Source organism: Oryctolagus cuniculus, chromosome 6 (assembly GCF_964237555.1).
Source record: "Oryctolagus cuniculus chromosome 6, mOryCun1.1, whole genome shotgun sequence".
NCBI lineage: Eukaryota > Metazoa > Chordata > Mammalia > Lagomorpha > Leporidae > Oryctolagus > Oryctolagus cuniculus.
In genome coordinates this window covers 166,915,696-166,980,329 of record NC_091437.1, presented here as the reverse complement: position 1 = coordinate 166,980,329, position 64,634 = coordinate 166,915,696, and the positions used below count along the sequence as shown (strand labels likewise).

Sequence of the window (64,634 nt, the reverse complement as noted above, 5' to 3'; positions counted from 1 at the left end):
AAAAAAAAAAAAACCCTGTGGTGGAATTAGAAGGCTGTGCCAAGATGGCCGCTGGCAAGCAAGCCTCAGTTACTCAGGAATGGTTTTGGAAATCACTTGGCAATGGAGCCTGCCTGGCAACAGGCTGTGATTGGATGGTTTCAGAAACTGCCAGGCAACAGAGTCTGCCTGGCAACAGGCTGTGATTGGATGGTTTCAGAAACTGCTTGGCAACAGGCAGTGATTGGTTAGGGCATAGGCCGCCCCTAGACCGGACTGGCTGCCTCGGCTATATAAGCTGCTGTACCAACTGAAATAGACGAGTCTGCCGGCTGCTCACCTCTGGCCTGCTATCACTCGGCTCCCAGGGTCTGTGTGGTGACTCCGTGCCTCTTGCCGCGCTCCTCCTCTCAGAAACAAATCCACGGCAATAAACCCCTATTCCACAACTGGGCTGGTGATGGTTGTACAATTCTACAGATACAGGAAAACCACCCATGTACACTTCAGGTGGGTGACTTTTACGCCATGTTACTGAAATCTCAATAAAGAAGTTTTCTTTTTTTAAATTTTTTTTTAATTTTTTTGACAGGCAGAGTGGACAGTGAGAGAGAGACAGAGAGAAAGGTCTTCCTTTGCCGTTGGTTCACCCTCCAATGGCCGCCGCAGCCGGCACACTGCGGCCGGCGTACCGCGCTGATCCGATGGCAGGAACCAGGTACTTATCCGGGTCTCCCATGGGGTGCAGGGCCCAAGGACTTGGGCCATCCTCCACTGCACTCCCTGGCCACAGCAGAGAGCTGGCCTGGAAGAGGGGCAACCGGGACAGAATCCGGCACCCTGACTGGGACTAGAACCCGGTGTGCTGGCGCCGCAAGGCGGAGGATTAGCCTAGTGAGCCGTGGCGCCGGCCAAGAAGTTTTCTTTACAAACAAAAACAGAGGGAGGTCCAGGTGTCCTTTTCCTGTCTTGGAGTCGGTGGTCTCGAGGTGCCCCCACCCCGCTTCGTGGAGCCAGGTGTTAGGAGCAGAGCTCAGTGCCCCAGCAGCAGCACAGGGTTAGGGAGCTGGGCTTGGGGTTAGGTAAACCCTAATCTGTGCTGCAGGGGGTCTCTGTTAGGTTCTAGGATTTTAGGGTTCTAAGAGGAAGGGGAGGCAGCTACTTTAGTGGGGACAGAATGGGGAGGCAGAGACTGGGGGACGAGCACGCCCAGGCAGAGGGCAGGGGTCTGAAACCAGGCTACCCCTGTCTGAGCAGCAGGCAGAGCCTCTTTGTAAGCGGCGTGTTGGGGGCGGGGCAGAGCACCACAGCACCCTGAGAAGGAGGGTGGGGGGCGCAGAAAGACTCCTTGGGGAAGGTCATGATGATGCGCCAGTGGTCCCAGCAGTTTGGAATGTGCAGGTGCAGGGCTTCCCTGGGCAGGAGGGAGAGAGAGGTCCTGGCACCCCTTATCCCTGGCTGCTTCCTGCCGAGAGGGGGCGCGGGTAGGGGAGCGGTCCCCCTCTCCCAGGGCGGGCATCCCTGGAGCTCAGCAGGACGCTGTCCATGCGGGTCTGAGCCATGCTTGGGCCACTGACCATGCGGTTGTTGGCACACCCAGTGGGCGCATGGCCCTAGAGAAACAAGGGGAGCCCTTTGGCAAGGTCATGGACAAGGGCAGGACTTGGACCACCTGACCACACAGACCCCCATTTCTCCCCAGCCCCTCTCGCACACCTGGGCTAACACCTGCCTGGCTGCTGATAGTAGGGCATGGAATCTGCAGTCCTACCTGTGACGCCACCGGGAGCCTGGGCCGGGACTCCAGGGCGGTGCCAGCCTGAGCCAGGGCCCTCCCTCTCCCCCGGGGCCATCTCATGTCCAGGGGCAGATTTTTGGCCGTGTTGGGAAGCCGGCCTCTGCCGGGGCAGCTGTTTGTTCGATGCCCTGGCTTTTTGCGTCAGAGACAAGTGCTGGTGGGGTGGGCTGGCCTTGCTGGCTCCTTGTCGGGGCATCCCCGCGGAGATCTGCCCGGCCCTTCAGTCACCAGTGTCACCGGGGATCCAACTGGAAGCCTCGAGGCCGGAGACTCCATTTTCGCTTTAATATAATTAATCGTCAGTGGTTTAAACCATTTGGCCAAAGTAAACGGTAACCCAAGCATTTTCACCAAAGCTGTGAACCAGGTCTAAATTAACTCCTTGAAGACCCAGAACTTCCCCCAAATGCATGAGTTTGTTACCTAGGCCAATTACAAATAACAGAAAAAGAGGCCGACGCTGTGGCGTAGTACACTAAGCCCCAGCCTGCAGCGCCGGCATCCTGTGTGGGCGCTGGTTCCAGTCCTGGCTGCTCCACTTCCGACCCAGCTCTCTGCTGTGGCCTGGGAGAGCAGTGGAAGATGGCCCAAGTGCTTGGGCCCCTGCACCCACGTGGGAGACCTGGAAGAAGCTCCTGGCTCCTGGCTCCTGGCTTCGGATTGGTGCAGTTGCGGCCATCAGGGGAGTGAACCAGCAATGGAAGACTCTCTCTCTCTCTCTCTTTCTCTTTCTCTGCCTCTCCTTCTCTGTATAACTCTGACTTTCAAATAAATAAATAAATCTTAAAAAAAAAAAAACTACAGAATTTTAACCCACAGTTACTCAAAGGCAGTTTTGAACATTAAATTGGGTTGGTTTGTTTTTTGTTTTGTTTTGTTTTGTTTTGTTTTGTTTTGTTTTTTGAACACTGGAGAAGCTAAGTTACTTCACAAGGTCTCTCGGGAAATAGTTAAGCACGGTCCCGACAACGCTTTGCTAAGGGACGTACCCGACCCAAGCGAGGGCCGGCGAGGGCTTCGGCTGGTCCCGGCTGCAGCACGCCCAGTTTATAGCACCTTAGAAGCAGGGTGTCCACAGGCCTCGCCACTTTCTAGGCAGCGGCCACTGGTCTGGGGCCTTATGGACGTGGAGAGGGGAACTCCCGCAACTTAGCAGGTGGGGAATGGAAGCGTGGGTCAGAGCAGCCTGCCTGCGCCCGTCCTGGGAGACGGGGCCCTGTGAGCGTCCGGGCAGCAGCCCGCAGGCAACCCGTCCTGAGCGATTCTTGCCGGTGCCTTTTTCAAATGGTGGCAAAGGCGGTGGGAAGGTGAGGCTCCCTGTGTCCTTTGGTGGGGAGGGCCGACCGGGGCCAGGCGTCGTGCCTCAGCTGCTGGACGGGGGCAGCATCCCGACAGCTGAGACCAGGGAGGGGGCGGGGAGGGCTTGGGGAGGGGGCAGGCCTGAGCCAGGGCCTGTGGCTGCCGACCCCTCCAGAGAGCTGCTCCTGCCCAGGCCCGGCCCTGGGGGTCCTCTGTGGGGCTCGGCGCACAGCCTGCCAGCCATGGAGAACCCAGAACTCAGACCCTGGCTGCTCCCCAGAACCCACACTCAGACTCAGTGGGAAGCCAGTCCGGAGGGGTCCACCTGCGGCGGAATGGACGCGGGCGGCCAGGGGCCCCGGGAGGACCCGGCGGATGTGCACGTGGAGCACCAGGTGGGCGCACAGAGAGCAGGGCCCCCGGGACGCCTGAGGCTCCGTGCCCTGCCCTGTGCCTGCCCACATCTCGTGCGCCTGGGCCAGGGCAGCTGCAGCGCCAGCGCCAGCACAGGTGGGCAGCAGCGAGCCTGGTGAACCCCGGGTCACAGAGGTCTCTCCTGCGCTCCTCTGGGCTGACCCTGCAGGACCTCACCCCTGTCCCCTCATGCCCGGGACCGGGTGTCCTGGTCCCTCTGCCTCTCTGGGAGTGGGGCCACTTCCAGCACTAATGATGGCCCCGGGAGACAGTCTGGGCTGTAATTGGGGGACATTCAGCTTGTAAAAGTGAGTGCCGATGCCTGATTAGCCTAATGAGCGGTGGTCACAGCCCCTCCCCCAGCCTGCTCTGGCTGCATTCCTCCCCCACCCCTCACATCCCAACCCATGAGACCCCTCCCCCCTAGAGGAAGAGGCCCGCCCAGCCTGAGCTGGGAGAGCTGTGGCCTCACCAGGTAGCACCAGGTAGAGTCGGGCCACGCCCTGGATTCTTCAGGCCCTGGCATGCCCTTGGCTTTGTTTACACTGCCTCCTCCCCTGCCAGCTCCCTGCCCTCCTCACTCCTGGGAAACGCAGCCCACCTGTGCAGCCGTCTCTAGGAAGTGGGCACTGCCCGGAAGCGCCCGCTGCCCTCCCATCACTGTCGGCGTGGGCGCCCTGTCCCACCCGCCCCACCCTCGTGCCTGCGCCCCCAGCAGCAAGGGCCCAGCCTGGCCCTGAGTCAGTCTGTAGGACAAAGGGACTCAGGCCTGGGCGCTGCCACTGCCGCTTCTCTGGCCGGAGTGCTGGGGGTGCTCTCCTGCACCGGAAGAGCCCTGCGGGTTACCTGGGTGCTGGCATGTGGGCAGGGGGAGCAGGCTGGGTTCAGGGGGCCGAGGGGCTTGTCACAAGCCACCCACCATGGCCAGAGCAGCCTGTAGGGGCCCCTTGCTCCTGAGGGAGCCAGGCAGAGCCCTTCCGGGACAGCTGTACGCCAGGCAGTGGAAGCCGCGCTGGGCCTCACCCCGATCCCTCTCCGGTCGCCATACAGTCTTGGTTCCACCACACCCTTCCAGGCCACAAATGCCCCCTCCAACTTCCTCGGGCATAGGATGAGGGCTGGAAGTGCCCCACACCCAGGCCCTGTCCCAGGATGGCTCCAGGCTGTGCTGGCTGCTGGCTGCCACTGGGGCTCCCTCCCACATGCCCACGGCCAGGAGACCACTGGGGCGGAGGTGGCACGGAGTGGCTGGGGCACTCAGTCACGTGGCGGCACCTGCCCCACCGCACAGGTGCACAGAGGTGCGCTTTCTCCAGGGAACTGAGCAGGGCTCCAGCGCTGCAGCCCTTGGAGGCAGCCTCCAGGGGGCTCCTGGAAGGGGCAGGGGTCTCTTAAAACCAGCCCGAGGACCTGGGAGCCCACACCCCAGGAGTCCGAAGCTTTGAGTTCTCAAGGTTCACAGGGGCAGCCTCCAGCCACCAACGCCTGCGGGCATTCAAGTCCAGCACGCTCCCCCCCCCCCCGCCGCCCACCCCCAGCCCCAGCAACCCCCCTTGCCGCCCTCCACCTAGGGCTGGCTCCCAGCATCTTCTATCCTCTGAGGGTGGGTGGTCCCAGAAGGTTCTGGAAAGAGACCCACACCCTGAGTTGGCCCTTCCAGGGCACAGACTGGACAGGGTGTAAGGGAGCCGTAGACAAGGCGGACTGTGGGCCGGGGGAAAGGTGGACGATGCTGTGGACACAAGGCCAGGCCCCGGCCAGAGCCTGGAGGGGGAGTGCGTGGCCACACAGCGTCTGAGGGGGCTGGGGCCATTGCAAGGGAGAGCAGCAGGGCTGCGGGCGAAGCTGCAGGGGCCGGGGCCTGGGCGGTCGCGTTACCCTGAGCGTGGGAGCCCTGCGTGGGGGACGGAGGACAGAAGCTGAGACTCGAGCTCCCCCCCCCCTCAGCCCCAGACCTCAGCAAGACCCCAAGGACCTGGGCAGCAGTGGCGGAGGTGGCGTGGCGTGCTCCCGTGTCCCAGAGACACTCGGTGCCCTGTGTCCCTGGGGACATGCCCCGGCCCCCCCCTCCTAGCCGGGTGAGCTGGGCCAGCCCTACCCTACACCAGGAGCACCGCCAGCCCCAGACTCGGCCCTGCCTGGGGCTCGGGGTCAGATCAGCACTTGAGCAGGGCTGCAGGTGGCCAGTGCCTGCTTTCGTCCTGCACTGCCATGTCTCCCCCTGTCATGGGCTCAGCGCCCCCGGCCTACCTGCATGCGGGTGCAGGTAAGGGGACGTGCCCGGCCAGACCCCTCAGGCCCCGGGAAGGGCAGCCGCCGCAGACCACCCTCCCCAGCCCCGGTCTAGCTGGACGCCTTGGTAACTGCAGCAGGTGGGGGAGGCTCAGGACGAGGGACAGGTGGCGGTCACAGGGGACCTCCTTGAGAGCCCAGGGCCCTGGGGGTGGAGAGAGGGAGCCTGGGTGGAGTGAGTCAGGCCGGCCCTGCCAGCCCTGGCCCACCCCCCAGCTAAATTACCAGGTCCGACCCCAGCCGGGCCAGCCGTATAAAAGCAGCCTGGTGCCGGTGGCTCCAGTTGCCGGTGGACGTCCCATGATGAGGCCCCTGCTGGTGCTGCTGCTCCTGACCGCCCTGTGCACTGCCCTGGGTAAGGCTGCTGGCCCCTCCGTGAGGGATGGGGCAGACGGGGCTCCGGCCTGGGCGCCCCGGGCATAGATGAGGCTGGCTGTGGGTGGACAGCGACAGCAGAAGCATCGGCCTGGGTGGGGGGCTGAGGGTGGCTGCACAGGGGGACTTGTGGGGAAGCTTCTTCCCTCGGGGCCGAGGTCTGGTAGCTTCCTGGCTTTCGTGGGGAGGAAGCCCCCATAAGCAGCCTGAACTCAGGCCACGGTTCCAGCGAGGGTCACCAGCCAGGGTCACCAGGGTGGTCGCCAAGAGGGTCACCAGCCAAGGTCACCAGCCAGGGTCGGCAGCCAGGGTCACCAGCCAGGGACACCAGTTGGCCCTTCTTCCCAGGTCACACAGAGTTCCTGGGATGGGGGATTCTCATGGCCAGGCTCCTGGTGACCACACAGGCCCTGACCTTGATGACCTGACTTTGGGCCTGGAAATGGGGCCGGGGGTGGGGTGGCAGGGCTGTGATTACCGGCTGAATAATTATCATCTCGGTCGTAATTAGCCACAATTAGCCAGAGTGTGGGCTGGGGGGGGGTAGCTTAAGGAGGGGCCTCCAGTGGGGAGGCTGGAGAGACGGGGGCTGGGGCAGAGGTCAAGTTCGTCTGGGAAGGGACTGACTGCAAGGGCAGGAAGGGAGAGGGGCCGGGCACAGAGAGGGAGGCTGAGCCCAAAAGGGGACGTCCCCGGGGGGCCCCGACCTCCGGGAGCTGGCCACTGCCCCAGGACCTGCTCTCACCAGGGCCTGGGGCACAGACGTGCGGACGGCAGTGGGGAAGCTCAGGTTCCGTGAGGTCCCTGTTCAGAGAGGGCAGGTGTGGATCCCAGGGCCGACAGAGAATTCCAGAAGGCCCAGGGGCACCCTGGGACACACAGGCCACTTACTGTGGTGGTTCTGGGAGGCGGGGTCTTCAGGCGGGGGGAGCGCATGCTAGGAGGTATGAGGGGACCCTCTGTCCCCTGTCAGCTCCAAGCACCCCTCACTCTAGGGAGGGGCACTAGCCCTGGGCTCAGAGCAAGGACGCCTTGTCCTGGACACTCACTACAGGACCCCCTCACAGGACCCCCACAGAGACCCCACAGGACCCCCTCACAGGAACCCACAGAGACCTCACAGAGATCCCATAGGAACCCCACAGAGACCCCATAGGACACCCCACAGAGACCCCATAGGACACCCCACAGGGACCCCACAGGAACCCAGAGACCCCACAGGACCCCCCACAGAGACCCCCTCCAGGAATCCCCACAGGAACCTACAGGACCCCCACAAGACCCCCTCACAGGAATCCCTACAGGACCCCCACAGGACCCCCTCACAGGAATCCCCACAGGAAGCCACAGAGATCCCACAGAGACACCACAGGAAATCCCCCCACAGGACCCCCACAGAGACCCCACAGGAAATCCCCCCAAAGAAACCCCACAGGAAATCCCCCCACAGTACCCCCACAGAGACCGCACAGGAACCTCCAGGACCCCCGTACCCCCAGGGCGCCCCCCGGCCCCCTGCACACACTTGCTGTTCCCGATGTCTCCACCCAGCAGCCTCCTCTCAGCTCCTGGCCGCTCCTGCCTGGGCAAGCTGGCCTTGCGTGGGCCGGGCTCGGGGGTCAGTCCAGACAGCCAGTGGGAAAGCCTCCCTCCAGGCCAGCTCCAGGGCCACCTCCTCGGGGGAACCCACCCAGGCCCCCCCAGCCGTGTCACATCTGCTCCCTGCCGCTGCGGTCACCCCGCTGGGCGTTGGGCAGCAGCACCCCAGTCTTGGCCCAGCGCGCCCCGTCTCAGCCCCTGCCCCAGCCCTACCAGGGCCGCTCGCTTCAGCTCCCCATGGGACCTGGGGTGGGGTCAGCAGCAGGCCTCAGGTGACAGAGGGCAGAGCCCTCTGCCCCAACAGCCCTTAAGCCCCCAGCCCAGGCCAAGTCCTCTTCCCCACCCAGCCCAGGCCAAGTCCTGCTGCCATGGCTGTACTCCTATCCAGCAGCAGGGGGTGACAGGGAGGCAGAGCCTGGCTCGGCCGGGCCCGGGGGTGGGGCAGCCTGCAGGCTTCACGCTGTGCACCTGCGGCCCGCCTGTGCTCCCGGCCCGGCACTCACACACACAGGGAGCGTCCCCACCACGGCAGAGCCCCCAGCCCCTCAGCACCCTCCCGGGACAGGATGGCGGGAGGGAGGACGGAGGTGGGGGCGGCGCAGGAGGGCAGCACCGGGCTGGCCACGCAGCCGCAGCTGGCGCTTGGCCCCAGGCCCAGCCCGGACTGACGGGCCTGTGCTTCCCCCCAGCCCGGGCCCTGCACTGCCACGTGTGCTGTGGCCACGAGAACTGCGAGTCTCTAGTGGAGTGTGCCGTGACCGACAAGTACTGCCTGATCACGCGGGCCAGTGAGTACCCCGCCCCACCCCCAGCCTGGCCCTGCAGCTCAGAGGAGCAGGGAGGAGGGAGCGGCCTGTGTGTGGCCATCTGGGCAGGCCGGCCTCATGCTCTGCCCCGGCCAGGAAGGTGGGACCCAGAGCAGAGCAGCCCCCAGCAAAGGAAGGAGGCATGGGCAGTGGGGGGCAGGAAGGGGCTCCGCCATGTTGGGATGGTGACTGGGGGGCTCCGGCCCTGTGAGCCCAATGAGGTCATCCTCCGGGGCTGCGTCTTCTAGGCTTCCTGCTCCGGGCTGGGCCACGGGGGCAGCCTCCCTGTGCGACCACAGGGGTCCCGCCCACAAATCCCGGCAGGGCTGGGGCTGCTCCAGCATCTGCCCCTCACCCTGTGCCTTCCCGCGCTGGCTCCCCTCCCCCAGCTCAGCCCAGGGTCTCTCGAGGGAGCAGCGGGCGGGTGGGGCCTTCTGGACGGCCAGCCACGGCAGGTGCCTCCTGGCCCCGACAGCAGTCCTGGGCGGGGAAGGGAGGGATAAGGCTGTGGTACCCACGGTCCCTGCTGGTGACCCTGCAGTGGCCGCAGCCTACCGTCCCAGTGCCCCGGCCAGCAAACCGCAGCTGGGAGCTGCACGCAGTGAGGCAGGGGCTTGAGCTCTGGCCTGAGCCAGGGTCTCTTGCACGGGTGGCCACGCCTATCCCACGCCTCCTGGAAGTGGCTCAGAAACCGGTGGGCAAACACTGCCTCCACTGCACTGCCTCCGCAAAACACAGCTCCTCGTCCGCAAGAACAGCCAGCGAACCCTTCCAGACACCCACCGCACTGGAGGGTTTGGGGCTGGGAGAGACGCCAGGGCTCGCTGTCCCGGCACCGCCTGCGGGCTGAGGCGGGCGCATCCACAGTAGCGGGGTGCGTCCCTGGGCGGCTGATTCAGCCCTGGCCTGCGGCCTGTTGGCAGGATTTCCTGCCGCCTCTCACTCTCTCTCACGTCTAGGAGTGGCTCTGCGCCCCTGCTTTCTCAGGCCCCAGCTCTCAGCACCAGGTGCTGAGCCCTCTGCTCACTCCGCCCGCAGCTGGCCCGGGCGGCACAGGGCCAGCGCGGCCGGGCCCCTGCAGTGCTCGCTCACTCACTGGCCCCCGCGCAGCCGCTCCCGTTGCCCCTGCGTTTCCCAGCTGAGACGCAAAGAGACGAGGCCCCTCGTCCTCACCCCACAGTGTCCAGCCTTTGGTGCAGGGTTACAGCTTCCAGAATGTTCTGAGTCCTGAACAAGTGCGGGTTAAGGAACCCACTCCCCTTACCGAAGGCCCTGGCTCCCAGGCCCCCCGCAGCTGGCACTTTGCGGGTGTAGACGGTGGTGGCGGTGGGTGGTGCAGCCTGAGACTCCTCCAACCGGCTCAGCCACCCCCAGCCCCCACCCAGGGCCCCAGGGCCCTGGCAAGGCCCTGCCTTCACTTCCCCCATGAGACCTGAGCTTCCAAAGGCACTGTGCAGGCAGGCGCCAGGTTCTGCCACGCTCAGCTTTCCCGTCCCAGAAGGGGCGAGGGGCGAGGGGCGAAGGGCGAGGGGCGAGGGGCGAAGGGCGAGGGGCGAGGGGCGAGGGGCGAGGCCTCACCCCTCCCTGGTGGCTGAAGCTCCAAGCAGAGGAGGAGAATTCCCAACATCTCGGGCCGGGGACGGGGCGGGGCGAGCCATGGAGTCAGTCTCACGGGAGCGCCTGGCCTGGCGGGGAGGACTCCACCCAAGGGACACCCCGAGCCACCCCAGCACCAAAGTGGGCGGTGCCCAGGCCGCAGGGCCCCCGAAGGCCGGGGGTGCTGGGAGCCTCGGGGCCTCGCGTGCCCTACGCTGGGCAGCCGTGGACACTCCCCTCTCTCCACAGCCAACCCGGGCGGCATGCTGGTTATGAAGTCCTGCGCCCCGACCTGCCCCAACAGCACCGTGTCCCCCGACGGCCGCGCCCTCTCCGTCACCTGCTGCCAGAGCAGCCAGTGCAACCGCAACGCAGCCTCGGGCCTGGCCGCCGGCCCCGGGGCCCTGTGGGCCAGCGCCTCCGCCGGCCTGCTGTGGCTGCTGCTCCAGGCCGCCTGGTGAGGCCCCGCCCTGGGCCTCTCCTCACCTGGGTGGCTCCCGCATCCCTGCCCTGGCTGCCCCTCCCCCTCCCCTGTGCTGCAGAGAGATGAGGACCACAGCCCTCCAGGGCTCGTGCCCAGGGAGGGACACCTCCCCCAGCCCCACCCGCCGCGAGACCCTCAGCACCCTGGTGGGTTCCCGGGGGCGCCCGGCTACCCAGGCACAGAGAGAGTTCTCCAGCCCTCCAGCATCCTCCGCCGTCATTTGAGGAAGTGGGAGGCGGGGCTGGGGGCTCCTGCCCCCTCAGGCCCTTCCCGGCCAGATCCCCCCTCCATGGCCCCTTGGACCACCTCCTGTGAACACAGCAGCAGGGAGAACAGGACTGCGAGCTTGGGGTCCCTTCAGTTCTCTATGCATTCTCCAGGCACCCTGCTGTCACCCCACGTACCCACCCAGCACCCACCCAGCATCCATCCAGCCACCCAGCCATCCACCCACGCACCCACCCAGCCATCCACCCACGCACCCACCCAGCCATCCACCCACGCACCCACCCAGCCACCCACCCAGCCATCCACCCACGCACCCACCCAGCCACCCACCCAGCCACCCACCCAGCCATCCACCCAGCCACCCAACCACGCACCTACCCAGCCATCCACCCAGCCACCCAACCACGCACCTACCCAGCCACCCACCCAGCCATCCACCCACGCACCCACCCAGCCATCCACCCAGCCATCCACACGCCCACACACCACCCATGCACACGCCCACGTGCCCACCTATCCACTGATGTACCCACCCACCCACACACCCACCCAGGCACACTTCTCGCTAATGCCCTCATTCTCTCCTGGGTGCCACCGGCCAGCACTACACTGACCCCTAACAGGCCTGCCTCCCGGGACTTCCCAGAGGCTCCGTCTGCTGCCCAGAACCCCGGCGCCCGTCTGGACAAAGGCAGCCTGCCTAAAGATCCCCCGGCTCCCGGGGTGGGGGGCTGGGTCACCTTGGAGTTGAAGGGCTGGGTCACCTGGGGCGTGACCGCCATCCTCCCTCCCCCAGCCGCGCCGTCAGCCAGTGCTTCCTCTGTCGTGAGAATAAAACTGTATGGTCTGTGAGGGTCTCACTCTCCAAGATGTCACTCCCAGATGGCTGGGGGGGAGGTTCTCCGTGTGCCAGCTCAGGGGTGGGGGCCACGCCCTTGCCTCGCTCCCTGGGCATCCCCCGCCTCCCCTGCCCCCTCCCCGTCAGCTCCAGGTGGGGATGCACACAGGGGCCCTGGAAGGTGTCCCCATCCATGCTGTCCCTGAGATGCCCACATCCCGCGTGGCCCCAGCCTTGGCTCCTGAAGTCTGGTCGGGGGCGGGGCTCCTCCTGCCCTCTGGACAGCACCAGGGCTGTGGGCCCCCCAGGACCGAGTGTCCACCCAGGTTTCTTCCTGGGGCGAGGCCAGAGCCTCCCAACTCCAAAATTTTCTCCCTGCCCCTACCCGGGCCCTGCGGTCCAGCGCCCTCCATGGCTCCTGTCTGCCCCAGTCCGCGGGTCTGACCTTGAGCCTTGCCCTGCCCCGCCCCTCTGAAGCTGGGAGCCCTCCTGTGGGCCAGTTCCTCACCCCTCGTGTCTTCCCCAGCTGGCCAGGGAGCAGCAGCAGCTTCCCGGCCTCCTGGCCGAGCTGCGCGCGCAGCCCGGGCACCACCAGGAGCCCCCTGGATGGCCGCTGCCCTTCTGTTCCGATCAGCAGCCTCCAGCAGTGGCGCAGTCCTGCCCAGCAGCCCCGGGCTCCTCCCCTGCGTGCCCCCCTCCTCCACAGCCTCACAGGGCCCCGACCCTGCGTGCCCCACGCAAGGGAGCAGAGGGCCTGGGCCAGAGGAGCGCCTGCTGCCTGGAGCCTTCGGAGAACCACAGCGGAGGAGGCGGGCGCAGGGGAGCTGAGCAAGCGCCGGGGCGGGGCTGCCAGCAGGGGGCGGGGGGGGCGGGCTCGGGAGGGAGGCAAGAAGGCGAGAATCCTGTCTCTGCAGAGCTGCCCGGGCCTCACCCTGTGGGTGTGTCACTCCTCCTCGGAGCCTCTGTGCGCGGAGCCAGGAGACCGGTCCCACGAGAGGGGCCCCCGCCAGGCCTGCCGTCCCCACTCCCCCATGGCCGTCCCACAGTCATTAAACCAGCACCCACCCAGAGAGTGCTCCCTGCACACCAGGCCCCTGCGGGAGAGATGGCCACCTCAAGGTGCCAACCGCCCCTGGGGAGCCCGGGCCAGGGCTCAGGGCAGTGCGGGAGGGAGGTCTGGCTGACGGGAGGTGGCAGGGTCCCCGGCAGGGGGCACAGGTGCATGCAGATGCCCAGTAGGGAAGGGCTTGCAGGCCAGCGGGAGGCCAGCGGGAGCCCAGAGCGGGCTGCGCAGATGGGGAGCGTGGCCGTGACGGAGCAGGCGGTGTCTGCAGTGCCTCCTCTCCTCTCCTCTCCCCTGTTCTTCCCTCCTCTCCTCCCCTCCACTCCTCTCCTCTCCCCTCCCCTTCCCCTCTCCTCTCTCTTGTTCTTCCCTCCTCTCCTCTCCCCTGTTCTTCCCTCCTCTCTCTCCCCTCCCCTCCACTCTCCTCCTCTCTCCTCTTCTTCCTCCTCTCTCTCCCCTCCCCTCCCCTCCTTTCTCTCTCCCCCCACTCCCCTCCCCCTCTCCCCCTCCTCTCCTCTCCCCCTCCCCTTCTCTCCTCCCTCCCCTCCCCTCCTCTCCTCTCTTCCCTCCCCTCCTTTCCTCTCCCCCTCCCCTCCTCTCCCCTCCTTTTCTCTCTCTCCCATTCCCCTCCCCTCCTCTCCTCCCTCCCCTCCCTTTCTCTCCCCTCCCCTCCTCTCCTTCCCTCCCCTTCTTCCCTCTCCTCCCCTCCTCTCCTCTGCCCCCCTCTTTTTCCATCCCCTCCTCCCTCCCCCCACTCCCCTCCCCTCCTCTCCCATCCCTTCCCCACCTCTCCCTTCCCCTCCCCTCCTCTCCTGAGGTGGGCCGGGTTCAGGGTGGAGCAGCCCTGTGGTGACAGAGGCAGTCAGGGGGTCGGGGGCCAGGGCACAGGCTGAAGGGGACCCAAGGCCTGGGAGGGTGCAGCACAGCCTCCCTGGGTCCCCCTGCTCCTGCTTCTAGGCCCAGGAGGTGTCTGAGGGTGGAGGTGGGGGTGGGGCCGTGCATGGGCCTGGGGAGGCAGAGGAGGCAGCCAGCAGGCAGGAGAGCTGGGGCTGAGATGTGAGGTGCAGCAGAACAGGCGGCCTGCCGCTGGGTCATGGCCAGGGGTGCAGGAGGGGCTCTCTGGGGTCAGCCCCGCCTGACCTGGGTTCACGGTCAGGCTGCTCCTCTGTCCTGGGCACAGCACCAAGGCTCCTGGGCCTCCATGGTCCCCCCAGCCTGCATCTCCTACCCCCAGGGACCCATCCACTCCACCTTCTTGGGTGAGGGAGATCACGCTGGGCAGCACACCCCATGATCCCTTAAGCTCTCAGGACTGCGGTAAGCAGCTCCCTGGCCGCGCCCAGCTCAAGCCCAGCCCCACGCACAGGGAGGAAAGCAATGCAGTGTCTACCCAGCACTGAGCACCACGGCAGGGTCCCCTGGGGCCGCCGGGCTGTGCACGTGAGGTTGGCGCACCTGCTCTGACGGCCAGCAGGGCGCCCAGTGTGATGAGATGTCTCTTTTCCTCTTGAGGATGAGTGATGCCCCCCAAAGTCCCCTCCCACTCCCACAGACTGGGTGTCCCAAGTCCCAGAGCAGCCACCGACTGCTAGAAGATCCCGGGGGGCTGGAGCCCCCAGCTCAACTCAGTCAGGGGCAGGGTGTGTGTGTAAATGAGAGAGGGGAGAGGGTCACCCAGGCAGCTGTCCGCCAGTGCCGACAGAGCTGGCACAGGGCCCTGGGGGGTCAGGGGTCAGGGGCACCACCGGCCACCAGGCAGCACCTGCCCGGCAAGGGCTGTGGTCACCTGGCCCACACTCCTGCCGGGACCTCCACCAGGAAGCCGCTCTGTATGACCCCCAGGGAAGGGGTCCCTGGGCAAGGGGAGGGTCCCAGGGGAGCAAGAAGACAAAGGTGCCGCCCCCAGGCAGGGGAGCGGGTGGAAAACAGCCCCTCCCACCACAGGGCCTGTTGTAGTCACTGAGCATCACCCGTGCAGCAGTGCCCAATTCACCCACGTCTCCCCCTCTGACCACCTGGCCCCCTTCTCGGGTCACGTCCACTGGCCCAGCTCCCCCTCGCTCCATCCCCTGCCCTGAGCTACCTGTCTCGGCGGCCCTGTCCGTGCCGTGGAGAGGGAGCTCCGTGAGGCTGCGAGTTGGCTTCTCTCCTCTGTGCTCCTGCAAGTAAGCCAGCCGGACGGATGTGGGATGCGGGGGCAGACACGCAGTAGACTAGTGGATGGACGGGCGGGTGGGTGGGTGGTGGATGGATGGATAGACTGGTAGGTGGGTGGCTGATGGCTGAGTGATGGACAGATGGGTGGGTGACGGATGAATGATGGGTGCTGGGGAGGAGAAGGCGGGGGAGTGAGGGAGAAAGTGGAGTAGCCCCTGTCCGTGCCCCACCCCCACAGAGCTCAGCGGTTGGCAGCCGCAGCCTCAGGCCTCAGTGGGTGGGGGCCCAGCATGGGGGCGGGGTGGGGGCAGGACACGGCAGGAGCAGGAAGTGCACTTTGCCCTCCTCCAGGGTCGGAGGCTCTCCCTCGGGCGCTCTGGGCTCTGCCAGTCCAGGGCCCACGCTGCCCAGAGCCTGCCTTCCCGGGCTCGCCAGGTCATTGTGCTGGGCTCCCAGGGCCCCCCGCCCACCCCTGCAGGCTCTCTCCGCCCCGTCACAGGAGGGCGACTGGCCCCGGGCACACTTGCCCGGTCCCCCGGGGGCCTGCACCTCACAAGGGCGCGCGGAGCGGTGAGGTTCCCGGTTCCGACACCCCCGCCACACACGGAGCAGGTACCAACTCTGGGCCGCAGGCGCCGGCTGGGCGTCCCCTGACTACGGCCGCTCATGGCACCATCTGCCCGGCGTTGTGTCAGAGCCCAGGGGCCAAGGGCTCTGTCCTCACCCCGCCAGTCACCACCCCGCCGCTCTGCCTGCACTTAGCCTGACGGGCTGGAAACCCGGTTCCCGCGCCCTCTTCCCGGAGTCCCGTGACGTGAAGGGCGGCTCCCGGAGCTCAGAGAAGGATTCTGTTCAGGTTTATGCAGGCAGGTGGCAGGTGTGCCCCGAGGGACGCACGTGGCAGGGGCAGTAGGGAGTCTCCACCCCTCCCCCAGCAGCACCCTCAGGCCTCCAGGAATGCTGTCCTTACAGGTTTCCACGGAGGCCTCATTGCACACGCGTGAGCCATGTCCTTGGTGACCACCTCCACCTGGGACGGGGGGGCGGGGCTAGACGTCCCAGCCCCCGAGCCCTGCCTGTGGCTTCTAAGGTCCCCAGCCCCATCCTGAAGCCCCAGGGGTGCCCCAGCCCCCAGTCACCTCCTCGGACCCCTAACCCGCACCCCTTGTGATGATACCGCATAGTTTAGCTGTCGTCCTCCAGGGAGGGAGACAGGACTCAACAGCGCAGGGCCCCCGGTCCCAGGAAAGGGGCAGCCGCGCCTGCAGCCACCCCCAGCCAGGCCGAAGAACTGTTCTGTCTCGCAGGACCCCCGGTGTCAGCCCAGCACCCCGAGAACAGGCTGCACCCCAGGAAAGGCTGGCCTGCTCCCTCCACCACTGCTCCCTGGACTTGGCCCCCGGCACAGCAAGAAAGAAAGGGCCAAGCCGGACGAGGAGCCGCACACGGACGGGCAGAGCCGGCCTCGAACCCCAGCCCTCCCTGACTGAACTGCCCAGGAGCCCCGCCGATCCCTGCCCTCGAATCTCCCACTTCCTCCTGCAGCGGAGCCGTGGTTCACGCACCGGCTGGGAACCTGCCGGGGACAGACTGCGCACGGCCTTGTGGGCAGCCGCCCCGGACCCCACTGGAACCCAGCTGCCCTCAGCTCCGCACCTGGCGCAGCCTCCCCGGCCAGGGGGATGCCGGGGCCCCTCCCCCACCAGGCCCCACGCCCAGACCTCCACTCCCAGTCTACTCAGCACCCCGGACCCTCAGGCGCCACTGGGCCCGGCAGGAATTCCAAACCCGCTTTTCCAGCGGCTCCCATGGCCCTGGCCCCAGTGAGTCACCCGCAGCTGCCACCTCCCTCTAAACCCCGCTGCCACCCGCCCACACTCTGCTTCCCAGGGGTCCCAGAATCACCCTCCCCTGTGCCAGGCAGGCCTGGGGCTGGAGCTGAGGGTGCCTCTGGCTCTCAGGCTGAGCTGCCCCGGGGGCTTCTGCCCATAGCCCTCACGGGTCCCAGAAGGCACCACCAGCGCTGGCCTGGCAGCTGCTTCAGGGAGAGCCCGGGGCTGTTAACTTTACCCCGCTTGGCAAGGGAGCCCGGCACAGGTGCTGGCTCGCCCAGGACAGGGTACAAGGGAGGGCTGGGGGTCTGGAGCCCGGGTCTGACCAGCCCTGGAGTCCACAGGGCTCCCTGGAGCGTTGGGCCGGCACAGGCCACTGTCCTCCATGGGCCCCACCCTGCCCGTCCTCATCCCCTTGGGTGCAGGTGGTTGGGCGGCAGGGACCCCCGGTCTCTCTCTGATCTGATCCTGAGCTCGCTGTCCGCCAGGCCCAACAGGGCAGGGGCAGAGCCAGGTCCTTGCGGGTCCTACCTCCACCCCCAGCAGCAGCTTCCGGCACAAGGCAGCAGCCGGGGTGGGGTGGGGGGCCAGGGACAGCCTGGGGAAAGATGGAGACAGCAGCACACAGCTGCAGGGCCCGGGCAGCCAGGCCTCTGTCCACAACTGGCGGAAGGGCAGGCCCCTGGGAGGCCGCTGGGACAGAAGGCCCCCGGGTGGCCAGGCCAGGTGTGAGCTGGGCTCGTGGGTGCAGGCTGACGCCAGCAGCCCCTCCCACGGCAGGGCCCTGCTATATAAGGTCTCCGGAGAGGAGGGGCCCCACTGCTCCCACACAGCGCCCGGCATGAAGACGGTCCTGCTGCTCCTTGTCGCCCTGGCCGTGGCCACGGCGCCAGGTGAGGGGCTGGGCCCGGGCCGGGTGGGCGGCTTTGGCAGCGCGGGGGCCCCCGGGGCCCAGGCAGGCTGGGGGCGGCCGGCAGTTGCTAAGCACCAGAAGCCTGGCTGCTGACGTTCAGACTCCGAGAATCCGGACTCTGCCAGACAATTCCAAGTGCGGCCCCGTGGCCCCGCGTCTTCCCTGGGTGCGGCCGCCTGAGAGTCTCAGGGGCGACCAGGGAATCGGAGGCTCGGAGGACACGGCCGCCGGCCTGGGGACAGGAGGCGTCCCGAGGCTCCCCGGGGAAGGGTCTCCAACACACCAGCAGTTACCCCAGCTCAGGACACCGCCTCCAGGATGGCTCCCGGGGCTGAGCACGGGACAGGAGGGACTGGCGCAGGCGGGGCGGCCGGGGGTTCTGTCCTGAAGGGGCTCCGTGGGCGGTGGGCACAGCCCCAGCTGAGACCCCACCCTTCCCGCCAGCTCTGGCCCTGCGCTGCCACGTGTGTTCCAGCACCACCAACTGCAAGCAGCCCCAGCCCTGCTCCAGCAGCGCCCGCTACTGCAGAACCATGACCAGAGGTGAGGCGGGCGGGCGGGCGGGCGGCGGTGGGAGGGGCTGCCGTGGCCGTGAGCTCGGTGCCTGACCGTCCCCGCTCTGTGCAGTGGAGCCGCTGTCAGGGAACCTGGTGACCAAGGACTGCGTGGAGTCCTGCACCGCCTCGCACACCATGCAGGGCCAGGTCAGCAGCGGCACCACGGCCACCTACTGCTGCCAGGGCGACCTGTGCAACGAGAGGCTGAACAGTGCCGCGCCCGGCCGTGCCTGGCACGGCAGCGCCCTCCTCGGCCCCACGCTGGCCCTCGGCCTCCTCGCCCTGCTCTGGGCCCCCAACCTGTGACCCAGCCCCCTCCCCCCTTTCCCCGGGTGTCCACAGCCCCCTCCCTCGCCGTGAGTGGGTGCTGGCCGCCCTCCCCTGGAAGACCCCAGGACTCTGGGACCAGGACCTGGAGAGCAGCCCCTGCCCCGGGACAAGAGGAGGCAGCCCCCGCCCCACCCCCACCCCCAGCCGCCTGGAGAGTGGGGGACCCAGTCATCCTGTTAGGTTTCTCTTTATTTTTTCTACTTGAAACTTCACGGAAATAAATGATGTTAAACCGGTGTGGTTGTGTCTGTGCTGTTCTGGGGAGGAGGGGGTTCTCGGCCCTATAGGACCCCCTAAGCCTTGAGCGTCTGGGCCAGTCCTGGCAGAGCGCGGCTGCTGTCGGAGGAGCCAGGACCCTGCCGGGGCGGAGCTGGCAGTGCTCGTGGCTGAGGCTGGCGTGGGAGCACTGGGCAGCGAGGAGCCCCTCCAGCCGCAGCCCCGAGACCCTTGTCCGATCGCCTGCAGAGGGGCCCCCGCAGCTGCCCACAGCAAGCCCAGCAGCCAGCAGAGGCCACCCACGGGGCCGGAGCTCACTGGGAGGCGCTGGGGCGGGGCATGACTGAGGGTGCTGGGAGGCCCAGCCTCTGGGCCCTGGCTCCGCGGGAGCTGGGAGGGCGGGTGACGGAGGAGGCGCCCAGCCCGGGCCCAGGCAAGCAGCCCCCGCACAGCTCAGTCTTGCCACCGGTCCCGCTCCGTCTGCCGCCTGCACCGGTTCTGGCCTCACGGGCTCAGCAGCGAGGGTCTGGCCTGCGAGGCCCTGGGATGGCAGCAGCATCTGCGCCCCCAGCGGGAGTGGAGGGAGCAGCCGCCGGCGGGAGGCTCAGCTTGCGGAGTCCGGCCTCCGGGCCGACACAGCCGTAGATGAGCAGGGAGACTTGGGGAGGCCCTGCCCCGGGCTAGCACTTGGTCGGGGTGAGCCTGGCCTCCCCAGGTCTGGCCGGGTGGATCCTCGTCCTGACCAGGCCATGCTGAGCCAGACACTCAGCCTCCCGCCTCCAGCCCCCACGAGGCTGCCCCTGTCCACTGTCCGGAGTCCTCTGCGCCCGGAACATTCCCACAACCGGGTCTGGGGCCAGCGCGCCCCCTGGCGGCCGCCGAGAGCTAGTCACTGGGAGACAACTCCCTGGCTAAGGCCGCTCAGCCCAGCGCTGGCCACCTTTCCCCGCTGGGGCAGCCAGCCTGGACCTGGGAGTGGGAGTTGGAAGAGCAGAGCGGGGTGCCCGGACCGGGAGCATGGGAGTGGCCCTGCCTACCCCATGGCTGGTGCAGGGATCCAGGTGGGGGAGAGGAGCAGCCACCTGGGGGGGGGGGGGGGCTGTAAGGAAACATCCGCTGGCCCATCTTCAGTGCAAAATGCTGAGTGGAAAGTTACTGGCAACCGGCTGTAACCAGCTCATACAAGCAGCTTGCAGATAACAACCACAAAGTTCAGGCAGCTCCAGGGCAGGGAGGAAGTTAGGGAGGGGCAGGCGTGCAGGAGGGAGCAGAGGACGCTTAGAGGGGGAGGGGAGGTGGGGCGACTTGGGCGAGGAGCCGGGGGAGGGGCCTGCGGGTGGCGCCTAGGCCTGCACCTGCCCTGATCCATGAACACCGCTGGCGAGGTCTCGCTTCCCCGTTTCCACAGGAGGGCGACGGCCCCGCCCAGCCTGCAGAAGGAGGACGCTGCGTGCCCGTCCCGCGTCAGGAAGCTGGGTTGGGCCACCAGGCTCCAGGCCGACAGAGCCTGTGTGATGGGCCCAGGGCTTCTCCAGGCCGAGACCGGACGAGGGCTACGTGAGGCACGGAGTGGTCAGGAGGGAGCCAGCGGCTCGGCTCAGGGAGCCCCGGCCATGCCAGGGACGGTCCCAGTCCCCAGGCAGCAACCTAAGCAGCAGGAAGGTCCGAGGGCAGCAGTCCTCCCGGTGAGAACGCCGAATGGTCGGGGACAGCAGAGCGCTGCCGTGGCAACGCGCGGCCGGAGCAAACTGGAGTAGACTGGAGGAAACCGGTGCATCCAAGGAGGCAGGTTCAGCTTTAAGGGCAACAATTAGAAGGATGACCTCAGACACTGAACCAGCAGCCCTGGGCCCCAGGGACCAGCAACCAGGCTGACGTCAGCACGAGGCCGCCAGACCACGGCTGCGTCCAGTTCACACAGCGGTGCTCTCAATCTCAGGGTGCAGTGGCCTCCTGGCGGGACATGGCCTGCCCGTCCAGTGACGGCCACGCCCCTGGGTGAGGGCGTGGCCTGCCACTCTCCTGATGGCCACACCCCCAGGCCAGGGAGGGCCTGCCAGTCCAGTGACGGCCACGCCCCTGGGTGAGGGAATGGCCTGCCACTCTCTTGATGGCCACACCCCTGGGAGAGGGCGTGGCCTGCCACTCTCCTGATGGCCACACCCCCAGGTGAGGGCATGGCCTGCTGCTTTAGTGATGGCCACACCCCGGGCCAGGACCGGCCTGCCAATGTCCTGATGGCCACTGTCAGACAGCGTGAGAACCCACTGCTTAGGGACAACTTAGGTCGCTTCCCTAGTTTTGACACAAGCGACTCTGGCCTGGTTCTGATGTTCGGTGACTGTCACACAGCCCAGCTCTGGCCCACCCTCGGCCTCTGAGTGTCCCTGTCCCCAGCCCCTGGCGGCCGCCCCATGATCCTAGCGGGCAGCCCCTTGAACATTTTAGACCCGTGGGACCCCACCCCATGGAGGACCCACCCAAGGCAGCAGCCCCAGGCTTGGGCTGCAAGGGGGGGTGGGGCACCCTGACGTCACAGGGCCACCCAGCCCTGCCCCTCATTCCCTGGTGCCCCTGAAGGAGGTGTCCTCCCCCCACCCCTGCCAAAGCCCAAGGCCAGGACACTCTTCTGTCTCCGTCTGCAGACAGAGGGTCTTTCCAGGGTGGCTCTGTTCTGAGAGGGGGCTCGGCTGCTCTGCACAGCCTGGCACACCCGGCCGGCATGAGGGGCCCCCGCATGGCCACTCCAGGACCCCCATTCCTCTGCAGCACCCCACAGGGGCTAGTGGCTGGGGAGGGGCCGCTGAGGCCATCCAGTGGGGCTGGGGCTGGGGGCCCCTCGGACGCAGGTGCAATGTCTCCACAAGCAGGCCGCCAGCTGTGATGGGAAAGCGCCTCCCCCACTAACAGCTTCTCATGCTGCCTGGGCGACCTTGCGGCTTTAGATCTCACCTCCAGGTGGGGGCAGTCTCCCACCCAGAGCCGGCAGGGGAAGGGGCCGCGTCCCGGGGTGGGGTGGGGGGTCGGAGCGGCTCCAGGAGACCTGGCTGCCTGGGTGACCTTGTGGTTTAGATCTGTCACCCAGAGCTGGCAGAGGAGGGGGCTGAGCCCTCTCCAGGAGACCCCCGCTACCTCCATGAGCCCCGAGCCAATCAACATAGGCATGTGAGCCCCACTCCTGTCCCACGGGCACCCACCCCCCAGAATGACCCAACGTCCTGCCTCAAGGCCAGCGTCCTTCTCGGCACTCCCTGCTCTCCTCTCCACCACACGCTTTCCTGTCCCCTGCCCATCAGAGTCTCTTTTCTGTCGAATCAAAGGTTGCCGGCTTCTTATTTCTACGCCGAGCTGAGGGAAAGCAGCCACGGGACTCGCGGCGGCCACCACGCTGCTCTGCGCGACCGGCGGCAGTCCCGGCGCCCCGCTGCTCCTGAGGAGCCGGGCTCAGTCCCAGAGCACGGCGGCCGCGCTGCTCCGTCGGCTCCCTGAGCTCCCAGTCGCCGTCACCTCCTCCGACCTGTTCTCGCTTCTGAGGGCTGATGCTCACGCCGGGGTTTGGGGACTTTTCTTCTTCTTTTTTTAAGATTTATTTTATTCGAGAACAATCACAATGGCCGGAGCTGCGCCAATCCAGCCAGGAGCCAGGAGCTTCTTCCGGGTCTCCCACGCAGGCGCGGGGGCTCAAGGACCTGGGCCATCCTCTCCTGCTTTCCCAGGCCACAGCAGAGAGCTGGATCGGGAGTGGAGCAGCCAGGACTCGAACCGGTGCCCATACGGGATGCAGGCTGTGCCAAGGTGCCGGCCCCGTGTGCTCCTCCCTGGGCGGTGCTGTTCTACAGACATCAGTGGGGGTGTTCAGCAGCACTGCCCAGCTCTGACGCTCACGGATTCTTTACAACTTTTATTTACTGGCTTTAGAGGCGGCAGGGTGGGGGGATATAAATGACAGAGAGTGCTGTTTCCATGGAGAACCACCACAGTGAGAACCGAAACCAGGAGCCGGAACTCAACCAGGCCCACGCGGGTAGCTGGGAACCAACAACCTGAGCCGTGGCCGCCGCCCCCCGGGAACCTGGAATCGGGAGCCAGAGCCGGGAACCCCCCTCCACCCCGGGCCCGGCACCAGTAGCCCCCAAAAGGGGCGCGCTCGCGGCTCTGGCTGCCCTGGGCAGTTCCCTCAGCCGTCCGTGTACCCTGGAGCTCGGCTGTGCAGACACTGGGGTGGCCACATCCCCGCTGGCCAGCCGGCTGCGTCCCGCCTCGCTCCAGTGCCGGAGTCTTTCCCCAGCCCTGACCTCCAGCCTCCCCCACTCGCGTTCCTCCCAGTGGGCTTCTCAGTTCCTCCTGTCCTTGACCTCTCCACCAGTCTCTGGGATTGGGCGGAGGCGTTTGGCCACAGGCGCCACGGCCGCCGGGCTGGGTTCTCCTGCAGCCTCTTTTCCAGGGGCCCCGGCCCCCCTTCCTCTGCTGCCTGTCCTTCAACAGGACGAACTTCGTCCTTCTACCCTTGCTGGCGCTTCGGTTTTTCCTATTCTTCTTTCTCTCCATCTGGTCGTTAACTGGGTGTTTCAGCACACATTGTTAACTTTCTACAGCCAACCTGCAAGAAACTGCATTGTCTCAAAAGCAGCGCACTAAATGTATCACAAGCTACTTCCAGCCCCCCTCCGGCTCTGTCGTCTACTATTGTCTAACAAGTTACTCGCATGTTTGCCAGACGTTCCAGGATGTAACCACTGCTTCTACGCCAATCAATCATCTTCTGGCATCACCTGCCTCTTTCACAGGTGACTACGTTGACAGTGTGGCTGTGGCCCTGTGGGTTTGGTTGTGTGTGCGTGCGTTGTTGCTGGAGAGAAGTATGCCGCCATCGCCCTCTGCGGGTACACGCAGAACGCCAGCACCCACGCTCCCGTGGGTTGATTCTACCCCGCTTTGCAGGGGGCTTCCTGCTTCCCGCGCTTGGGATTCACTGGGCTCCCGGCGCCCACGCGCGGTGTTGTGAAACACACCTGGCCTCTGTCATTTCCTGCCACGCAACTCCTCAGCACGTGGGCCTGGCAGGTGGGTGGTCTAGGCTCAGAGGTGGCTTCCGGAAGGGGCTGGTAACCAGGGCTGGGGGGTTCCGACTCTCAGCGCCCCCCCAGACTCTGGGCAGAAGATGGAGCTGGTGACCAACGATGAGTCGTCACATGCCCTGAGGACTCCTGTGGACACCCAGGAGGCGGGGATTCCCGGAGTTTGACAGCTGGACCTGCCCAGGTCCCTGGGGGCGGTGCCTGAGCCTCCTGGGAAGCGCCACGCCCCCTGCTGACCGTGTTAGTTCAGACGCTGTCCAAGAACTTTCCTGAGAGTTGGCAATTTGGGAAACAGAGCCCTGTCTGAGGCTGGGATTGTGCAGGACTTCCTAAACTTGTGTTTATCTGAGAAGCAGAGAGACAGGGAGCGCTCCGAGCCGCTGGTGCGCTCCCGCGATGCCCACCGAGACTGGGGCCCGGCTGGGGCTGCAGCACTGAATCCGGATCTCCCAGGTGGCCGGCCGGAACCCAGGGGCGAGAGCTGGGGCGGGCGCTGGGGTCCTCACCGCTGCTCTGCGGGGCGGAGGAGCTGAGGAGGAAGGCGAGTGAGGAGCGCGGTGGCTGCGTCCAGCTGTCCCGAGGCCGGCCACAGGACGCTGCTGTCCCACGGGCAGTGCTGATGGCCTCCACGGCTCGGCCCGGCCAGCGGCCCTGGCGGCAGCTGCAGGGGGACAGAGTCCTGAGCCTTCCGCCGCCCGCTCAGCGCGTCCCTGAGGCCGGCACTTGATCTAGCGAATTAACTGCACCTGAGCAGGGGGCCTGGGGACCCCGTTCCTAGCCAGTCGCTCAGAAGTGCAGGTAAGACCTGGGGCTCACGATTGGCATCCTGATCAAACCACGCCAGGGCAGTGTCGCCACCAGTGCTGCCGGGCTGGCAGCGTCACAGCCAGCGGTGTCCCCCGCGGCAGCAGAGGGGGCTGCGCTCCAGTCTCTCCCACCACACCTCACGGGAACTTCCAGTTTGCACCAGTGCGGCGTAGCGGGTAAAGCCACTGCCTGCAGTGCCGACATCCCATATGGGTGCTGGTTCTAGTCCCGGCTGCTCCTCTTCCAATCCAGCTCTCTGCTGTGGCCTGGGAAAGCAGTAGAGGATGGCCCAAGTGCTTGGGTCCCTGCACCCACATGGGAGACCCGGAAGAAGCTCCTGGCTTCAGATCAGCTCAGCTCCGGCTGTTGCGGCCATCTGGGGAGTGAACCAGCAGATGGAAGACCTCTCTCTTTCTCTCTCTCTCTCTCTGAGACTCTGCCTCTCAAATAAACAAGGAAAATCTTTTTTAAAAAATGTAACATGTCTCGGCCACTGTCTCTCTGGACAGCACGTCCTTCCCCTGCAACGTCTCCCGCCCTCCAGGCCTCCACTGTCAGAAACGAGGGCCTCGAAGTTAGCCCAGCTCCGCTCTCCGGGCGTCCGTCCAGTCCTCCGCGCCCTGGGGTCTGACGGAGGCTGGGGTCACCAGCACCTCCCTGCAGCCCCTCCTCACTGCCCCCCCCAAAAAAACACCCTGAGCAGCACGGAAACCTCCAGCAGGCTGCCGGCTGTGTCCCGGCACGAACTCTAGCTCACCACAAGGTCCTCACAGCAAAACCACGATGGACACACCCGTTCCCATCACCATCACGCACCTGCCACCAGGACACTAAAGTTCCAAACAGAGGGCCAGGAAACTGCAGCAGCAGGCCACACCCCCAACTCCACCCCTTTTAAATAAGTAAGTAGGCTCCGCCCCAGACACCTCTCCCTGTGGGCCAGCCCAGATGGCACAAAGGGTGGACCTGAACCTTGGAGAGAGGCTGTCTCTCCAGCTTGCCCACCTGCCCTCCGAGTCCCCCCACCTGCCTGTGTCCCCCCCCAGTATCCCACCTCCCCCGAGTCCCCCCACTTCACCCGGAGTCCCCCTGCCTCCCCCGAGTCCCCCACATTCCCCGAGTCCCCCCACTTTGCGTGTAAATTTTGCCTGTCTGCTGCCTCCCTGCTCCTCAGCAGGCCCGTCTGTCGTGGGGGACAGGGCCCCGGCAGCCCCGTCCAGCAGTGTCACCGCTCACTGGTCTTTCCTCCGGGTCTGGCCTGGCAAACCCCGCTGCTCACCCGGGGACTCTGATTTGTGTCTGTTAGTCCCTCCCCTGCCCGCTGTCCATCCTCGCTGTCCTCGCTGTCCACGCTCTCCTCTGCCTTCCGGAACCTGTGGAACAGCACACGGCTAATAAGCCCTGACTCAGTCTGCCCCCAGCCACTTCTAGCCTGGCTCTGTGAGTACTGCCTCTCTCCCCCCACTCCCTCCCTCTCTCTCTTTCCCTCTCTTTCTTTCTCTCCCTCCCTCCCTCCCTCCCACTCTCTCTCTCTCTTCCTTTCTCTCCCTCTCCCCCCCTCCCCCGCCCATGCCTGTTGATGCATTTAACTGGATGGGTTTTCCTTTGGCCTGCAGCCTTGCTCCAGGACAGTTAGGCTATTCAGCCCTCCAAGGGGGCCTTGGGCGGGCTGGAGCCCAGCCCCTGTCCTGTCCCCTGCTCCCAGTCGCACAACCGCCTCCTGCCCCATCCCATGGTTCTTCCCCGGTCTCTGCGCAGCCCCTCCAAGGCACAGCCAGGAAAAGGGAGCCCGGGTGGGGGGCACCGCCCGCCGCCACTCAGCAACGCCGCAAGAAAGCGACACGCGCCTGCGTGGGCACGCTTTAGTGTCACAGCCTGCGCCTGCCGCCCTGCTGGCCACACACACCCTGCCCGTGACAGACCCCTTCCTCCCCCTGACTGACCCCCCTGCCCGTGACGGACCCCCGCCCGTGACAGACCCCGTCCTCCCCCTGACTGACCCCCCTGCCCGTGACGACCCTCGCCCGTGATGCACCCCCGCCTCCCCGTGACCGGACCCCTTCCTCCCCCTGACGGACCCCCGCCCGTGACAGACCCCCTCCTCCCCCTGAGGGACCCCCGCCCCGTGATTGACGCCCTCCTCCCCCTGATGGACCCCTCCCCCTGACGGGGACTCAGCGTCCCGGGCCCCGCACCGCGCCGGAATGACCGCGAGCTTTGGAACTGAAGGGAACGCTTACTCACTCGAGGGAAAAAATTAAAAAAAAGTACAACTTTTGCCTGAAACGAAACATTTAAAGTCATTTAAAGCTACAGCGGTAACCCCGGCGGACGGCGGAGGAGGCGCCGCGAGCCAGCTGGGACCCGCAAGGCCGCTGTGGGCCGCGGTGCCCGAACCCCGCGGTCCAGACCCCGACCTCTGCGCACGCGCGCCGCCGGGGCGGGGCTGCGTGCGGTGGGCGCCGAGCGCGGGTGGGCGGTGCGGACACGGAGGCAGAGGCCGCGGCCTCCGCGCGTGGGAGACGCGCCGGCCGGGGGCGGGGCCGGGGCGGGGCCTGAGGCGACCAGGCCCGCGCTGACTGCCTGGGAGAGAAGAAGGGGCGGGGCCAGGGCGGGGCCTGCAGCGAGCTCCCGCGCCGCCTGGGGCCTGGGGGCGGTGAGTGGGCGTGTCTGGGGCGGGGCCTGAGGCTCCCTGGGGCGGTGGCTGACGGCCTAGGGGCATGTACGGGGCGGGGCCTGCGGGGAGCTCGCGCTGCGCCTCCTGGTTGCGGCCCCAAAGCTCACCGAACCAGCACTGCGGCGTGGGCGCTGCGGGAAGCCGGGCCTGACGCGCGTTCCGCCCGAGGCAGGGACCGGCGAGCGGCTGCGCGTGAGTTCCGGGCTCTGCGGGGCTTCAGGCGGCCAAGGTCACGGGCGAGGTCACCGGCTCGGTGCCGGGGTCCGCAGTCTTCAGGGCGGGGCTCCGGGAGGGTGCGGTGGAAGGCGGGTGTTGGGGGTCAGAGCCGATCCTCCTGGGAGATCACCACTGGGAAGTTCCCCTTCCTCTCGCCCCAGAGTCCTCAGCCCAGATGAATCCTAGGGGCGCCCACAGCGGGGGGCCTGAGACCCCCCCCCCGCCCCCCGCCCCAGGCAGGGCTCTGCCAGAGCTGCCCAGGCGCCAAGGGGCGCAGCAGCGGTGGCGCACCGGCCCGGCCTGCCGCCGGCGCCAGGGCTCTTGGTGGGGTGGAGGGCTCTGTACCTGCACTCCCTGGGTAAGGGCCACATCTCAGCGGCGTTCCCAGCGCCCACAGCGTCCCCTATGCGCTGCCCACCGCTGGGCGTGTAGCAGAGCCCCTGGGCCTCACTCCAGGCTCTGCGGCAAACCCGGTGGCCTGGCCTCTGCTTGGTGCGTCCTGCTGGATCCCCTCCCTAGGGAATCTTCCCTGCCACCCACGGGCTGGGCTGCCCCTCTGCCCACCCAAACCCCCTGCCCCGTCCCCCGCACCCACCACTGACCACGGGTGTGTCTCTGTCCCCTCTTCCAGGGCTGCCAGGAGCTCTGGGAGCAGCCGGGCCCTCTCCCGGCTCTGTGCCCGCCCCAGCCGCAGCCTAGTGGGCGTGAGGACCAGCTGCTGTCTGCCCCCAGCCATGGCGCCCCTGCTCACCCTGGTGGTAGTGGCCCTGCTGGGCCTCCCTCTGGGTAAGGTGGAGGGGGGCGGGGGGGGGAGCCAGGCTCCCCAGCTGCCCCCTTCTCCCCGCTGCTCTGCCCTCCGGCGTGGGGGGGGGGTCTGGCTGGATGCTCGGTGACCCCACGCCTGCCCCAGCCCAGGCCCTGGACTGCCATGTGTGTGCCTACCACGGAGACAACTGCTTCAACCCCATGCGCTGCCCAGCCATGGTTACCTACTGCATGACCACACGCACCTGTGAGTCTGGGAGCCTGGTGGTCCCGAGCAGGGGGGTGGGGGTGGGGCAGGCTGCGGCCACCGGCACCCTCTCTGGGAGCTCCGGCGGGTGATCCCTGCCCCGTCTGCCCCCAGACTACACGCCCACCAAGATGAAGGTGAGCAAGTCCTGCGTGCCCAGCTGCTTCGAGACCGTGTACGACGGCTACTCCAAGCACGCGTCCACCACCTCCTGCTGCCAGTACGACCTCTGCAACCGCGCTGGCCTCGCGGGCCCCGGCGCCCTGGCCCTGCTCCCCGCGCTGCTGGCCAGCCTCTGGGCTCTGCTCTAGGGCCGGGCTGGCGGGGCTCTGAGACCCAGGCCCACCCCCGCCCCTGATGCCTGCCCGCCTCCGGCCTCTCCACCATCCATCAGCCACACCCAGCACCCAGAACTTTTGCAGGAGGACCCCGCACTGCCCCGTCCAGCCGCAGGCTACCCGACCAGCGGAGCCCCCCAGAGAGTTCTGGCTTTGGCTGGGCTTGGGGAGGGGGCTTGAGGAACGCTGATGGGAGGGGTGGCCAAACCCCACCTCTGGGCAGCTTGGGAAGGAGGCCCCACCCTACTGCCCATGTCCAGGGGCTGGAGCACGCTGGGGGTGGTCCTGGGAGAGGGCCCGGGCCCCAGGCTGCCCAGGGCAGGCTGTTGTCACCTTTAGCTGTCCTGGGAGCAGAGCCAGGCCCAGTGTCCCAGCAGTCCTTGGTGGGGGAGGGGTGGCTGCCCTGAGGCCCCAGAAACCATCAGATCCGGCAGGGGTGGGGTGGGGGAGTCCTTGTCTCCCCTACCCCCCCCAGCTCTGCCAAACCCCTTGAGCTTCCCCTGCCTGAGCCTGGGCTGCGGGGGGGGGGGGGGGGCGGCTGTTCTATATTTGGCAGCGCCTGAGTGCCGCCCAGGGCCAGGACTATTCTGGGTGCACAGGTGGGGGCAGGGCAGGTGGGCCTGGGCCTGGGCCTGGGCCTGGGCCTGGGCTCAGCCTGCGCACCTGGGGCAGACGGGGGCAGAGGTACCCTGGGAGACCTCGGGCAGGCTCACGGCCGTCGGTAAATCCTGGGAGGGCGGGCGCAGGGCAAGCAGGCGGGATCCCAAGGCCGACCCCAGGGTCCTTCCAGCCTCTCCAGCCGCAGACCCCACCCCACCCCACCCCAGTCCCACCCAGCCCCCCTCCCAGTGGCCAGTGGCCCCCTGAGGCCAGATGAGCTGAGATGTCGGTGCCCCAAGGCCCCTTGCCTGACCAGCACCCCAGCTGCAATGTCCACTAGGACCCCCCCCAGGCTGGCCCAGCCCAGGCCGCAGCACAGCCCTGGAGGCCGGGTCCTGTCGGGAGCAGGGCAGGCCCGCTGGAGACCACGGTGAGAACTTGGTCCCGTCTGGGGGGACAGGGGGCTCCTGGGGAAAGGTGTTAGGCCTCTTGGGGGGCTCTTGAGGGGCCTGACCAGAGGGGACACTGGACTTCCCAGAATGAGGACAGCTTCGTGGCAGAGTAGGTGGGGAGGGGCTGCACACGGGACCCCAGGGACCCCAGTGGCCGTGTGAGCAGTCCCCTGTGAGCCTCTCCACGGGGGAGGCTGGAAGGAAGGCCTGGTCACTGGAGCTCCCGCAGGAACCTCAGGTCAGAGGCCAGCGCGGGAGGGAGGCGCACGGGGCCCCCTGACGGCGGAGTGAATCCAAAACATGGCCCTGCCAGGCTGGGAGGGGCACCAGAGCCGGCTCGCCCACCTGCCCGCTCCGTGGTGTTTTGGGAAGAGCCTGGTCAACCCGTGGACCCAGGGAGGGCTCAGGGCAGGGACCCCCGGGGAGCTGGGGGGTGCTGTGGCGTTGGGGGCAGCTTCTCACTCCTGACCGGTCCAAGCCCTATGAGATTGCACGGCCCGTCCCAGCACCCTGGGGCACCCCCACCGCAAGGCCGCACCAGCCTCCTAGCGCAGTGCACGCAGGCGGCCACTAGAGGGAGCCTGTGGCCCTGCATGAGCCACAGGAACTGGCACAGTGGGGGCGGCGTGGACACCGCAGCAGGGATGTGGGCCCCGGGGGCGTCGGCGCGCTCGGCTGCTCCGCCCCTCCCTGCAGGTGGGTCCTGGCACTGACGCGGCCCAGCAAGGTGGGCGTCACTGCCATACTTCGTGTTAAGTAGTCACAAGAGCTTGGGCCGAGGGCAGCTTCGAAGGCGGAGATGAGATGGAGAGGTGTGAGACGCTGGGAGGGTGAAGCCGGGCGGCCAGCCAGGTGTCGGGTGGGGGGTGCAGCCGTGCAGCGGCAGAGAAGGCAGAGGCACCGGGCGCCACGGGGCAAGGAGCTGCGAAGATCATGGCAAGGTCTCTCCAGTGGAAACCAGAGCCCCGAGGCTGCGGGGGCACAGGGCTGCCTGCTGCCGGCTCTGCAGAACCACACTCCGGGCAGCCCCGTGCCTCGGCCACGGAGCATCCTGCGTCCCCCACGAGTGAGAGAGCAGCGGCACTGACCTGGAGAGTTGCCAGGCCGGCACCCGCAGCGCAGAGCCGCGCCAGAGCAAGGGGTGCAGGTGGTCTGCGGGGTGCAGCCACGCCTGTGCAGGTCCCGCCCCCTGGGGAGCTGGGGGAGGGGTGGGGCTGCACTGCCTGCGCCTTCCTGCCGCCCTGTGGCGTCTGATTTGTTGCGAGGAATGTGTGTTTTATCGGTCATTCTAAAACTGAGACACGTACAAAGAAATCGAGAGGCCCCCTGTGTTTTACACGCACGACTTTCTAAGCATGTTCTCTGTGTGGTCCTGCAGCACCGGGCCACCTGGGCTGTCGGCCACAGCCCGAGCCTCGGCCATCTCACTGAAGAACTGGGAATCAGTGTGCCTCACTGGGGGGCGGGCTTGGGAGGATGGATGGGTGATGGATGGTTGGATGGGGGGATGGATGGGAGATTGTGGGCGGATAGAACAGTGAGTGGGTGGGTGGATGGATGGGTGATGGATGGTTGGATGGGGGGAATGGATGGAGAGATTGTGGGTGGATAGAACAGTGAGTGGGTGGATGGATGGATGGATGGATGGGTCGGTGGGTGGATGGGTGATGGATGGTTGGATGGGGGAATGGATGGAGAGATTGTGGGTGGATGGATGGATGGTTGGATGGGGGCAATGGATGGAGAGATTGTGGGTGGATAGAACAGTGGGTGGGTGGATGGATGGATGGGTGATAGATGGTTGGATGGGGGAATGGATGGGGAGATTGTGGGTGGATAGAACAGTGAGTGGGTGGGTGGATGGATGGATGGTTGGATGGGGGCAATGGATGGAGAGATTGTGGGTGGATAGAACAGTGGGTGGGTGGGAGGATGGATGGGTGATAGATGGTTGGATGGGGGGAATGGATGGGGAGATTGTGGGTGGATAGAACAGTGAGTGGGTGGATGATGGATGGGTGATAGATGGATGGGTGATGGATGGTTGGATGGGGGAATGGATGGGGAGATTGTGGGTGGATAGAACAGTAAGTGAGTGGGTGGGTGGGTGGGTGGATGGATGGGTGATGGATGGTTGGATGGGGGGAATGGATGGGGAGATTGTGGGTGGGTGGATGGATGGATGGGTAATGGATGGTTGGATGGGGGAAATAGATGGGGAGATTGTGGGTGGATAGAACAGTGAGTGGGTGGGTGGAGGGATGGATGGATGATGGATGGGTGATGTATGGTTGGATGGGGGGGAATGGATGGGGAGATTGTGGGTGGGTGGATAGAACAGTGAGTGAGTGGGTGGGTGGGTGGATGGATGGTTGGATGGGGGAATGGATGGGGAGATTGTGGGTGGATAGAACAGTGAGTGGGTGGGTGGGTGGATGGATGGGTGATGGATGGTTGGATGGGGGAATGGATGGAGAGATTGTGGGTGGATAGAACAGTGAGTGGGTGGATGATGGATGGGTGATAGATGGTTGGATGGGGGGGATGGATGGGGAGATTGTGGGTGGATAGAACAGTGAGTGGGTGGATGATGGATGGGTGATAGATGGATGGGTGATGGATGGTTGGATGGGGGAATGGATGGGAGATTGTGGGTGGGTGGATAGAACAGTGAGTGGGTGGGTGGGTGGATGGTTGGGTGATGGATGGTTGGATGGGGGGAATGGATGGGGAGATTGTGGGTGGGTGGATGGATGGATGGGTGATGGATGGTTGGATGGGGGAATGGATGGGGAGATGGTGGGTGGGTGGATGGATGGATGGGTGATGGATGGTTGGATGGGGGGAATGGATGGGGAGATTGTGGGTGGATGGATAGAACAGTGAGTGGGTGGGTGGAGGGATGCATGGATGGATGTATAGACAAATGGACTTATGGGTGGTGGGGGATGGCTGGGAGGCTGCGTGGGGTGGGTGGGCGTCTCTGCCCTCCTAAGCCTCCCCAGCATCTGGGCTCAGCCCTTGCCTCTCCTCTCTGGCGCCCCCAGCTCCATGGGTCCTGCGCTCCCGTCCAACCTAGGTGGTGCAGGGCTCAGCTCTTCCCACCCCCCCCCCAGTCCCACCCAACGTTGGAGCAGCCCAGGATTTGGGAGCTCAGTGAACATCACCCTTGGTGCCACGGAGGGGACAGTTCAGCCCCTGGGAAAACCTCAGACAGAGGGAGGAGGACCCCACTCTGCTTCCAGCCAGGCCCTGGCTTCTGACCCCAGCCTGCTCCGTCTCAGGGTCTCCCTCCAGCCCCATGGACAGAAGGGTGGGCGACAGACAGCCCCCTGGACTGCTGGCTGGACAGCCCCATTGAGATGCAGTCTAGCAGGGCCAGGTCCCCCAGGGCTGCCCCCCCATGACTGCTGGGGGCCCGTGCACCTCGGCGTCTGCTCCAGGTTCTCGCCTTGCACAGAAGTCGAAGGGGCGGCGTCATATGTGACCAAGGTTTGTGTCACCGTGAGAGAGTGACAGGTACACACGTGATGGTGGGCCGCCCCACAAGGAGAACTGCCCATCACACAGAGAGGGGAGGAGACCTGAACAGCAGGGACAGAGCTCTGCCCCGCCTCCCAACACTTTGAGCCTCCTGTGAGGCCTCCGGGCATTCCACGGCACCCCGACCTGGGGCTGGATGCCCGTGCACCCTCAGGGCGGCGCCCCAGGTGTGGCGTGGGAAGGTGGGTGCCATGACAGGTGGAGAGAGAGCTCCAGGCAGGGCCCCAGCCGCCCAGGCTCCCACACCACCTGCACGGCACTGGGCAGAATGGCCCCTGTTCCCCTGGGTGTTGCTTTGGGGCCCTGACCCCTCCATGGCTCCATCTTGATGCTCGGGCCCTCCTGCTGCCCCCTCCTGCCACTGCCTGGCAATCCACGGTCCAGGGCCACTCGGCGACCACCAGGATGAGCCCGCAGGCCCTGGTGTGGTACCCGCCCTGTGTCCTGGGAGGGTCAGGACGTCCATGGAGGGGTGCAGGGAACACCTGCTGGCTTCTACCACCCTCGTGTGTCTCTCTCGAGAAGAGGGGTGGGCTGGCTTCCCTGCCCCCCAAGGGGGCACCTGCATAGAGCCCCCACCTGCGCAGGGCAGTCCCGGGGGGCCTCTGTCCCCTGAACTGACCTTTGCCCTGCTTCACACGTGGGGCTGGCGGCTGCAGGGCACCCAGCCGGCAACCTGATACTGCCAGGGCCCAGCCCAGCTCCCGGCCGGGCCGCGGTGACTCAGACCGCGGGTGGGTGGAGGCGGCCCGGGTATAAGGCGCGGTCGGGGCGCCAGGGCCCGTCCTCATCCCGAGAACATGCAGCCTCTCTCTGGGCTCCTGCTGGCCATCATCCTGAGCCTGCAGCCGGGTGAGTCAGGGCCGGCCGCCCCCTCCCGGGTCCCCCGTCCTCTGTGCCCCCTCCAGTCCTGGCCTCCAGCGCAGCCCCTCGGCCCCTGCTGCCGCCCTCTGCTGGTGGCCCAATCATGGCTGCCTCCCCCCGTGGGCCACCCAGGCCTGCCCAGCCCCACAGTGACCCTGTGACTGGACGTGACCGCCATCCCTGCCTGCCAGCCTCAGCCCCACTGCTGCGTCCCGGGGCCGCCCGCCTCCCTCCCGCCCCCCCTCTGGCCTTAGCCTCGGCCCAGGGACCCCTGCTCTGCTCTGGTCTGCTTTGGGCGACTTCACCCAATTCCTGCAGCAGGCGCCGCTCCTCTGGCCCACCCCCAACCTCGGGCCCCCAGGTCCCGAGCCTGCCTAGGGCTCCAGGGGCTGCCCTGCCACAGCTGGCCCTCAGCCACCCCAGGGCCCACCTGGCAAAGCTTTGGTTTCCCATCAGGGTGGGGGATGGGGGTGACACCGGTGACCACCCCCCAGTAGGTGGCGCCTGTGTCCCTGGCCCACCTCAGGAATCTTCTAACCCCCCACCCAGGTCCCCATCCCAGTCCCAGGGACACTCCATGGGCACCCCTGCCCTGGCAGAGGCCTCTCCGCTGACCCTGAGCACTGCCCAGGGCCATCAGGGTGTGGGCTTCATCTTGAAGGCGCGAGACCCACTGGCCCCTTGGGGACTGTAAGTTTAAGGCCTGTGTTAGCTCAGGGGCCACCACTGGTCAGTCCCTGTCTCTGCCCAGCTCAGCCAGGGACCAACGTTTCACAAGAACCCTGGCCTGCGAGCCCCCAGCCTCATCCGTGACCCAGGGCCCTCCCTCTGCTGAAGCCCACCTGCTGGGAAGAGCAGGCCCCAGGCCTGGGCACCCCGGGCAGGCCCCCTGCGGTCAGGGTGGGTGCCAAAGGAGATCCCACCAATCAGTGCTGGAAACCCAGGAGTCCTCCTCAGAGGAGGTGGCCTTGTGCTGGGGCTTGTGGTGCTTGGAGGCAGAAGGCGCAGCATCAGCAAAGCCAGGGAGGGGTGGGAGCAGGTGCCGCCCGAGCCTGCCAGGGTCCACGGTGGCACCACTGGCCACAGGACGACAGAGCCGGACCCTGGGATCTGGCTTGGTGCAGTGGCCTTCCCCTCCCCCTCTCCTGGCCCCTGAGGCCGTGGGCAGGGGCAGCACAGCATGGCCACCTGCCCTGACTGTGCCTGTCTGTCCACAGCTGCAGCCCAGGGCATGTGGTGCCACCAGTGCAAGGGCTTTGGCGGGTGCTCCCATGCGGCCGGATGCCCGCGGGGTACCACCCACTGCGTCGCCATCGCCACTCGTGAGTGGGGTGGGGGCGGGGCGGCCACGCCGTTCTTTCCCAGGTGGGGAAGTCTGAGCTCCGGGTGGGGGCAGAGCACCCAGTGGGTGGGAGAGGAGTGGAAAGCCGGTGGAGCTCACGCCTGCCCCCTAGTGGCCCACATGCCTAATACATCCCGCGGCTGGGGGGAGCTCAGAGGAGCAGGAGGGCTGGGGGTGGGGTGAGGGCTCAGAGCCTCAGGGAGCCTGGTGGTTTGTCTCTTTCCCCTGCTCCTCACCCAGGAGCCCCCATCAGCTTCAAAGACCTTCCGCTGGTCACCAAGAAGTGCTACAGCGGCTGCCCGGATGTGCAGAGCCTGGGCTTGGGCCCCCACGTGTCCATCGCCTGCTGCCAGTCCAGCCTCTGCAACCAGGACTGACCGCGGCCTCCATGCCAGCGCTAGGAGCACACCCCTGCCCGGGGCCTGGCGCCTGGAGACCCTTCTGGCCCGGGGCGGCCCATGCCTCCTCCACCTCGCCCTGCTCGGAGTCCGGCGTGAAGCCGTGGCCGAATCCGCTCCCACTGGAGCCTGTGTGCCACCGCCTGCGGTTCTGACAGCCCGTAATAAAGAGTGCCCCGGCCGGCCCTGAGCTGTCTGTCCAGGGAGAGGCGCCATGCTGGGCGCGGGAGACCCCCATCCTCACTCCCAGCTGCTGCCCCACCTCCCCTCTGCCTCCAGCAGGTGTCAGGGTACAAGGGGCGTGGGAACCCCAAACACACACTGCCCCGGGGCCAGCTGTGAGGCGGAGCTGCGGCAAGGCCCCCGCAAGGAGGACCCAACCCAGAGCAAGGGTTCAGGCGGCCTTGCAGAACGAGACCTAGATGCAGTGTAGGCTGGCGAGGGCGGGGAGAACCAGGGGCTGGCGGGGTATGGAGGGCTTGGGGGAGCGGGGCAGGGGGTGGCTGGGCTGGAGCTCCGCTTGGCCGGCCTCCCTGGCCTGGGGGTCTCATCCCAGCTGGCCCCTCCCGCCGTGAGCGCGCAGGGCTGGCGTTGCCCATCCCCCCAAGGGGCGGGGCTCTGCCGCTGCTGCGGAGCTGCGCTGCGGCCTGGGTGGATGACCCCCCCCCCCCCGCCCCGGGCTGCTAAGCTCACAGACCCCAGGGCGCCAGGCAGTGCGTTTCCCCCCACGAGCGCCTTTAGCCGCCCACTCTCAGCCTGGCGCCCGTCTGTTACGGCGGCTGCAGGTGCAAGAGACCCCACGCAACGCCACGCGCCTGGCTTCGGCGACACGAGGAGACTCAGCCTCTCCGGGACGGCGCCCAGCCAAGGCCGCAGCCGAAGCACACCGGGCGGGGGCGGGGGCGAGCTGGGAGGGGGTGGGGAGGGCCGACGCCTGGGCCTCCCTCGCCCTCGCCTTGGTTCCCACGGGGGGCGGACGCCTGTCCCAGCAGGGAGCAGCCCTGGAAAGGTACAGGGTAGTGCTGCCACGCCCACGGGAGCCCGGGCTCGCACGAGAGGGCCAGGGAGGGAGAGAGGGAGGCGCCAGGCGGGTCTGCAGGCCAGCGGGGGACGCCAGCGTCCCCAGGGCCGGCCGCCCCAGGGGAAAAATCATTGGAGAAGAGTTGGCTCCCACTGCCGCCCTTCCGACTGGGTCACAGCTGGCTTCTCGGTGGGAAGCCCTCAGAGGCCCACGCGGGGCCCCCAGAGAAAACACGCAGCCCTGGCTGCCCCTCTCCAAACGACCCAGATGAACCGGGCAGGCTGCGCGGGGGCTGCAGGCCGCGCGAGGCTGAGCCCCAGGCAGGGGCGGGGGCCGAGCCGCCCCAAGGAGGCGCACCCCCGGCTCTGGGCCGGGGCTCTGGCGGGCTGGGGACGCGGACATGCCGCAGACAGGCGCGCGGCTGTAGGATTTTAGGGCTGGAAGCGGCGAGGAGCGGCCTTCGTTCCCGGCGGGAATGGGGTGGGGGGGTGAAGAGGTGCCGGTGGGGGCGGGGCCGTGCCGCGTGCGCTCTCCCGGCAGCCTGCGCTTTCGCCGGGCTCAGGGGTTCGTGCCTCAGCGGCCCAACAGGGAAAATCCAGACGCTGCTTCCTGCTCACAGCTCTCCCTGCACCCAGTACCTCGGCCCCGTCCCTAAAACGCGCGTGGCTCCCTGTGCTCCGACTCAGTAACAGCCGGAGCGCAAGGGGCAGCAGCGCCAAGCCAGGCGCGCGCTGCGGGGGCCCGGCGGGCGGGGGCGTCCACGGCGCGCTCCGCGGCCCGGAGCGCGAGCAGGAGCCGGCGCCGGCGTGCAGGCGCGTCTCTAAGGCGCTGTCGCGGGAGCCGGCCCCGTGGCTGCAGCCCGCGCTGCGCGCTTCCTTCCCGCCGGGCGCAGGTGTGCAAAGCCCTGGTCCTGGGCTGGGCCTCCGCGCGGGATGCGGGGAGAGGAGGCGCTTTCTCCTGAAGCCGCTTGGCGGCCACCGGGCGCCCCGTCAGCGGAAGCGCCTCCTGGGCTCTGGGGCGGGGGCTGCCGGGGACCGCGGGACGCGGGCAGTTTCCCCGGAAGGCAGCAGGGGGCCGAGCTCCCGCCCAGGGGGATGAAAACGCTGAGACCCGGGTGGTGGCGGCCACGGCGGGCGACCAGACTGAAAGCCGCAGGGGGTGGGGGCGAGCCAGGCACCCCCCAGGCCCGCCCAGCAGGGGTCCAGGCGCGGGGAGGCAGCAGTTGTCTGGCGAGGACTGCCCGCTGGCTGAGCCGGACAGGAGCTGGGCCACACTCAGCGACAGAGGCTGGGGCCCGGGCGAGGGAGGGCAGACGCCAGGGCTGTGCCCAGAGGCCCCGAGCTCTGCCCACTGCTGGTGCCCGAGGCGTCCCCAGGCCTAGGGACCTGAGAGCCTGGCTCTAGGTGGGGGCCCTGAGGCCACGGCCTGGATTTTGAGGCCAGGGTTTGGGGACCTGGGGCGTCATTTGGTGGCTTCTGAGGAGGCCCTTCGGGGAGCCTGCGCTGAGTGATGGTTCCGGGGGCTCCCCAAATTCTCCACGGACAATGGGACCAAAAGAGTCATAAATCTGGTGCCCCCAGAGAAGCCTGCGCTCCCCACGTAAACGTTTTCCGTGGACTGCACGTGCGTGGATGTAACTTTTTTTGCACCCAAAAAAACCCCCTTATATATTAATTCCATTTCCTGTGAGCTTTTAAGAAAATGCTTATTGATTTATTTTATTTAAAAGGGACAGAGAGAGAGAGAAGGGGGGAGAGAGGGGGAGAGCGAGAGCGCTTTCTTTCCTATCCTGGTGAACTTGCCAAAAGCCCCAACAGCCAGGGCTGGGCCAGGGAGACACGGGGAGCCCTGACCTCCGTCCGCGTCTCCTGCGTGGGGGCAGGGGTCCAGATACTCGGGCCCTCCTCCAGCGCTTCCCGGAGCCTTCGCAGGAAGCTGGATCGGAAGCAAAGGAGCCAGGACTGGACCACCACGGACGCGGGATGCAGGGGCTCTGGCGGCGGCTGCGGCACCGGCCCCTGCGCGCCCCCTGGCGTTTGCCTGTTTTATCCTCCTGTCGTCTGGGCGGTGGTAATGAGGCTGGGAGCGGAGTGCGCTCAGCGAGGGGGCTTCGCAGTGTGACCGAGCGCCGCCCACGCCTGGCGCAGGTGCACACAGGTGCAGAGACAGGGGCCTTCCGCCCGGGGCCCAGGGACTCAGCAGGAGCCGGCCCAGTGGCCTCCCCAAGGCAGGGTCTCCAGCCTGGGGCACTGGCTCCCGGGCCGAGGGTCACAGGTGGATCGCCTTGGTACCTCGTTTGTTCTCTGTTCCCACCTCAACTCAGGTTGGTTCAGCAGAAAGTCTAAGCCGCATAATGAAAACAAAAGGGGGGGCCAGGGCCTGGGCGGGGCTCTTCCTGTTGAGGCTGAACACAGCCCACGCAGGCTCAGAGGGCTGGTGCAGGGTCCAGGCCGCACAGCGCCAGCGCCCACTGACTGCGTAGAGCTGCCGCGGCGCCCTGACCTCCTCGGCCCGCTGGGAGCGCAGGGCTGTTCCGGAAGCCTCTCCTCTCCCGTGGGATCCATCAAGGGGGCGGGGAGGGGGAGGAGGGCATCCAGCCACAGACCCGTCCCCAAGGCCCGGCTCCGGGGACTGGGCAGGGGCTGCACCTCCCCAGGGGGGAACCTGGTGGGAACACAGAAGTGAAAGCTAACCCTCTTTCTTTGAAATGTGGAAAAATCCATGCAGTTTTTTTAATAATATAATTTTCTTTTTTTAAATTTTATTTATTTATTTATTTGACAGAGTTAGCGAGAGAGAGAGAGACAGAGAGAAAGGTCTTCCTTCCGTTGGTTCACCCCCCAAATGGCCACCACAGCCGGCACCACGCTGATCCGAAGGCAGGAGCCAGGTGCTTCTCCTGGTCTCCCATGGGGTGCAGGGCCCAAGCACTTGGGCATTCCTCCACTGCACTCCCGAGCCACAGCAGAGAGCTGGACTGGAAGAGGAGCAACCGGGACTAGAACCAGCACCCATATGGGATGCCGGCACCGCAGGCAGAGGATTAACCAAGTGAGCCACGGCGCCGGCCCCAATGATACAATTTTCATAAACGTTTTTGAAACCATCATGCATTCATGGCTTTAAAAAATATTTTTGAAGATTTATTTTATTTATGTGAAAAGCAGACTGACAGGGCGGGGGGAGAGACACAGAGGTCTTCCATCGCTGGTTTGCTCCCCACATGGCCAGGGCTGGGCCAGGCTGAAGCCAGGAGCCTGGAGCTCCGCCGGGGTCTCCCGCGTGGGTGGCAGGGACCCAAGCCAGGAGGACGGCACCACTTGGGACCAGGGCAGGGGACCAGGGCCGTCAGTCCCACACCCCAGGATCCTGGTTCCGTCAGCGCCTGCAGGAGATGAACACCGATTCCTGCCCAGACTGGAGCCCAGCCCAGCCCAAGGCTTGATCCCCGCCCAGCAGACCCTGCGAGGAGGGTGCAGCAGAGCCCAGGTGACCAGAAGGAGCCGGGCTGACGGCCAGTGCTGACTGAAGCCACGGAGCGGGGATGATTTGTTCAAACGTAGCGGCCGGCTCTGGTGGAGCGAGCAGGGACCGAGGAGGCGGCGGGGACCCCCAACCCCCTCCCCTGGCCGCGGGTCTGGAGACCGAGTCCTCCCTGGTTGGGCCACGAGGGCCTCACGGCCCGGCGGATCCCTGCGTGCAGCCAGGGCCTGAGTTGGGGCACAGCGGAGCCACTCCAGACGGGGACCCCAGAGACAGCGCCAAGGGCCTGGGCAGCCACAGGCTGTAGACCAGGGGGCTGGGCAGGGGAGGGGGAGTCTGCCCCAGCACTTGCCAGGCAACCGCAGGCCAAGCTCAAAGTCAAGAAACCTGCAGCAGGCTGGGTGCCAGGTCAGCGCTGTGTGTGGCCCCTCTGTAGCCCACGCCTGCAGCCTGCCGCCTGCCTGGCCCGTCCCATCCGACCCCAGCTTCCGGCAGAAACTGCCACAGGCCGCGGGGTGGCCTCTCCCTGCCCTGCCCTCCCTGCTTCTTGACCCCGACCTGTAGGGAGGGGTGTGAACAAGGACCCCTGGAGACAGAGAGCCCCGGCCAGGGCCAGGAGCAGTGGGGGGCAGGGCCAGGGCAGCGTCTGATCCCTAGGTCACGTTCAAGGGTGAGGTTGTTTTTTTTTTTTTTAAGATTTACTTATTTATTTGAAAGACAGAGTTGAGAGAGAGACAGAGAGAGAAGTCTACCACCCACTGGTTCACTTCCCAAGTGTCTGTAACAGCTGGAGCTGGACCAGTCCGAAGCCAGGAGCCAGAAGCTTCTTCCAGGTCTCCCACATGGGCACAGGGACCTGAGTACTTGGGCCATCCTCTGCTGCCTTCCCAGGCACATTGGCAGGGAGCTGGATCGGAAGTGGACTTGAACCGGGGCCCACGTGGGATGCCAACCCCACATTAATTGCACATTAATTGCGCGGGTGCCCAGGGGTGGATTCTTGGGGTCAGCAGCACAGCTCGCGGGTGTCCTTGGAGGCGCCCCCTGCTCACTGCTGAGGCCACATGTGGCCACACCCTGACCCTGACCCTGGCCATGGGCCGGGAGGAAGCGAGGCGGGCAGGGTGGGGCCTCCCGGGCCACATTCCTCCACAGGAAGGGGCTCCCGGGCCTGGGGGCCAGGTGTGTGTTGGGATGCAGCGCCCGGCCGGGGCCCCCGGGCTGAGCTGGGCAGGGCTGCGGCAGAGGAACTGGGTTAGACCCGAGGAGGGGCCCAGGGCGTGTGTGGCGGGGCGTCTAATCCAGTTAGCCGGCACCATGGCCGATTGCAGCCTGGCTGTGTGGGGCCTGCAAGCTCCGACAGGTTCGGCGGCGCTGGCCTCCCTGGCTGACCCCGCCCGAGCCAATCAGCTCTCAGAGTCGCAGGTCCTCTACCCACACCGTGTGCCTCTGGAGCTGGGGCAGGGAAGTCATGGCCCCGGAGGCTGTGGGACACAGGCTGGCCGCCAGGCCCGCCCAGCACACAGGGACCCAGGGGCTTCTCCCACTGCTGGGGCTCGGCTCCCCAGAGACAAAGAATTTCAGCCCTTGGGCAGAAGACAGAGTGGTGGGCTGGGGTTCCCGGGGGGTGTGGGACTCAGAGGATGGTGTGGACCGGGGGCACCCCAGGGTGCGGGAGGGGGGCTGCAGCTGGAGCCCCCTGAGCCACTGGGCTCCGAGTTCTCTCCTGTCTGAGCCGCTTCCCGACCTGAGGGCAGTGCTCGGATGTCCCGGCAGCCAGGACGCTGGGATTAGTGTCCCCACAGCAACCCCAGCCCCCTGTGGCCGGCCAGGGCATCACCTGTTGAGCCAGCTGCTGTCTGTCTCCGAGCAACCCCGGGACACCCCAGCCAGGTCATCCCGGAAGATCAGGCCCCTGGAGCCGGGGTCTGCCTTGTACACAGGTGTGGGGCCGGAGCCAGGGGGACGTGGGAGGGGCAGGAGTGGCCAGGAGGGCTGCCCGGGGGCCTGCAGGTGAGCCAGCTGCCCTGGTGTGCGGGATGGGGAGGAAGAGCCCCCTGCCCAGGGGTGTGAGTGTCGGGCAGGGACCTGGGGACCCTGTGGGGGCTGGGGGTGCCCAGACCACCGGGGCAGTGGAACAGGCCAGCAGGGGCATGAGGAGTGCCTGTAGGGACAGGGCCTCCGCGTGGAGGCGGGAGGGGCCCAGGGCCTGGGGCGGGGTCTCCACACCTCCGCCCTGTGAAACCCGACCCTGCTAATCTGCTAAGCGGACCGGTTGGACCACCGCACCACCACACCACACCGCATCCGCAGTCCCACTGGACAGCCCGCAGGCGAGTGGAGACAGCTGGCTGGGACCATGCTCGGGACACGGCTGGCACTCCTGGCCCTGGCGCTGGCCACCCATGGGGAGCTCGGTGAGGGGCGTGTGGGCGGGTAGGGGCAGCACTCCCGCCCTGTGACCTTGGCCCGTGGTGCCCTCAGTGGGTGGGGGCATCAGTGGTCCTGGAAGGAGGAGGGGTCCCCTCCAGGTGCAGGAGGAAGGAACAGGGAGACCGAGGGTGGGGTGGGAAGGGGCGCTCCAGGCACCGTTTCGTGTGGGTGAGGAGGGGGTGGCAGGTGGGCAGGGCCATGGGAGGCTGGGGCCTGGGGGCAGGGGTGGCACTGCAGTGGGGGGCCAGCACATCCCTGTAACTGCTGGACTTGGGGTCTGAGAACAGTGGGCGCCATGACCTGCAGGCCCCACGCTCAACCAGGAAAGGAGCAAAACCGAGAGGGCCCAAGCTGGTGACTCTGCCCATTTCCCAGAGAGAGAAACTGAGGCCGGCTAGTGTGGGCAGAGACTGGTGAGGGAGAGGCCGAGGCCTGGAGGTGTGCCTGGGCTGCTTGGGCAGTCGGAGTTGTTCGCGGGGGCAGCCGCATCGGAGTTCTGTCTTCCTGTAAGAAAAGACTTGGACGTGGCACAGAGAGGAGCCGTAGGCGGGGCAGCAGGGCGTCCGTCAGAATGATGGGCGCCTTCTGCTGGGTCCGCCGCCCAGACTGCCGGAGCAACGTGGCACCTGCCGGGCCAGGTGGCGGCTGGGCACAGGGCCGGGAGCGGAGCTCGCTGTCTACATTCAGACGGGGTAGGGCAGGGGGTGTCCAGGTTTTCCTGATCACCATCCCCCCTCCCCCAGATAGAGGGTTTGTTGGGTGTGAGGCGGGTGAGCCTCCCCTCCCGAGGTCTGGCCGGCCAACCTGGTGCGGGGCAGGGAGGGTTCTCCTGGGCCGGCTGCAAAGCCATCGGGCTGCAGGCAGGGAATGCTGGGGCTTGGTTATCCTCGGGCCCCTGTCACGGGCCTGGGCTGATTTCTCTCCTACATGACACGGCCACACACACCCTCTGGGCTTCCAGAGTGGCCACCCGCATCCCTCCTCCCCCTCCACGCCCTATCCCTTAGGTCCCAAGGCAACTGCCCCAGCCCAGGCGGCTGAGGCCTCTGTCTGTGGGGACCCACTGTGAAGATGCTGGGGCGGAGGTCCCCTTGCCCCCCAAGCCTGTCTCCCCAGGAACACTCTACACCTCTGGCACTCGGCCCCTCCGAGCCCGGCCTGGCCCCAGCTCTCTGCGGCTCCTGGAGTTGTGGCCTGTCTGACCCACCCCCCGGCGCTTGTCTCCCAGGGGCGGCCCTGCAATGCTACTCCTGTCCCGAGCCCATGAGTGTGTCCAGCTGTGTCACCATCGCCAACTGCAGTGCCAATGAGACCATGTGCAAGACCACGCTCTACTCCCGAGAGATCGGTCAGTGGGCATCGGGGGCCAGGCCTTCCCCACCCTCCTCCCTCCTCCCTCCTCCCTCTGTCGGGAATCTGGGAAACACCAGCTCCCCTGCAGGCTATGGTCTCACTGCCTACCCTGGGCAACACCCCAGTTCGGGATACCACCTGTGTCCCCGGCACACAGCAGGTGGACGGGACGGGGTGGGGGACTGGGACCAGCAGGGTGGCGGCCCCAGAGTGGGTCCTGGGCTGGGACTTGGAGGCGGCCGAGGGCCAGCTCTGAAGCTGCCCCTTCCCATGCCCTGCAGTGTACCCCTTCCTCGGAGACTCCACGGTGACCAAGTCCTGCGCCAGCAAGTGTGAACCCTCGGACGTGGACGGCATCGGCCAGACCCGGCCGGTGTCCTGCTGCAACACCGAGCTGTGCAACGTGGACAGCGCAGTGCCCGCGGGCGGCCCCCACCACCTGGCCTTGGCCCTGGCCCTCGCCCCACTGCTGGGCCTCCACCTCTAGCCGCCCTCCTGACCCTGCTGCCCGCCCCCCCCCAGCCCCTGTGCAGCCCAGCCTCGCGTGCCTTAAAGAAGCAGCGCCCACACGCCTGCGCCTCCTTTCTCGGCTCTGCGCTGCCCTCCCAGGACGGGTGGGGCCTCTCCTCCCCCACGGGCAGCCCTCTGTCCCTCAGGCACTCGGGGCTGGACAAGGGGGCTGCCCAGGGGAGGGGGCGCGCAAGCTGCCTTCAGGAGCCTCCTGATGGTGGCCACGTGACCCAGGATCTGAGATTGCTCTGTGGAGCTCCCCGCGGCCCCGGGGGCAGCCCTGAGCCAGGCCTGGAGCGGGCGGGGGCCCCCGCACAGGTGCCCAGGACAAGAAAGGGTCAGCCTTTCACGGCGGCCTTGGGCTGCCCATGTCCTCCAGGCCAGGTGCACGAGGGCCATCTGCCCACCGGCATCCGTGTAGCCGGCGGCACTGTCACACGCACGGAGGTGGGGCACGAGCTGGCCCCGGCCTGTCCAAAGGATCGCTTGGGAGGCCCCCTCCTCGCTCTGGGACCCCACCCCTCTGGCCTGTCGGGGTTCCAGCAGCTGCTCTGGGCCTCCTGGGCCTGCACTTCCAGCCAAGCCCCCCAGCCCACCGCCCTGGGTCCAGGGAGTCCCCACCCTGAAGGGAATTCCTGCTTGTGGATGGAAGGAGGCGGCAGCCAGGACCTGAAGTGGGCTCTGCCCCAGGTGGGGGTCCCACGGCACCCCTGAGGAGGCAGACAGCTCTTGTCCCCGGGACCTGGGAGCTGCAGCTGCGAGCCCCCGGGGCGGCCGTCTCCCCGAGCAGGGCTGACCGGCCAGGAGGGCCCAGTGCCGTGCGGGGTTGTGCTTCTGAGCTCTGACTTCTGGGGCGGGAGACACGGCACGTGGTCCCAGATCACACCTGCCGGTGGCTTCCCCCGTGTCTCACACACACCCTCGCCACCCATGTAGCTGCAGGCTCCCACCGACGGGACCCGGATTGGATCAGGGCTTGGCCCGGCAGGGGCACAGGTCAACCACGGGCTACACCTGGGGCCCGGTCCGAGCCTGAGCCCCGCCCTGGGCTTCAGCCGCACTGCCTGGACTCTCCCTCCCTGAGTCACCCATGGGACAGGGAGGCAGAAAGTGAGGTGCAGCCGGGGAGGAGGCGGTGGCCCCAGGTTTCGGCTGGAAGAGGAGCCGGGAGCAGGCCAGGAAGGGGAGGAACAGAACACAGCGTCCCCTGATGCTGGCCCCCGCCCTGGACTGGTGACAGGGCGGGCTCTGCTCCTGCCCGGGAGTGGCAGCCCCAGCACCCCTTGGCCTGGCCCTGGAATCAGACGGAGGAGGATGAGAGGTAGCGCACACGTGCGCGCACACACACACACACACGCACACACCGGCTCTCTCACCCCCACGGCAGAGAGAGCAGCCTTGCCTTGGGTGCAGGGCGGGCTCCTGCCCTTCCTACCCAGGGTTGGCTGTCGGTGTAGACACACAGCCTGCTCGAGCCCCCAAGGGGAGCCAGAGCCCACTGCACGGCCCTGAGCCGGCACTGCCCGCTGCTCGCCTTGGGCCCGGCATTCCCCCACTCCGCGGGAGCGTGTCGGGGTGGAAGCTAGGACGGCTTCCTCTGCTTCGTCCCCATGGCTGCTGCCCCTGCCTGCCCCACCACCGCCATCTCGTTCCCCCAGGCAGCCGTGGCAGCCCCGCCTCAGGTCCTTGTCCATCAGCACCTAGACCTGAGAGTCCCCCATTAGCTGTCCATGCAAAAACCCCACAGTCCCCAGAGTCATGTCCCGGAGGGAGCTGGTTAGGTGTCGGCACACCTGTGGGGTGGGGCTGCTGCAGGCTGCACACAGGACCGGGGGGGGGGGACGCTGTGCTGCCAAGCCCGGCTCCTGGGGAACAGGGCCCGAGACAGATCTGTCCCCGAGCTAGAGTAGCCCCCCACCTCCCAGGGGTGTCCAAGTCTGTGCTGACTGTGCCCTGTCGGGGGGTTACAAGGACGTCTGTGTCCTGGGAGGGGTCAGCCCCAGGCAGCACTCGTCCTGGGTCTCCTCAGCAGAAATGACGTCAACTCTCCACCCACACATCCATCCATCACCTCCCCACCCATCCATCCACCCATCACCTACCCAACCATCACCTGCCCATCGTCACTCCACCCCTGTCACCCATCTATCCCTCCATTCATCCTCTCTGTCCATCCATCCCTCCATCCACCCATCCACCACCTACCCATCGTCATTGCACCCATATGTCACCCATCCAACCCCCCATACTCATCCGTCCTCTCTGTCCATCCCCCACCCATCCACCATTCATCCATCAACCACCCATCTCTCCATCCACCCACCCATCCATCCATCCATTCATAACCTACCCATCAATCCAGCCATCACCTATCCATCGTCACTCCACCCATATATCACCCCTCCCTCCCTCCATTCACCCCTCCCTCCCTCCATTCATAACCTACCCATCCATCCATCACCTATCCATCCAAATCTCTATTCATCCCTCCAACCACCCATCCCTCCATCCATCACCCACCCATCATCACTGCACCCATGTGTCACCCATCCAACCCCCCATACTCATCCGTCCTCTCTGTCCACCCCCACCCACCCCTCCATACCCCCATTCACCCATCCTTCCATCCTCTAGAAAATGCTGCCCACAGTTGGCAGGGCTCAGGCTGGTGTGGGAGGACTCTCAGAGGAACGGCACGGGTACCGCCCCTCAAGAATCGGGCAGCCCAGCAGGCCAGGCCAGGGGGGACACGCACCGAGCACCAGGGTGGGGGTGGGGCTCTGACTTCGGCCTGGAGACAGTGGACAGTGTGTGCAGTGGCAGGTGGGGGGTGTGGTCAGGCCCTCGTCAATGGTGACAGGCTGACCTGGCAGCTGTCGGGAGCCAACTGCGGACTGGGCGGTAGCCAGCTGGGTGGGAGGGGCCCTAATTCCATCTTGGATAATGGGTCACAGTTGTCTGAGTGACCTGGCCAGCCTGGAGCGGGCGCCCGGAGGCTCCCGCCTGTGCCTCTGTCGGTTTCTGCCGTCCATCTTGCACAGCCTGCACAGCTGTCCCTCATTTCAGCCTCCCAGCTACCCCGAAGACTGGGAGCGATCATCACCCCGACTTACAGGCTCAGAAAGGGGGTGGGTCTACCCACAGCCACGCCCCCAGTAACCGGCAGGCTGGTGCTCGCCTGGCCTGCGAGAGTCCGGTCCTGGGCTTTGGGACTAGGGCCCCTGCAAACCGGAACTTCCCGTCTCTGGGCAGTCAGCGGCCCCCAGGTCAGCAGGGCTCGAACCTGGTCTCCTGGTCCCGCACCCAGGGCCACTGGGAAGGGCGTGGATTTGCAGAGACGCAGGAGGCGGGAGTACAGCCATCTCCCTAGAACCCAGTTCTGCCAGGTCTGATGCCACTTTTCCACCTGCACGCAGGACCAGCTGGTGCCTGCCCTGCCCTGCCCGCAGGGAGGTGTGTGTGTGTGCTCCCTCCAGCCGAAACCCCCACCCAAGCACCGTCTCTACCACCTCGCCCCCCGGCCTGCCGTGCCTGCTGCCCCGTCGGCCTCACCTGTGTTCCAAGCCCACCTGCTCTGACTGGCAGGGCGCTGTCAGCCCTGGGGACCGAGCCGATCCGGGTCACGCGGGAGGCTGGGCGGAGCCAGGACGCGGCTCCTGAAGCAGCCATCCAGGGCCTCCTCGGCAGGCGTGTCTGCAGGGGGCCAGGGCCGGGCCACCACGACTGCCCCCTGTGCCGCCCACGGTCGCCCTCTGCAGGCCACACCCTCTCTGCTTCCACGGGGACATGCCTCAGCCTGGGCCTGATCACTTTGATCACTTGTGCCTGTGCAGCAGGCAGGGAACCAAGGTCTCCAGGGACAAGGGGGGCCCCCCAGGGCCACACAGGGAGACGGCAACAAGGGCAAGACCAGACCCCGGCTTCCCTGGCGCCAGCCCAGAGCTCCTTCCACCACCTGCTCTGCCTCTGACGGCAGAGTCCACCCCCAGCCCTCCGCCTGCCACTTACCCTCCTATCCACGAACTCGCCCATCCATCATCCCTCTCTCCACTCATCCACGCCCTCAGATACCATCCATCCCTCCACCCACCCATCCCCCTACCTGCCCATCCATCAGGCATCCATCCATCCATCCATCCGTCCATGTGTCCATCCAAACATCCATCCATCTGTCCATCCATCACTCATCCACCCATTCACCCGTCCATAATCCATCTACCTATACATCTACCCACCCCTCCACCCACCCACCCAACCTCTGACCTACCCATCCATCAGGCATCCATCCATCCGTCCATGTGTCCATCAAACATCCATCCATCTGTCCATCCATCATCCCTCTCTCCACTCACCCATGCCCTCAGATACCATCCCTCCCTCCACCCACCTCCCATCCTCCTACCTACCCGTCCATCAGGCATCCATCCATCTGTCCATCTGTCCATCCATCCATCCGTCCACTTATCCATCAAACATCCATCCATTCACCTGTCCACACTCCATCTGCCCACCCATCTACCTATCCCTCCATCCACTTACCCATCCATATACCATTCATCTGTCTCTCCATCCACCCATCTACCTATCCATCCATCCATCCACGCACCCCCGACCCATCCACACAACACCATTAGGTCCACCTGGGACGACAGGGAAACCCAAGAGTGGGATGTTGGGAGGGGCCGTGGAGGAGGAGTGCCTGGCTGGGTCTTACAGCGTGATCTGAGCCTGGGAGGGGAGAGCAGCCCGTGTGCCCACTGAGAGGCGCAGCACAGGCACCGCCGCAGGCATGGGACAGTGCACAGCGCTGGTCAGAGGTTGGAGGGGCTTAAACAGCAGGCTCTGGCTTAGTCGGAAGGCTGTTGGTGGGAAGGGGCTGGAAATGCGGAGACCAGCTCCGTGTCCTCGCCAGAGTGGGACCCGGCCGCCACACCCGTGTCACCAGGCACTCACCCTGCTCCACGCTGGCCCAGGGTCCCACCTCCAGTCCCTACTGTGGGTATCCAAGGGACAACTGGGGGAGGAGCCTGGGTGTGCAGGTAACCTCAACTTGGCCCCTGACTGGCTGAATGGGGGCTTGGGGTCTGGTGTGGCTCCCGCCAGGGCCAGGCAGGTGGGCAGAGGGAGCGCTGAGCAGGGCCATGTACCTGGGTCTGAGAGTCCCCAAGACTGGGGCCGCGTGACCTAAGTGAACCCGAAGGCAGAGCCAGAGCACAGCGCGGGGCCTCAGGGGTGGTCTGAGCCCACTCAGAGCAGCCCAGGACGACTGTGGCATCGGGGAAAAGTCCCCCGGTGCTGGAGGTGCCCCACACGGAGCAGGGCTAGGCCCGTCCCGCTGGGCTCCCTCGGCTCCCGCCCATGGTCCTGTCTATGTCACCGGCTGACTCACGGCTGGCTCTGCCACCGCCCAGGAGCCAGTGCCCGAGGGCCGGCTATAAATCCTCTCCTGGAACCTCTCGCGGCGCTGGAACATCCGCCATGGCCTCTCCCTGGGCCGTGCGGCTGCTGCTGGTGGCAGCCTGGAGCGCGGGCTGCGGTGAGTGGCCAGGGACCCTGCCTCGGGCTCTGTTTGCCTGCTCCTTGGGGGAGGCCTGCTGGGGAGCTTGTGGCTGGGGGGCTCCTGGCCTCTGGCCGGGTGATGAGGTTCGGCCCCCGCCCCTCGCCCAGGTGAGGCCTTCCGGTGCTACTCCTGCGAGCGGCCCATGGCTATGTCTTCCTGCAAAAACATTACCCTGTGCAAGCAGGAGGACACGGCATGCAAGACCACGCTGGAGACCGTGGAATCGGGTGAGGCTGGGCCCGCGGGTGCAGCCACCTCCCCCAGATGCTGTGCCCGCCCTGCTCCAGCCTGGAGGATGTGGGGCCAGGCAGGGCTCCCACCCTAGGGCCCTGGCGCTGGGGGTTTGCACTGCGTGCTCAGTGGGAGCCGGCGTTCACGTCAACCGACCTGTCCCTGTGGCGGGGTGGGTTGGATGGGAGAGGGCACGGCGCCTTCCAGATCTGAGGCGGGACAGGGGCGGGGCTGGGGGCGGGAAGGACGCAGGTCAGGTGCAGCGAGGCGGGCGTGCAGATCCGGCGGTGCCGCCCTGGGTACCCGCTCTGACACCCCCCCCCCCCGCCGCCGCAGAGTACCCCTTCGACCGAAGCCCCATGGTGACCCGATCCTGCTCCAGCTCCTGCCTGGCCACCGACCCCGACAGCATGGGGGTTTCCCGCCCTGTCTTCTGCTGCTTCCGCGACCTGTGCAACTCAGTGGGGGTGGCCAGGCCGGGCCTGGGGGCCCTGGCCACGCTGGGGGCTGCCCTCCTCCTGCCTCTCCTCTCCTGACGGCTGGCACCGCCTGCAGCTCCCCATGCCCCGGGCCATGAGCTCCTCAGGAGACCCAAGGGAGGAACGCACACTGAGGACACACGCTGCCCCACGTCCACCACACTTGCAGAAAACAAGCCAGAGGACTGGACACCGGGCACAGGGGTTGACACTGCTGCTGGCATCCTGTCGGAGTGCCTGGGTTCGAGCCCTGCCTCCACTTGATTCCAGATCCCTGCTCATAGGCAACCTGGAAGGGAGCAGGTGCTGGCTCAAGTCCTTGGTCCCCACCACCCACCTGGGAGACCTGGGTAGTGCTCCTGGCCGCTGGCCTCGGCCTGGCCCAGCCCCACCTGTTTCAGGCGTTTGGGGAGAGAACCAGCAGATGGGAGACCTCCATCTCTCTCCCTCCTGCCTTTCAAATAGATACAAATTTTAAAAGAAAATAAATGAGCCAAGGGTGGCCACACCTCTGTCCCCCAGGGCTGGCCTTCAGGGTTGACCTGGCTCGCTCTGGGCACCTGACCTTTGTTCTGGTCTTTCTGCCCCATTTGCCTTCGCGGGGAAAAACACCTCCTGGGCTGCCCTTCCTGCAAACTCGCCCCAAGCCTCATTCCCGACCTCTTCCCCAGCCCCAGGTGCAAAGGCAGCTGGGAGTCTGGTTCTGCCAGCCCAGCCTGCTGGGCGTCTCTGTGGCGAGAGGAGGGCGGGGCCGAGGGTCTGTGGAGGCTCAGCCCCTGTCCAGGTCGTCCGGGGTGTGCACTTGTCTGCTGCCCCCAGGATGGCTGGGGAGGCCAGGTGAGGGCGTGGTCAGTGCCAGCCAACCTGCGTCCCTCCCAGGGGGCAGCTGGCCAGGGCTGTCCCCCAGGGCTCAGTCATGGGGCCCGAGGACAGAGGCAGCAGTGACCCCCAGGGTCCTTAGGAGCTAGGACACCTGGCGTGGCCCCCAGCTGGGCCGGCCCCTGTGCTCTGCCCCACTGTGGGGAGGGTGGACCTGTCTGTGATGCGCCTGCCAGGCCATGGGTCCCGAGCCCCCACAGGTCACCAGGCACACCCCTGGGTCCTGCTGGCAGCTCTGCTGGGGAGGGAGTGATGGACAGAAGCCTGGAGGGGGCGCCCAGGCTGGTGACAAGGGTCCCTCGGGAGCAGCCCCCAACCAGGGCAGGTGCAGGCCGGCCTCGGCTAGGTCACTCCCTGCTGCCCCCCACCCCCTGTGTACCTGGAGCCCTGAGGCCAGCGCCATGGCCTCCTCCTGGGTGAGCACAATTTGCTCACCAGCCGGGCAACAGGGGACACGCCCTGCACTCTGGGGACGATGGCGCACCCGGCCATGCACACGGGGACCCCACCAGCAAGCTGGGCTGAGCCACCCAGGCCCACGCGGAGCACGGGGCCACATGGGGGAATGCCCCCATGTCCCACGTGCCCACTCTGACGTCAGCATCCTGAGTCCAGCCCCACATGCTCTACTACTCACCCACGGCCCCTCCGTCCGGCCACTGAGCTTGGACACCGGCCAGCACCCACACTCCCTGCTGTCCTCGACCCCCTGTGTCCTGTGGTGGGCTCCTAGCCCCAGGGCCACCCCGCTCACCAGACCACCTTCTGTGTCCGGCTGCCCCTCACCAGGTCATTGGGGTTCCTGGGCTCCCCTGAGCAGGCAGATGTGGACCTGCCACTGCCCCACCACCACCTGCCAGACACGCTGACCTCTGACCTCTGTGCTACTCCCCACCCTGCAGCTGCAGGAGCCTGGGGGTTGACACCCAGTATGGGATGGGCCGTTCCAGGAACCCCATGGAAGGAACCAGAAACCTGGGCAGAGCTGGGTGTTCGTGGGCGGGGCGGGACATCCGTGGGCAGCGCCCCAGGCTGCAGGGCTGGGTTGAGGACAGGCCAGCCAGGGGACCGTGGACAAGCCCAGCCCCGTGTCCCATGGACAGGGATGAGTCCAAGGGAGCTGACAGGCTTCGGGCAGCCGCCCCTCGAGGCGCAGAGACGGAGCTCCCCCGGACGCGTGCTGTGCAACCCTTTAATCTGGCGCTCTGAGTGCCAGCAGCCAAGGCTCGGCCGCAAGGCAGGCACGGTAGCTCGGGGGTGGGGTGTGAGTGAGCTCCAGGGGCCACGGGGGATCCCTGAGGGGCAGCAAGGAGGCAGCTCCAGGCTTCCAGCTGCTCTGTGGGCCCTGGGCTGGCAAGGGCAGGGGTGATGGGGCACGGGCAGCGACCTCCTCCGAGCCACGGGGAGCTGCTGTCCAGCTGGGCACCCGGCAGCTCGGCCTTGTCCCCGATACCTGGCCGCTGCTGCGCCAGCCTCCACCCTGGGCCCGCAGAGGCCCAGACTCCCGGTGCATCCCGCCGGGGACAGAGCTGCGTCGGGGTGCCCAGGACGGGGCCCAGCACGGAGGGGTGTCAGGGACTGGGGAGCCGAGTGGGCCCCCGGGGCAGGGTGGACCTCGAGGCTGCTCCAGCTCGGTGCGAGCCCAGCCCGGCCCGGCCCTCCCCCAGGGCAGGGGCGCCGGGGTCACTGGTCCTTGGTGACGCCGCTGAGCCCACCCTCGGCGCGGAGCAGCTGGCTGCTGGCCTCGTTGTAGGTGATCCAGTGCCGCAGGTCTTCCGGCAGCTCAGGGGGCTCCACCTGCAGGGGACGGGAGGGTGAGGATGGCCTGGCTGCCCGGGGCCGCAGCAGCAGGGGTGGGCAGGGCCTCCGCCCAGAGTGACCGTGCAGGAGGAACCCGCCCACACCCATCCTGGCTGCGCCCGGTGCCTCCTGGGTCCTCTGAGCTAGGACTTCACGAAGTCTGGAGAGGGCCACGCTCCGGCCCGCGCCGTGAACGCCAGGCTCCCTGGCTGCGGGGCGGGGGCAGGGGCGGAGGGGACACGGGCGCCTCTCCCGGGGGAGGATCCGGACAGCGGCATCCTGAGGGCGTCTGTCTCCTGCCTGCTCCAAGAGGCCCGGACCCGGCCAGCAGCCAGCTCGGGGCCTGACCGCTCTGTCCCCAGCCCTCCCAGCTTGGCCGCACTGGCCGCCTCCTCCTGGGACACGCAGCCACCACGCTGTGATGGGAGTGGACCCCAGGGCAGGGCCCAAGGGACAGCCCTGGGGAACAGGTGCTCAGAGTGAGAGCCCTGGCCTGCCTGCCCCGTGCCCACCGTCAGGCCCAGCTCCCCCTGCCCAAACCACACCCACATCCCTGCCTGGGGCCACCCCTCCCCCCGCTGCAGGGTGGGCCACTTGCACCTCACAAATGCCATCCCAGGCCCCTCCACTCACGGGGACCCCACCACCAGCCCACGGCCAACCACGGCCGCACCTGAGCGCGCCGAGGGGGGTGCTGTAGCCGCCCCTCCTGGGGGGCTGCAAGACCCAGGCCCTGAGGGGCTTCTGCGGCCTCTGACCTGAGGCCAGACTGTGCCCCCTCCCCCAGCCCCGGGGTAACCAGGGACAGGGCCCGCGGGCACTGGCTTCTCCCACAGGGGCCCCAGGCACCTGCTCAGGAGCCTCCCTGGCAACCACAGGCCCTGGCCGTCCCCAGGCTCTGGCTGCCGGGCTGCAGTGGGCCCTGGGGAAGGGCTGGGAGCCCCGGGCAGGGGCGGGCCCCTCTCCCCAGCAGGAGACAGGCAGGAAAGGCGGGCAGCTTGCATGGGCTCAGGGCTCCAACCCCAACCCAGGGGCCCCACCAGCCCGACTGTCGCTTGCGCAGGGAGGGTCTCCAGCTGGGGGGCCCTCCGGCCGGCATTCAGAACCAGGGGTGGCAGAGGAGGGGCTGGGCACCCCGGAACTTCCGGACAGAGGCCTGGTCTGGGCCGAGAGGAAGCCGTGCCACGGCAGCCGGCAGCCGAGGGCCAGGTTCAGGAGGGGGCACGCGGCGCCCCGCTGGGAGGGGCGGATGCAGGGGCCCTGGGGCGCCCCAGGAAGGGGATCAGTGAGGGCAGGCCCTCCCCGGGGCCGGGGGGCGCTCACCCTGCGCTTGCACAGGTGCTGCACGATGCGCTCCGGCGAGGTCCCCAGCACGTGATGCCGGAAGCGCAGCAGCGCGCACACGAAGCCGTCGCGCCGGCTGACGAAGCGCGCCTCCAGGTAGAAGGCGCGGTCGTCCCAGCCCAGCAGGCGGGTGCGCACCTCAAAGGGCTCGAACAGGCGCAGCGAGCGGCGGTAGCGCGCGCACGAGGCGGCCAGCACCGCGTGCGCCCCCGTCTCCCGCAGCGCCCCGAGCACGCCGCAGCGGGTCAGGTGCACGGCGCGCGCCACGTCGGCCTCGCGCAGGTAGCGCGCGTTGTTCATGTGCAGCAACAGGTCCAGGTCGGAGGGCAGGACGCGGCCCGCGTAGCGCTGCTCGGCGAGCAGGTCGCGGACGCGCGGCAGCAGCAGGCGCGCGCGCAGCACGGCTAGCGGCACGCGCACCAGGTACCAGCCGTCCAGCAGCGCGAAGAAGGCGAGCGCCCCCAGCGCCCCCGCCAGCAGCCCCAGCATTGCGGCGGCGTAGACGCGCGAGGACCCCGCTCCCGCTCGGCTGGCGGCCCGCACGCCTGGGAGCCGGGAGCGACGCGCGGCGCGTCCGGAGCCAACCACCGCGCGCGGCCGGCGTAGGGGAAGCGCGCCGGCGCCGCGGGCCGCGGCCCCGCCCAGGGCTCCCGGACACCCCCGCCCCAGGCGCTGCGTGGTCCGGCCCGCCGCCCTCGCCCCTCGCCGCTTTCGCTTTTCCGGAGCGCAGCAGCGGCATCTCGCGGCCGCGGCGGGCGCCAGGGACCCGGGACTGCAGGCCGGCCCCGCACGCTCGGCCCGGAGCGGCGCGCCCCAGGCTGCCACCGTGACTGGCGCCTCCCGATGCTCACCCGCACCCCCACGGACCACACAGTCCACGGCCCCGGAGGACGGCCAGCACGGAGCGGGAGGAGCCGGCGGCCGCTCGGCTGACCCGCTGCGCAGCCCGCGCCCGCGCCCCCGCCCCCGGCCTGGGTCCGCTCGGATGCCCGCAGCCTGAGCCGGAGAAGCCGTTCGACCCAGAGGAGGGGCCCGGGGTCCCTGTGCCGGGACCGCACCCTCCGTTACGAGACGCCGAGGGCACAGACCGCGCACGAGCCAGCCTGGCGACCCGCGCTCTCGCCGCAGGAGCCTCCCCTGGGCTCCCGCCCCGTCCCGGGCGCGCCCCCGGCTCCGGCGGCGAACACCTTGGCGATCGCTGCTCGCCGATGCGCCTGCTCCAGGGGTCTCTGCCCGGGGCAGGACTGGGGACGGGCGCCCTTGCCCGGGGCCACACGGGCTCTGCGGGAGGCAGGCTGTGTGCCCCGCTCCCGGGCACGTGATGAGCCTCGGGCAGCGGGTCAGGTGCGCAGCCCGGGCACAGGGCGGTCCCTTCCCAGGAGCGAGTAAATGGGTGGCGCCCCGTGGGCCCGTGTGTGGCCGGGCTCCTTCCTGCCTGTCCACTCCTTCCGAAGCACCTGGGCTCCCGGGCTTGGCTGGGGGAGGGAGGAGGCAGGGGGGAGGAAGAGGGAAGCCAGGGAGGGGTGGGGCAGGGTGGGAGAAGGGCCCTGGGGGCATAGTGGAGGAAAGAGGCAAACCCGTTCCCCTCCAACCGCCAGCCCCCTGCACCCTCCGCCCACCAGAACAGGGCCCCTCACCGCTCTGGCTGGCCCTGGGCAGGGGCCTCTGGGGGTGGCCAACTGGGAACAGTCCAGGCAGCCGCCCTGGAGGGGACACAGAGGTGTGGCGGCAGAATGCGCAGGGGGGGCTTGGGCGTGGGGCCGGGGAAGGTTCGGGGTGTCCGGGTCTGCAGGGGAGACCCCGGAGCCTGTGTCCGCCTGGCTGGGGCTCCGCAGCCCCTACCCCCGCGGCAAGACCCTGGGCAAATTCCTTCACTGCTCTTCGGATCCGCGCGTGGAACGGGTGAGGGTCACAGCGGCGGTGCCGTGAGCTCCAGGTGCCACCTGAGCAAAGACGGCAAACCGTACCCGGGTCCAGACGCGGGCGCCGCCGGTGCTGGGCCTTCTAGGTTTAGTGGGACGTGGAATTCTAAGAAGAGTGTATTTGGGTGCAAACCGTGCGTATGAGGGCTTCGGAAGGGTCGTGACAAAAATGCGTGTGATGCAGAGAAAGCAGGATGTGTCTGGGGCAGAGCGGCCTCGGCTTTGAGCTCGGTTCTGCCAGCTCTCCCAGGTTCCTGTCCGCAGCAGGTGTGAGCGGGGGGACAGGGATCTGCCCTGTGCATCCCATCCTGCAGGGCCTGGCAGGAAAGCAGCCCGAGGAGAAGGGACCCTCTCCCCTGGGGCGGGCTCTGAGTTGCCGCCGTCACTCGGGCTTCCCTGGCGGGCTGGGTGGTCTCTGTCGCCCTCTCTTCTTCCCCGGCTCTCTGCACTGAGGCTGTGAGCTCGGGTTTCTGTTCTCTTCCTCTGACTCCACGGTCCTGTGCGCGCTGTGACCCGGCCACGCCTACTGTGCCAGAACAGCCCCTGGAGCCTAGCAGGTGCTGGACAGGCGTGCGCTGAGTGGACAGGGCAGGGCAGGGCAGCTGCGGCCACACCCAGGACTCACCAGGGCAGCTTTGGGAGCCGCAGTGTTGCCCCAGCACGGTGTGAGCGCCCCCGCCCCAGGGCCGCTGTGAGCGTGCCCCAGGCAAGCCAGGCCCGCGTGCTGAGTGTGCTGGGGTCCTGGAGCAGGTGGACGTGGGCAGGCGGGGCCGGCGCTGGAGGAGCAGCCGGCGCTCAGGGTCATTCGGAGCTGGTGTGCAGCTCGGCCTCCCTCCTGAGGTCACAGGCAGGGTCAAGTTCACTGGGGCCGGGGCCGACGTTGTGGCTTATGGGTGAAGCCGCCACCTGCAATGCCAGCATCCTGTAAGGAAGCCGGTTCGAGTCCCAGCTGCTCCACTTCCGATCTAGCTTCCTGCTAATAATGCCCACAGGAAAGCAGCAGCGGAAGATGGCCCAGGTCCTCGGGCCCCTGCACCTGCATGGGAGACCCGGATGGAGTTCCAGGCTCCTGGTGTCTGCCTGGTGCAGCCATTGGGGCGTGGGACCAGCAGATAGAAGACGTGTGTGTGTGTGTGTGTGTGTGTGTGTGTGTGGCTGCCTTCCAAGTCAATATCTAAAATCGCTGGGGCCTCAGGCCAGGCTCACCCTCGGCATGACCGCTGCTCCCAGGTGTGGCTTCTAGCCTGGCTGAGCGTTGTCTGTGAGCCGTGGCCCCTTCCCTCCCGAGCCTCGGAGCCCCTGAAGCCACCCCGCCCGGCCCAGGCAGCTTTCCCAGGAAGCCCAAAGGGAGGACGGGTGGGGCCCAGAACATCCCCGCGAGGGAGCCCGGGGGCACAAGGGGAGTGGGGGCTGCCAAGGAAGGGCAGCGAGGCCTGACCAGCGCCTGTGTCCCCCGTGTAACCTCGTTGCGACCACGTGGCCGGCAACAACCCCTCCCGCCGCGTGGCCAGGGCAGACCCTCCAAATCCAGCTGGGACCCCGCTGGGGGCGTGTAAGCACAGGGGTCTCCTCTGTACCCACAGCTGTTTATTGAGGGCCTACTGTGTGCTGGGCGGCCTTCCCATGACTCCCCAGTCTCCTGACCCTCCCAGTCCATCTCATCTCAGCCTTGGCTGGGCCCTCCTGCCTCAGCTCAGGGTGGGGTGGGCAGGGAAGGCTTCCTGGAGGAAGAGGTACTTGAGTGAGGGGTTACGGGGCTGCCGGGGGCGGGCGTGGGAAGAGCCCTCTGCGGGCCCACAGCCCAGGCTGCCCAGCGGGCAGGACTCCTAGAAGGAGCCACAGAGGGCCGAGAGGCAGGGGGCACGGGCAGACCCATGTTGGGAACCGGGCCTGGGTCCCTGGGCCTTCAGGGGCAGGAGGGTCCTGGGCTGGGGCAGGTGTGTGGCAGCTCAGGGTCCTGGGCCTTCCCGCAGGCTAGAGCTGGCTGGACCCCGCGAGCAGCAGGCTGCCGAGTGTGGCCAGCAGCCCCAGGGCGGTGGCCGGCCGCAGGCCGTGGGCCCCGCTGGCGTTGCACAGGTCTGTGGAACAGCAGGTGACGTTCTTCCTGCCCACGTAGTAGTTCTCGGCGTCGTCCACGCAGTGGGAGGTGCAGCCCTTGCTGATCAGCCTCAGGATCCCCACAGCACCTGCGGGCCACACTCCAGCTGGAGCCCACGGCCACCCTGGACCCTCGGCCTCGGGCAGCAGGAGGGCAGGGGCCGGGCTGCCCTGCGGGCTGGCCGGGGCAGCGGAACGAGGCTGCGTGGGCGGGAGGGCTGAGGCCACCAGCGCCAGAGCCGGGGTCGCTCTGGCCCCTGCCAGGGGCGTGGGGGGACGCGGGGGCAGCGGGGCACTCACGGATGCGCGCGGTCCAGCACTGGGTCTGCGCCTGGGTGCAGTTCTCCACCGTCTGGCAGTCCTGGTTGCTCACCTGCGCCTCGCAGGAGTAGCACTGCAGGGCGGCGCCTGTGCGGGACGGGGCGGGGCTCAGCCACAGACCCCCTGCCCGCCCACTGGCCTCCCTGGGGAGATGCGAGCCCCTGGGGCCTGGCCACCACTTCCCCGGGTGGGGGGGGGCTCCTCTGCACAGCTCCGGCGCCGTGCACGCCCCAGCCCACCGCTTAAGGTTCTGAAGCTTTGCTGAGACGTCCTGGCGGAAGCGAGGGAAAGACCAGGAGCCCAGAGCTGGGTCTGCCTGACCCCCGGAGCAGAGGCCCAGGTGGACACGGGGACGGGGTGGACGATGGGCGCTGCTCTCCTGGCTTCTCCACACACTGCATCGAGCCCCACCCTCCCATCCCCCAGTGCCATCCACACGGGCCCCCAGGCCTCCGATCGCGTGGGACCAGGCTTGGGCTCCAGGCAGCTTTGCTCTGTCCCTGAGGTGGGGTGGCCCCTGACTGCCAGGTTGTTCACGGCAACAGAGTCTCCTCCCTCAACACTGGGGTCCGCGTTGCTCACCCCTGAAACCTGCTCAGGGCCCCCAGACTCCCCCTCCACGGCCTCAGGGGGCTGCTGTGTGATCCCCCACTTTCCGGAGGGTCAGCTAGTGACTTACCCACCGGGCCCTGGGCCTGGGCGTCGCGGCCCAGCTGCAGGGAGCAGAGGCCACAGCTAAACCAGGGGAGCCCCCTGGGGACCCCGCAGCACCCTCCCCTCGTGGCCTCCCTCCGGGGACTTCCTGCAGCTTTGTCGCCTGCTTTTCTCAGGCTGCCCCCTGGCTGCCCCCTGGTGGTGAGGACGGTGGCCCCTGCTGTTCCCGCCCCTGCGGGACCCCAGCTGGGGCCGGAGCCCCTCCGTCCTCCCCCTCCCCCCGCCTCTCTGTCCCCCGAGTCCCCGCCTGGTGGAGACCTCACCTGGCTGCAGGGCCAGGCTGGTGGCCAGCAGGAGAAGGAGGAGCACCTTCATGGTCAGCGGGGCCAGTGGGGGAGCCGGCCTCAGGGCGCCTTTATATGGCTTCAGCGCCAGGTGCCCTGCAGCCAGTGAGGGCCCAGGGCTGGGCAGATCCCACCCAGGGCCCGGCCAGCGCACCTCCCATTCCCTTTGTCCTTCTTCCTGCCCCTAGAGGGCAGCGCCTCCAGGGCGGGGCCTGGCTCCCAGGCTCAGGCCCCAGGACCAGGCTGGGAAGTCTTCTGGGCTCCTTGGTCCACCCCATCCCAAGGCCAAGGCCAGGCCAGGCTGGGACCACCGCCTCTCAGGCTCAGCTGCTCCCCGGGTGGGGCCCAGTCTCCAGGGGGACAGACATTGGTCCCCGGGAGGATTGGAAGCCCGAGCTGCCCGGGGAGCAGGTGCCATCGGGAGGGACTGTGCTGGGGCCTTTGGGGGCGTTGGTGGGCGGGGCCTGCACTCAGCCCTTTGCCTGCAGACCTGTGCAGCCCCCACAGCTGCAGCGGAGTCAGGCGGACCCTGCAGGTTGAGAGGCAGCGGCGGGGGCAGCCGGGCCATGCTGGCTGTGCTCTGCTCACCCCAGGCCCGCCCCCACCCAGCTCTGGGTCCGGGGAGACTGGAGGAGGGGCAGGCCGGGATCCACTCATCTCCCTTGCCAGCACCCAGGCTGCCCGGGTCTGCTCCGGCAGCCTCTGGCCAGCCTCCCTCCTTCCCCCCTTGGGGCCAGTGGCTTCCTGCGGCCATGGGCGCCGGGGCCATTTGCGGTCCCTGGGGTCCCTCTCAGCCTCGCCCCGCCGTTCCTGCTGGCCCGTGTGTCCCCCTGGGCATGGCATCACTCCAGCTGCATGCTGATGGGTAAAAGCTATGGCTACGGCCACGCCACTGCCGGCCTGCCGAGTGGTCAGGGCCGGGTGGTAGCAGGCCCCACCACTGAGCGGGCGCCCCGTGCCCCACCCCTCCCCACTCCTTCCTGGTTGTCCCATCCTGCCAGGCCCTGGGGACCTGCTGGGAGCGGCAGATGTCAGCGGGGCTGCCCTCCCACCTGGAATCAAGCGAGGGGAGGGGCCGTGTGAGGCAGGCTCCCCTCCCCCACCTCGGGGGTCTCAGCCCTGGAGCCGTCCAGTCTCCCTGTGGGACCCCAGCAGCCCCCGGCCGGGCTCTTGTACTTGGGAAGTGTCTCCTGTGCCTGTGGGAGCCGGGCGCACACAGGGGCAGGGACTTGCCCAGGGTCACCAAGGCGTGTGGCCCCCACCCCGGGGCTGCCCTTGCTCAGTGCCCCCGCCAGCCTGTGGTCCTGGGAGTGCCTCACACACTGGCCGGGGAGCTGGTGACTTCTGGGTGTGTGTGGCTGCCTGCCGGTCTCGGCACCCCCTCGGCCAGCCCCGCCTGGAGACTCCCACTGCCCCTGGCCGGGGACCGTTCTTATCGGCCTTGGCGTCAAGGCACCCAGCACCCAGCACCCGCCTGGGACACTCATTCCTCAAATATTTGTAGTTGTGTGTGTGTTTGCAGACCTGGTTCCCAGACGTGACCGATCTGTCCCCACCCTGACATTTGGGTTGTCCCTGCTGCACCCAGGGGGTACAGGCCAGGGACGGCCCAGCAGCCCACGGCCCCCAGGGCAGCCCCGTGCACGCTGTCCGCCGGTGGTGCTGGGGGGTAGCCTCCGGGCCAGGACTGCCTGATGAGCAGGGTTCCAGTGTCCAAGGTGACTGGGCCCCACCCCTGGGCACCAGTTGACCTCTAACCTGGGCCCCAACTATGGTCAGTTTCGACTCTGACCCTGGTCCCGCCCCGGAGCCCTGCCTTAGTCCCGGGGTGGCCCCTGCCTCCATAAGGGCTGCTGTGGGCACTGCACCCAGCCTGGGTCCCCTGAGGTCCCGCTCTCTGGGGCACGACCTTGCCGGGGCGGGGTGTGGCAAGGCTGTGACTGTTCCCCTCTCTGCAGCTCCCCTCCCAGAACTCCTGCTTTTCCTGTTCTCTCAGCCCTCCACCCACCCTCCCAACGCCACAGCCCAAACCAGTCGGGTTCCCTGAGCGCCCGCCTGTTCACAGGCTGGCCGGGCAGTGCGCTGACCCCTGTGGGGCCGCCAGCCCTCTGCATGGAATGTGGGACACTCCTGGGTCTCAGTGCACACAGGGTTAATTCTTACACACTTATTTGACAGGCAGAGAGGCAGAGATCTGCTACCCGCTGATTCACTCCCCAGATGCCTACAACGGCCAGGGCTGGGCCGGCCCAGAGCCAGGACCCAGAAACTCCACCTGGGTCCACCTGGGTCTCCCTGTGGGTGGCAGGGACCCAAGCACTTGGGCCATCGCCGCTGCCTCCAGCGAAGCCGGAGAGGTGGGACCAGAACGCAGGCGTCCCAGGCAGTGTCTTAGCTTTTTTTTTTTTTTTAAGATTTATTTATTTATTTGAAAAGCAGAGGTACAGAGAGGCAGAGGCAGAGAGAGACAGAGAGAGAGAAAGACACACACAGAGAATGACAGAGAGAGAGACAGAGAGAAAGGTTTTTCATCCGCTGGTTCACTCCCCAGATGACCCCAATGGCTGGAACTTCGCAGATCCAAAGCCAGAAGCCAGGAGCTTCTTCCGGTCTCCCACGTGGGTGCAGCGGCCTGAGGACTTGGTCATCTTCTGCTGCTCTCCCAGGCCACAGCAGGGAGCAGAATCAGGAGTGCAGCTGGGACTCAAACCAGCACCCATATAGGATGGCGGTGCTGCAGGCGGTGGCTTTACCCGCTATGCCACAGCACCAGCCCCAACCTTTTCTGAAAAATAAAAATGGCTGGGGCTGGCTCTATGGTACAGCAGCTTAACCGGCCACCTGATGCCAGCATCCCCTGAGTGGCAGTCCGAGACCCGGCTGCTCCACTTCCAGTGCGGTTCCCTGCTGTGCCCTGGGAAAGCAGAGGAAGATGGCCTAGTGCTTGGGTCCCTGTACCCACGTGGGAGACCCAGATGGAGCTATGGCCATTGTGGCCATTTGTGGCCATCTGGGGAGTGAACCGGTGGATGGAAGAGCTCTCTCTCTGTCTCTCCCTCTCTCTGTAACTGCCTTTCAAGTAAAATAAGCAAATCACTAAAAAAAAAAAAAGCCAAAGATGGCATGTTAATTGCAAAGACCAGCTGACACCATCGAGAATCTTTGGAGACAGGGGAATCAGCTGCAGGCCCACAGCACAGCCCCGAGGGCTCCGATGAGGGGGCCTGGGGGCCAGGGTCCGGGGGGCCGTGAGGGCTCTGACAAGGGGGCCTGGGGGCCACGAGTGCTTGAACGAGGGGGCCAGGGGGCTGGGAGGCCGGGCTCCTTGGGTCTTGGAAGTTTCGGCCATGTCTTGCAAGCTGTGTATGAACTGTATGTGTGCATGGGTGTACATACGTGTGTGTCTCGTGAGGCCAACGGGATGCTGGGTGAGTGTGCATACATGTGCGTGTAATCACAGGTGGCCGGAGCCCCTCCCAGCCTGCTTCTGTCCCAGACTTCTGCTGGCTGCGTGCAATGCCCCGGCCCCCCTTCCTGGGACCCCTGGGAGTCTCTGCTTCCCTCTGGAGGGTCTTCCACCCAGTTCTCACGAGGGGGCCACGGGTGGGCCTGCCCCAACCCTCTCCCCACCGGAACAGCCCCAGCCCCACTGCCAGCCCCTCTGCCTCCAGTGCCTCTCAGGGCCACCCCTGCCTCCCCACAGCCCTGCTTGCGCCCACTCTTCCTTCCTGGAGGGAGGTCAGCGAGCCTGGGAGACCCCTGTCGGCCGCACAGCCCTGGCTAGGCCGTGCCCGGAGCCTGCCGGGAGCCAAGGCCCCGCCTGGTGATGAGGAACTCAGCAGGAGTTGCCCTCCTGGAGCCTGAGTGAGGGGACAGCAGGCGTGTGGGGACAGCCATGGGATCGGAAGAGGAAGTGCGAGGCCAGCTCCGGTGTGGCCTGCGGCCAGCCTAGTGGACCCAGGCTGCGCCTGGGGCGGGGGATGGGCCCCGACTGAAGGCGGCTCTGGCTGTGGGTGCCCTGGGAGGCCGGCTGCTGGGTGGCTCAGGCCTGGCCGTGGAAGGGGGCCCCAGTGCCAGGCCCGGGAGACACCGGCGCTTCC

General features: G+C 67.1%; 8 protein-coding genes across 8 annotated transcripts; 6 read left to right on the top strand and 2 right to left on the bottom strand.

Moving 5' to 3' along the window:
* The first annotated feature begins 6,022 nt into the window (after positions 1-6,022).
* Positions 6,023-11,722, top strand: LOC127486786 (ly-6/neurotoxin-like protein 1). Its single transcript, XM_051831004.2, has 3 exons — positions 6,023-6,137; positions 8,446-8,544; positions 10,408-11,722. Exons 1-3 carry the CDS (start codon positions 6,083-6,085, stop codon positions 10,617-10,619), a joined length of 366 nt encoding a protein of 121 aa, XP_051686964.2. The 5' UTR covers positions 6,023-6,082; the 3' UTR covers positions 10,620-11,722.
* Positions 11,723-17,521: 5,799 nt separating this feature from the next.
* LY6D (lymphocyte antigen 6 family member D) lies at positions 17,522-18,796 on the top strand. The gene is made up of 3 exons (XM_051831003.2): positions 17,522-17,653; positions 18,118-18,216; positions 18,301-18,796. The coding sequence occupies exons 1-3, from the start codon at positions 17,602-17,604 to the stop codon at positions 18,534-18,536; spliced, it is 387 nt and encodes a 128-aa protein (XP_051686963.2). The 5' UTR covers positions 17,522-17,601; the 3' UTR covers positions 18,537-18,796.
* An 8,596-nt stretch (positions 18,797-27,392) lies between these two features.
* Positions 27,393-31,270, top strand: LYNX1 (Ly6/neurotoxin 1). The gene is made up of 4 exons (XM_051831001.2): positions 27,393-27,530; positions 28,186-28,340; positions 28,465-28,566; positions 28,681-31,270. The coding sequence occupies exons 2-4, from the start codon at positions 28,289-28,291 to the stop codon at positions 28,875-28,877; spliced, it is 351 nt and encodes a 116-aa protein (XP_051686961.1). The 5' UTR covers positions 27,393-27,530; positions 28,186-28,288; the 3' UTR covers positions 28,878-31,270.
* Positions 31,271-34,180: 2,910 nt separating this feature from the next.
* Positions 34,181-36,288, top strand: SLURP2 (secreted LY6/PLAUR domain containing 2). Its single transcript, XM_051831002.2, has 3 exons — positions 34,181-34,351; positions 35,581-35,685; positions 35,946-36,288. Exons 1-3 carry the CDS (start codon positions 34,300-34,302, stop codon positions 36,080-36,082), a joined length of 294 nt encoding a protein of 97 aa, XP_051686962.1. The 5' UTR covers positions 34,181-34,299; the 3' UTR covers positions 36,083-36,288.
* A 6,578-nt stretch (positions 36,289-42,866) lies between these two features.
* Positions 42,867-44,961, top strand: LOC127486782 (ly6/PLAUR domain-containing protein 2). Its single transcript, XM_051831000.2, has 3 exons — positions 42,867-43,024; positions 44,269-44,388; positions 44,675-44,961. The coding sequence occupies exons 1-3, from the start codon at positions 42,967-42,969 to the stop codon at positions 44,878-44,880; spliced, it is 384 nt and encodes a 127-aa protein (XP_051686960.2). The 5' UTR covers positions 42,867-42,966; the 3' UTR covers positions 44,881-44,961.
* A 5,325-nt stretch (positions 44,962-50,286) lies between these two features.
* Positions 50,287-51,730, top strand: SLURP1 (secreted LY6/PLAUR domain containing 1). Its single transcript, XM_051831008.2, has 3 exons — positions 50,287-50,439; positions 50,571-50,690; positions 51,031-51,730. The coding sequence occupies exons 1-3, from the start codon at positions 50,382-50,384 to the stop codon at positions 51,228-51,230; spliced, it is 378 nt and encodes a 125-aa protein (XP_051686968.1). The 5' UTR covers positions 50,287-50,381; the 3' UTR covers positions 51,231-51,730.
* A 1,500-nt stretch (positions 51,731-53,230) lies between these two features.
* Positions 53,231-55,797, bottom strand: THEM6 (thioesterase superfamily member 6). The gene is made up of 2 exons (XM_051831007.2): positions 55,176-55,797; positions 53,231-53,849 (listed from the first exon to the last, which is right to left on the bottom strand). The coding sequence occupies exons 1-2, from the start codon at positions 55,683-55,685 to the stop codon at positions 53,736-53,738; spliced, it is 624 nt and encodes a 207-aa protein (XP_051686967.1). The 5' UTR covers positions 55,686-55,797; the 3' UTR covers positions 53,231-53,735.
* Positions 55,798-57,223: 1,426 nt separating this feature from the next.
* PSCA (prostate stem cell antigen) lies at positions 57,224-60,655 on the bottom strand. The gene is made up of 3 exons (XM_002724466.5): positions 60,514-60,655; positions 59,516-59,623; positions 57,224-59,304 (listed from the first exon to the last, which is right to left on the bottom strand). Exons 1-3 carry the CDS (start codon positions 60,563-60,565, stop codon positions 59,093-59,095), a joined length of 372 nt encoding a protein of 123 aa, XP_002724512.3. The 5' UTR covers positions 60,566-60,655; the 3' UTR covers positions 57,224-59,092.
* Positions 60,656-64,634: the final 3,979 nt, after the last annotated feature.

Bases quoted from the DNA above. Each gene is read 5' to 3' on its own strand.
- LOC127486786 (XM_051831004.2), top strand. From the start codon at position 6,083: ATGATGAGGCCCCTGCTGGTGCTGCTGCTCCTGACCGCCCTGTGCACT. The intron at 6,138-8,445 runs GTAAGGCTGCTG...GCTTCCCCCCAG, and splicing joins CGCCCTGTGCACTGCCCTGG to CCCGGGCCCTGCACTGCCAC. The intron at 8,545-10,407 runs GTGAGTACCCCG...CTCTCTCCACAG, and splicing joins CTGCCTGATCACGCGGGCCA to CCAACCCGGGCGGCATGCTG.
- LY6D (XM_051831003.2), top strand. From the start codon at position 17,602: ATGAAGACGGTCCTGCTGCTCCTTGTCGCCCTGGCCGTGGCCACGGCG. The intron at 17,654-18,117 runs GTGAGGGGCTGG...CCTTCCCGCCAG, and splicing joins GGCCGTGGCCACGGCGCCAG to CTCTGGCCCTGCGCTGCCAC. The intron at 18,217-18,300 runs GTGAGGCGGGCG...CGCTCTGTGCAG, and splicing joins CTGCAGAACCATGACCAGAG to TGGAGCCGCTGTCAGGGAAC.
- LYNX1 (XM_051831001.2), top strand. From the start codon at position 28,289: ATGGCGCCCCTGCTCACCCTGGTGGTAGTGGCCCTGCTGGGCCTCCCT. The intron at 28,341-28,464 runs GTAAGGTGGAGG...CGCCTGCCCCAG, and splicing joins CCTGCTGGGCCTCCCTCTGG to CCCAGGCCCTGGACTGCCAT. The intron at 28,567-28,680 runs GTGAGTCTGGGA...GTCTGCCCCCAG, and splicing joins CTGCATGACCACACGCACCT to ACTACACGCCCACCAAGATG.
- SLURP2 (XM_051831002.2), top strand. From the start codon at position 34,300: ATGCAGCCTCTCTCTGGGCTCCTGCTGGCCATCATCCTGAGCCTGCAG. The intron at 34,352-35,580 runs GTGAGTCAGGGC...GTCTGTCCACAG, and splicing joins CATCCTGAGCCTGCAGCCGG to CTGCAGCCCAGGGCATGTGG. The intron at 35,686-35,945 runs GTGAGTGGGGTG...CTCCTCACCCAG, and splicing joins CTGCGTCGCCATCGCCACTC to GAGCCCCCATCAGCTTCAAA.
- LOC127486782 (XM_051831000.2), top strand. From the start codon at position 42,967: ATGCTCGGGACACGGCTGGCACTCCTGGCCCTGGCGCTGGCCACCCAT. The intron at 43,025-44,268 runs GTGAGGGGCGTG...CTTGTCTCCCAG, and splicing joins GGCCACCCATGGGGAGCTCG to GGGCGGCCCTGCAATGCTAC. The intron at 44,389-44,674 runs GTCAGTGGGCAT...CATGCCCTGCAG, and splicing joins GCTCTACTCCCGAGAGATCG to TGTACCCCTTCCTCGGAGAC.
- SLURP1 (XM_051831008.2), top strand. From the start codon at position 50,382: ATGGCCTCTCCCTGGGCCGTGCGGCTGCTGCTGGTGGCAGCCTGGAGC. The intron at 50,440-50,570 runs GTGAGTGGCCAG...CCCCTCGCCCAG, and splicing joins AGCCTGGAGCGCGGGCTGCG to GTGAGGCCTTCCGGTGCTAC. The intron at 50,691-51,030 runs GTGAGGCTGGGC...CCGCCGCCGCAG, and splicing joins GCTGGAGACCGTGGAATCGG to AGTACCCCTTCGACCGAAGC.
- THEM6 (XM_051831007.2), bottom strand. From the start codon at position 55,685: ATGCTGGGGCTGCTGGCGGGGGCGCTGGGGGCGCTCGCCTTCTTCGCG. The intron at 53,850-55,175 runs GTGAGCGCCCCC...CGTCCCCTGCAG, and splicing joins AGCACCTGTGCAAGCGCAGG to GTGGAGCCCCCTGAGCTGCC.
- PSCA (XM_002724466.5), bottom strand. From the start codon at position 60,565: ATGAAGGTGCTCCTCCTTCTCCTGCTGGCCACCAGCCTGGCCCTGCAG. The intron at 59,624-60,513 runs GTGAGGTCTCCA...CGTCCCGCACAG, and splicing joins CAGCCTGGCCCTGCAGCCAG to GCGCCGCCCTGCAGTGCTAC. The intron at 59,305-59,515 runs GTGAGTGCCCCG...TGTGGCCCGCAG, and splicing joins GTGCTGGACCGCGCGCATCC to GTGCTGTGGGGATCCTGAGG.